General features: G+C 39.9%; 1 protein-coding gene across 3 annotated transcripts; it reads right to left on the bottom strand.

The window, feature by feature from the left end:
• Positions 1–18095: 18095 nt before the first annotated feature.
• RMDN2 (regulator of microtubule dynamics 2) lies at positions 18096–65800 on the bottom strand (the record flags this gene model as incomplete). Of its 3 annotated transcripts, XM_080913902.1 has the most annotated exons (13): positions 18096–18457; positions 21055–21135; positions 21235–21288; positions 22012–22110; positions 24757–24834; positions 25894–25969; positions 31474–31534; positions 36879–36981; positions 38213–38387; positions 53182–54111; positions 59577–60044; positions 64536–64754; positions 64848–65800. In XM_080913902.1, 11 exons carry the CDS (start codon positions 60026–60028, stop codon positions 18404–18406), a joined length of 2163 nt encoding a protein of 720 aa, XP_080770028.1. In that variant the 3' UTR covers positions 18096–18403. The 3 variants fall into 3 exon arrangements, with proteins under 3 accessions (XP_080770028.1, XP_080770030.1, XP_080770029.1); XM_080913904.1 differs by lacking the exon at positions 53182–54111 and having other exon boundaries at positions 64536–65800; XM_080913903.1 differs by lacking the exons at positions 59577–60044; positions 64536–64754; positions 64848–65800 and adding an exon at positions 54705–54721.
• Positions 65801–72089: the final 6289 nt, after the last annotated feature.

The raw sequence follows: 72089 nt of genomic DNA, 5'->3' as shown, positions 1-72089 counted from the left end.
GTTTAGAAAATTTTCTCCTGTGCCTATGTGTTCTAAGGTTTTCCGTACTTTCTCATCTAATAGTTTCAGTGTACCTGGTTTAATGTGGAGATCTTTGATCCACTTGCACTTGAGCTTTATACAAAGAGATAAGAAAGGGTCTATTTTCATTCTTCTGCATGCTGAGTGCCAGTTGGACCAGCACCATTTGTTGAATAAGCTGTCCTTTTTCCATTGAATGTTTACTGCTCCTTTGTCAAAAATCAGGTGACCATATACGTGAGGGCTCATTTCTGGATCTTCTATTCTATTCCATTGATCCACATGCCTATTTCTGTACCAGTACCATGCAGTTTTCAGCAAAATTGCCTTGTAACATAGCTTGAGGTCAGGGATAGTGATTCCTGCAGATGTTTTCTTGTTGTTGAGGATGGATTTCGCTATTTTAGGTCTTTTGTTATTCCAAATTAAATTGCACATTGCTCTTTCCAACTCAGTAAAGAACTGGGTTGGAATTTTGATGGGGATTGCATTGAATCTGTAGATTGCTTTTGGTAAGATGGCCATTTTTTAAATGTTGATCCTTCCAATCCATGAGCAAGGGAGATCTTTCCATTTTCTGAAGTCTTCCTCAATTTCCTTCTTTAGAGTTTTGCAGTTCTTGTCATACAGGTCCTTCACTTGCTTAGTTAGAGTCACACCAAGGTATCTCATAGTTTTTGTGACTATTGTGAAGGGTATCTTTTCCCTAATTTCTTTCTCCACATGTTTGTCCTTTGAGTATAGGAAGGCTACTGATTTGTTTGAGTTAATTTTGTATCCAGCCACTTTGCTGAACTTGTTTATCAGCTGTAGGAGTTCTCCGGTGGAATTTGTGGGGTTGCTTAAGTACACTATCATGTCATCTGCAAATAGTGATGTTTTTACTTCTTCCTTTCCAGTTTGTATCCCTTTGATTTCCTTTTGCTCTCTAATTGCTCCGGCCAGGACTTCCAGTACTATGTTGAATAGGTAGGGGGAGAGTGGGCAGCCTTGTTGAGTCCCTGATTTTAGTGGGATTGCTTCAAGTTTCCCACCATTAAGTTTGATGTTGGCTGTTGGTTTGCTGTATATTGCTTTTATTATGGTTAGGTATGGGCCTTGGATTCCTGTTCTTTCCAAGATTTTTAACATGAAGGGGTGTTGAATTTTGTCAAATGCTTTCTCAGCATCTAGTGAGATGACCATGTGGTTTTTTTTCTTTGAGTTTGTTTATATGGTGGATTTTGTTGATGGATTTCCGTATGTTAAACCATCCCTGCTTGCCAGGGATGAAGCCTACTTCATCATGGTGAATGATTATTTTGATGTGTTCTTGGATTTGGTTTGCAAGGATTTTGTTGAGTATTTTTGCATCAGTGTTCATAAGTGAGATTGGTCTGAGGTTCTCTTTCCTTGTAGGGTCTCTGTGTGGTTTAGGAATAAGGGTTATTGTAGCCTCAAAAATGAGTTAGGTAGTTTTCCATCTGATTCTATTCTGTGCAATAGTTTGGAGAGTATTGGTATTATGTTGTCAATAAATGTCTGATAAAATTCTGCACTAAACCCATCTGGACCTGGGCTTTTTTTGGTTGGGAGGCTTTTGATAACTACCTCTATTTCTTTAGGTGTTATGGGATTATTTAGATGGTTTACCTGGTCCTGGTTTAACTTTAGTATCTTCTATCTTTCTAGAAATTCATCCATTTCTTCCAGATTATCCAGCTTTGTTGAGTATAGGCTTTTGTAGTATGGTCTGATGATTTCTTGAATTTCCTCAGTTTCAGTTGTTATATCTCCACTTTCCTTTCTGATTTTGTTAATTTGGATACTCTCTCTTTGCCCTCTAGTTATCTTGCTAAGGGTTTATCAATCTTTTGATTTTCTCAAAGAACCAGGTCTTGGTTTTGTTGATTCTTTCAATGGTTCTTCTTTGTTTCTATTTGGTCTATTTCTACCCTAATTTTGATTATTTCTTGCCGTCTACTCCTCTTGGGTGTATCTGCTTCCTTTTGTTCTAGAGCTTTCAGCTGTGCTGTCAAGTTGCTGATGTATGCTCTCTCCAGTTTCTTTTTGGAAGCGCTCAGAGCTATGAGCTTTCCTCTCAGTACTGCTTTCATTGCATCCCATAGGTTTGGGTATGTTGTGTTTCCATTTTCATTGAATTCTAGAAAATCCTTAATTTCTTTCTTTATTTCTTCTTTGACCCTGCTATCGTTTATTAGAGTGTTGTTTAGTTTCCATGTGTATGTGGGCTTTTTGTTGTCTTTATTGTTGTTAAAGACCAGCCTTAGACCATGGTGATCTGAGAGGATGCTTGGGAATATTTCAATCTTCTTATATCTATTGAGGCTCGTTTTGTGACCAATTATGTGGTCAGTTTTTGAGAAGGTGCCATGAGGTGCTGAGAAGAAGGTGTATTCTTTTTTTTTTTTTTTTAGGATGATATGTTCTGTAGATATCTATTAATTCCAGTTGGTTTATAATCTCTGCTAGTTTTACAGCATCCTTGTTCAGTTTTTGTTTCCCTAATCTGTCCATTAGTGAGAGTGGGGTATTGAGGTCTCCCACTATTATTGTGTGGGGCTCAATGTATTTTATTGAGGGTTTCTTTTATGAATGTGGGTGCTTTTGTTTTTGGAGCATATATGTTAAGGATTGAGAGTTCCTCCTGACAGATTTTTTCTGTAATGAGTAAAAAGTGTCCTTCCTTATCTTTTTTGATAACTTTTGGTTGAAAATCTACTTTATTCGATATTAGAATGGCCACTCCAGCTTTCTTCTTGGGGCCATTTGCTTGGAAGTTTTTTTCCCACCCTTTTACTCTGAGATAGTGTCTGTCATTGTTTCTGAGATGAGTTTCTTGTATGCAACAAATTTCTGGGTTTTGTTTATGTATCCAGTCTGATAGCCTATGTCTTTTTATTGGGGAATTAAGTCCATTTATGTTAACAGATATCAAGGAATAGTGGTTACTGTTTCCTGCTATTTTTGCTTTTGGAGGTTGAATTGTGCCTATATGTCTTTCTTCTTTTGGTTTTCTTGCTTAGGAGTTTTCTTGTTTTTATTAGGATGTAGTTTCCCTTGTTGTAATTGGTTTTCCACCTATAATTCGTTGTAGTGTTGGGTTCGTTGTCAGATATTGTGTAAATTTAGTTTTGTCTTGGAAGATCTTAATCTTTCAATCTATGGTGATTGAGAGTTTTGCTGGGTATAGCAGCTTTGGCTGGCACCTGTGCTCTCTTGGGGTCTGCATGATGTCTTTCTAGGCTCTTCTAACTTTCATAGTCTTTGTTGAGAAATTGGGTGTGATTCTGATTGGTCTGCCTTTATATGTTACATGGCCTTTTTCCCTTACTGCTTTTAATATTTTTTCCTTACTTTGGGCACTTGGCGTTTTGACTATTATGTGTCGGGGGGAATTTCTTTTCTGATCCAATCTATTTGGAGTTCAGTAGGCTTGTTTTATGGTCATAGTCATCTCATTCTTAAGGGTAGGAATGTTTTTTTTTTATGATTTTGTTGAAGATATTTACTGTGCCTCTTAGTTGATATTCTTCGCCCTCTTCTGTTCCTATTATCCTTAGATTTGGTCTTCTCATTGTGTCCTGGATCTCCTGCACATTTTGGGTTAGGAACTTTTTGGTTTTTGCATCTTCCCTGACTGTTTTGTCTATGTTTTCAATGTTGTCTTCGGCCCCCGAGATTCTCTCTTTCATCTCTTGTAGTCTATTGAAAATGCTTGCATCTGTGACTCCTGATTTTTTTTTTTTAGGTGTTCTACCTCTAGGGTTGTCTCTTTTAGTGTTTTCTTTATTGTATCAATTTCAGTTTTAAATTTCTTCTTCCATTCCTTCATCTCTTTGGTTCTGTTTTCCTCTAGTTCTTTGTGTTCTATGAGTGTTTTTCTTGTTTCCTCTTTAAAAGCTTCTAATTCTTTATGCTTTTCTTCCCATTCTTGTTTAAGGATCTCTATCATCATCTTGAGGTATGATTTTAGGTCTGCGTCTTCTTTTTCTGGTTTGGCATTCTGCTGTTTGCTGTGATGGAAGAGCTGGGTACTGGTGTTGCCAGGTTGTCTTGGTTTCCCTGGGGTACGTTCTTTCCCTTTTCTCTTGCCATCTTGTTGTCAGTCTTGTGTCCCTGGATCACCGCTGGCTCACTGCTGGCTCACTGCTGTTCCTGGTGGTGGATGGTCTGAGTGCGCGTTCCTCACTCCGTGTTGTCCAGCTGGGAATAGCCCGATGCAGGGTTACTGCTTCCCTGGAGCAAGCTTGGGCGGGGGGGGGGGACTGGGGGACCGCACTTTTTTGTGCACTCGGCAGAGATCTCTCTGCACCCCAGCTAGTCGGAATGTCTCCTCGACAGTCCTGTGTCCCTGGCTCACCGCTGGCTCACTGCTCGTGAAAGAACATTTTAAAGGCTGGAGCTCTATGGGTCTATGGAATGGATTCATAGCTGAGATCTATTTTATAGTGTTATATTTGGGTACATGGACATACTGATTCAACAGGGAGAGAAAAAAAGATGCTTGAAATGTTTGTCTGGGAAAATCCCTTAAGGGCTTTCTCCAATTCTAGTTTTCAAATTTAGTCTTTTTCGTGTTATGGAAATGTGTGAATTTGCTGTTAAGTTTAATCTTTTTAAGTGGGCATTTACTCTTGGGAACAATGAACTTTATAAAGCTTCAAGTTTCTAGAGCATTAAGTATTCAAATAAATGACACTTGCTAAAACCTTAGCTGTGGAGAAGGGCAGTTTGTATCTTTGTCTATTTGATGCAATCTTGTTGTGTAGAGGGTTTGTGGATTGAGAGTTGAATATATAAACCTATATGAAAAGCTTTCCAGCTGTAGAGTTGTGTTTGTGGGATTTGGGGTACAGAAACACCCCAGGACAGAGGTGGAGAACAGGCAGTAGTAAACCGCCAAGGGAAGGGAGTTGTGTGAACGGAGTGAGATCCAGGTGGTGGCTTGGACTGGGTGTGCGCGGCTCCGTATCAGGGTCAGGCCTGAGGAGTGAGACCTCAGGGCCAATAAAGAGATAACCTTTTTTTATTTTTTTAATATTTACTACAACACACCAACAAGGATAATAATCAGATAAAGATAGACGTAATTGTGAAAGGGTTAAACATTCAAGAATATGTGTATGAGTCAAACCACAGTCTTAAAACATCAAGGAGAAGACATTTATAGTCCTTTTAAATAGAATTTTAATGCTGGGAAGATGGATTAGTGGGTAAGAGTGCTTTACTATGTAGGTATGAGGACTTTAAATCTCTAGCACCCATGTAAAACCGGACATGGAAGTACTCGTCTATAACCCCAGCATGTCATCACATTGGGTTTTGGCCTTTTTGAGTGCACACCTTTATACACTCTCAGATTACATGCATACACACTTTATACACACACAGATTACATTACACACACACACACACACACAACACACACACACAAACACACACACACGCACAGACACACACACCATACACACCACACACACACACACACCACACATACACACTACACACTCAATAGAAGTATATGCTTAGAAAATAGTGCTCTTTTTAGTGCTTTCTTTAATAGTACATTTTATAAAAGCACTTCAGTAACTGTATTGTTTAACACTCACATTAATAGTGGATAGATAAAGCAATTAGAAACTCAGTATTGATACAGATGATCTCAACTGCTCTAGCAGTGATCTGAATCTGAATGACACTTGTGGGCCACTCTACACAGCACAGCAGAATAAACTTTCTGTGTAAGATCACATGGGACACTCACCAAGAGAGGCCATACTACAGGTTAAAAAATATTTTAAAAATTATAAAAGGAAGCCACATAATATAGGTTCAGCCTACCGATAATCAAGAGAGAGATAGCTAAAACAAAACAAAAACAACAGCAGCAAAACCAAAAAACTTAACTCTAAATGAGAGCCATCAGGTGAAGTTTAAAAATATATTTTGCATGAAATGAAACAAAAATACACCTTAAATAAAGTGTAGGATGTCATAAAAGATGACAGAGAAGGCCTGAAAGATGGCTCAGTTGTCAAGAGCACTTGATGTTCTATTAGAGGACCCGGGTTTCATGTCCATATTTGGGTTGCTAACTGCTGCCCCTAATTCCCATTCTAGTGCAGCCTCTGTGGCCAGGAAAGCATACGGATACGCAAATGTAGCTGGTCTTTTGCCACTTTTGTGTTTTTCTTTCTTCCACATTTCTCTACCCTTTCCACACTCTTTCAACCTCCTAACACTAGATAGGGGAGCAAAAAAGGATAGAAGGGCAAGGAAAGAGTTCTCTGAATAAAGTCAAGGGCCAGAAAGAGGGTGACATTACTGTTAGAGTAGTCCCTGATAATTAGGGCATTAAGTGCCTTTGAGCAAATCTGATCTTCCTAGTCAGGATATCTAACCTTTTCTTCTTGCTGTATTTTCTTTGCTCATGACTACTTAACAAATCACCACTAACACTAGTCAACAACTAACACCCAACAACAACCAACCAACAGTGCACTACCTCCTCTTGGGGTCCGAGCATTTTTATACCCTCTGAAAAGTCCCCAGAATCCCAAACATCACACAGTTGCAGAAATTATCTGCAGCTGGCAAAATCATAGTCAGCTGCTGCAAAGTAGCCCTGTATTCCTATACCTAGGATTAAAATGAAATTATATTATAATATTTTTGTGCTTTTCAAAGAAATCAAAATTCCAGAATTCTCACTACACACAAAGGCAAACATTTAGACCTAAAATATGTAAATCTGAAAAAGAAATAGAAATTTACAAATTTTGATGCATTCATTAGAAAAGAATAAAGATGCCTAAATCAATAATTATTAATTTCTACTAATGCCTTACAGAAAGAAGTGACAATAAACCTAAAGACAAAGGAAACAATGAAAATTACCACAGAAATAAATAAAGTTTCCACCTTGTAAAATAAAGACCATTTCAAATGACTAAAGTCTTACAGGACAATCCTAAAGTGAGGCTTTATCATTCTAGGACAATAGTAAGAATTATAATGACATCTACAAAGTGCTCCATAGATTTGGCTTACAAGTGTTGCTCAGAATTATTGTCACTTGTCAAACTCAAATTTGAGCACAGGTACACTTTGTTGGCTATGGCCCAGTGAGGCATGCTGGGCTGGAACAGCTATAAACTAGTGGAGGAAAACTCAGGGCATCATTGTTCTGGGATGCTAAGAAATGACTGTGATCCCCAGGTATGGTGTGTATGATCAGGTCTGACAAGGCCAAGGGATTTCTGCCACTCCCCATCAGCACTCATCTGCCAATCACAAGCCCATTTGTGATAAGTTCTTTTTATAATTAGCTCGATTTCTACTCTGATTTTTCTGGTGCCTGCTCTACGGCACCAGCCTTTATTCTAGAGGATTTGGATGCAAAAATTGAAGAGCTGTGTGTTCCATTTGGCTATGAACTATCTCAGAAGATGGAAGAACGCAACCTGATCCCAAACGCCAAGGTACTTGCCGAAAGACAGCTGACTCCAGGGGTTAGGATGCAGACAGAGGTAACCAGCCATGAACTATATAGGAGACGTTTCAGAGTTTCCCAGAAAAGAGCTCACTCCACAACGGGTATCAAGTTTCCCCTTGGCTCTTTCCCCTGAGCACAAAGATAACTGACTCAGTAACACTCAGATTATTAGGTTACTGGGAAAACCCAAAAACACCCTAAGGAAAGCAAAGTCAAAGTGTTATGCACGGAAAGAGTCACAGTGAACAGAGTCAGCCCTGCACTGGAGCCCGTGTGTCTCCTAGATCCTGGGTTGGCCTCCACCAAGGGCTTCTCTGTCCAAGGCAGAGGCCAGCCAGTGGAAAGTCCCTGTTCAGACTTCAGATTTCTGTGAGTTAAATGGAGGCTTCCAAAGTCTATATGGGCAAAGAATGGGAGAAAGGGAAGGGAGAAATGAGTTAAGTGTTGCTGAAAATTGGGAAGGTGGATGCTGATGAGGGTCCTGAGGCCAGGCTTGTGAGTGAAGAGAAAGAACACCAGGTTCCAGAGTGTTTGCCAGGCCTACAGACTCTGCACGCTCATCTCACTGTTTTCTCTCACCATCTCATGCCAAACTGTCAGCTCAGCTCACCACTCTTGGCTCTGGTGGTCTCCAGCTCTGGCAGTTCGTGTGACTTATCTAACCTCAATTTGTTTTTAATCATCTAGACAATGGGATCATGGCCCATGGGGATTAAAAGAGCCAGAGTGTACAAAGTACTTTGGGGAGTTCTCCTTCCTTGAGCTTCTTTCTTACTAGTGCCCCATAGCCCATGGGAAGCAGACAGTTCACACGACGAATTCTGAACTGTCCCGTGACTCAGTGATAAAAAAACTGGCATCAACCTACCAGCTAGGGAGAGTGCGGCTCAATCCCTGGGCAGAACCCATTTCCTTAGCCTTGCACAGAACCCTCTGGTGTTTCTAGGCCCTTCTGAGATACAGGGCAGTGAGCCCGTTGCTGAGTGCTGGTGTGTGAGATTGAGGGGAGCTCCTCTCCTGAGACTTGCACGGAGCCCTGTGGTGTTACCAAACCCTTCTGAGACACAGGGTGGTGAGCCCCTTGCTGACTGATTCTGAAGACGTCTATTAAACGAGCAGGATCTAGGGGAACAGTCAGTGTGTTTTTGCTAAGTTCTTATATGTGAGTCACTTTAGAAGGGATTCAGTGGTGTGGACATGGAAAGCAAGTGGCGGCATTTGTGGAGGGTACAGGGAAACAGGAATGTCTGTCCCCCTGAGAGAAAGCTGGGAAGATGTCGCCCATTTCAAGGTGCCAATTATTTTATGTACACTTATTTACCCTTTTAACAAAATCTTTCTTCGTGGTGGAGATTTGGATTCTCAGTTTTCAGAGAGCTTAGGAGTCATGCAGGCATCATGGATTGGAGTCAGGCTCCAGTGTGTGTGACCCTTTCTCCTTCCTACCATGACCTTTCCCTAAAAGCCCACCTTTCTAGATTGATGGGTTCCAGTGATAAAGGAGATGTGTTCTATGTCTATGCTCTTTATCCTACTTATCCCCACCCCCAACACAGAGGAGCAGCATTCCCCAGGCCTTCTTACTCACCCGTGGACCCATCAGCACAGTGACATTCTCACGGGGCTGCTTATCACAGCAGAGAACCCAGTGTTTGATAGCTCAATACTGTGCACACCCCACCCTGGTTTTCTTTTTCCTTAGTAGGAATCTAAGAATGTGTCTCCTGCGGTGTTACTAGACCTGCTAAAGCAGTAGTTCTCAACCTTCCTAACGCTGCAACCCTTACATACAATTACTCGTGTTTGGTGACACCCCCTCCCCCAACCATAAAATTGTTTTTGCTGGTACTTCATAACTGTAATTTTGCTACTGGTATGAATCATAATGTAGATATCTGTGTTTTCTGATGGATTTAGGTGACCCCTGTGGCAAAAACCTTTTGAGCCCCCAAAGGGATTGAGAACTACAGTATTCCACATGTCAGCACAGGAGAACAGGGCTTGAGTGTGAGTTCTATATCCAGGAACTTCCTCACTGCTTCCTGTTCTGGTTTAGCTCAATGCCTGTCATCATTGCCTGCTGATATGAATTCGAGCGGAAGGCTAGTGGGCAAAGCTGCTTCCCCCATCTGTGTGCACATGGCATCATGAAGATGCTGACCAGTCTACGGCTCCCAGTCTTAATTTTTATTGACAAAACCTATGGGGACCACTACTGGATCTGTCTGGTCCAAGTCACTCAGGTCTCCTATGGAAGTAAAAGGTGACAGTGAGGTGAGTGCCCATCACAAACAAGGCTCACAGCTTGGGCACCTTCCGGGCTTGAGAAGTGTGCTTCCATTTGTCACTTAAATGGCACATAAACCCTGTTATCTAGATGTATCAGGCACAAAGCTTGCTTGAGAACATGTAGAACCATGTCTATGGGTCCCTGTTGTGCTACTTCAAGGATGACGTGTTCCTCTCTGATGAGTCATTGAACGTCTCTTGAATGAGCTTGCCAACAACATTCTCTAGTACAGGCATTCCTGTATGTTCACAGTTCAAGCCATACCTAGAAGGTTCCTGTGTGTCAAGCTAGGCTATTCTCTTCACACCTCCCCCCCCCACCTCCATCCTCATTCCTCTTAAGCCTTGGTCTTCTTCATAGCTGGCATTTTTGTGCTACAGTGTTCACATTTACTACAGGGTGCCTGTCTCCTCTGTCGACCAGCTACTGTGTTGCACATGCTCATAACAGGTCATTGTTGCTGTGTCACGAAACAGATGGGAGTGTTTGGAATGTTGCCAGGAAGACTCAACTACTGTCATCAGTAGACTTAGGAGCATCGTGGTGCTAGGGGAAGTGTGAGGTCCTCCTGACTATTCCCAAATAAGCAAGATCTTAGCCAGTTGCTTAAAAATCATATAGCTCGTTCCAGCTCTTGTCTACCCTACCCCAATTCCCTGAGACCTCACTCTTTGAATACTTCTTTTCATGCCACTCTTACCTTGAGAGAAAGGGAGAGAGAGTGGGAGAGGGAGGGAGAGAGGGAGAGGGAAAGAGAGAGAGAGATAGGGAGAGAGATAGGGAGAGGGAGAGAGAGAGATAAAGATAGATAGATAGATGAGAGAGAGAGAGAGGCTTTTTATCCTCTCTTGTCAAATTATGCATCCACCCACTGTTTGTCTTTAGTATTATAGTTTTACACATTTTATTTTTTAGTCTCTGTAGCTCCTCTATTTGACATTTTCAGTGTTTTTAATCATTCTTCTTGCTAGCTTTTCTCCTGGAACACAAAACAAAGACAGTTTTGGTCAGTCCTTGTATAGAAAGTGCAGCCATGAGTAGTCTACACGAAGAGTAGTTGGTGATTTTAGAATGCTGTCTTTCTTATCAAAATATCAAATGTCTCTATGGTTGTTAAAAACTTTTGGGGTTCTTCAGCTTTTGCTGGCTTATTGTTTATTCTGAGGTATTTGATTTTGTTTAGGTTATGGAAAATGAGTCATTTATTCTCTAAGCTATTCTTTAATTGATTGCTGTCTGTTGGTGATTGTTACTATTTTCATACATTATTAATTAATCCTTTTATGGATAAAAATAGTTCTGTAGCTAATCCCCCAGGTTTTCCACATATATAAGCTTACCAGTATAAGAATGGTATTTATTGTATTCTCTAGAATAGTGTCCTCTACTTGATTAATTGTTTTGCTCATTAGGGAAATTTTCTCTAGGATGTTGTTAAATGACAATAGTGGCAGTGCCTTTACGTCAGCCAAAGAGCCATGTGTAGGAATCTACATGAGATTTCATTTTCAGCAACACGCCAAGGGGAAGTGAGTGAAAATAACACGCCAGGGTTGTCTTATCCATCCGGGACAGACACAGCAGGGGCAGTATAGTGAACTGCGCCTGAGTTCTTGGAGGCGGCATGGAGCGCCAAGTTAGAGATCCCATAGTGCCAGATGGCCCCTTGAGAGCAAGCAAAGTATGAGATAAAAGGTTGAGCCACCTTTTAATATTTACCACAACAAAGGTATAACCGAGAAACATCTCACAGAGGAATCTCAGGGACAAGTCAACTCCCTAAAAGTCAGGCACCTTCCCATGAATTTGTCTCAGATGGCTGCCAAGCTCTCTTCAAAATTCCTCCTAAATTACTGTTTTCCTTTCCAGTGAACCACCTCCGCAGATTCTCCCTCTCCCATGGGGGATACTTGTAATATTCTTGGCTAAGCTAACAATTCTAAAAGTTTCAAGAACATTTATTTGTCTTTTATTTTCAAATGATTTAAGTTTTAGGAAGTAGAAACAAAGTCTAGGGAAATGGAGTTAGTCCCAAAGGACATTAATCTTGAGGGATTTGAAGTTGAATATATGGCTCCAATATGGTTTATTTTAGTGCTGTTCAAAACAGTGTTGGAAATCAGACTCCTGGGTCTAGTTTTTGATTTGAATGAACTAGGTATGTTTCATCACCAAATCTAACATTGGTTCTAGCCTGTGCTCTGCCCCATCCCCTGTAACACCGCAGCCAAGGATGGTCATGACTCTCAACTTTCCAATTCAGGATGCTGGCTCTGTTTTATTTGGTTCTCAAACGTTATATGAGCACATATGCACAGGCATTGTGAAGGTATGTGACATACTTTTGTTCCACCTCACTGACATTGTTTGGGCTAAAAGAAGGCACAGAAAAGTGTTCTGGCATTTTGAGGTGAGTGAGATCACATCTGATGATGACACAGGTCCCAAGGTTTTGATGAGGACCTTTCATCGAGAAGCCAGGCTTTGACTTCAATGGGGGCATCTATTCCCAGAGGGAATAAAGCCAAGCAGTTGCCAGAAGAGTACCAGAAAGCTTTTGAGTAATGACCACTCCAGTCTGTCTGGCATGTAGACAGTGTGTGCACAGTGAGACAGTTCTGGAGCTCTATTGGAAGGACACAGCCTCCTCATTATCAGCAATAGTCTATTTCTGAAGGCATACTCGGGGCTTCCAATCCTGATTTTGACTTTTAAAGACAGGATCTTGCTTCCCTGCCGAGGAAGGGAAGCAAGGTTCACTGGGATCCACCGTGGCTGCAGGTGAGATGTATAGGCTCTGGAAGCACAGAAGCCAGGTAGATCTGGTCTCATTGCTGTGTCAGCCTAAGGTACTCAAGAGCTTGGTGATGTCAGAGGGATCAATTTAGAGAGAAGGGATGCTGAGAAGTTTTACCACATGTCATTGTAGACATGAACTGGGGTGGTGAGTAGCCTCTCTACATCATTTTGAGTAAAACACAAATGTTACTTTATTTCCTGTGAGAGGCAAGATCAATGACATTGAACATGTAGCAAGATGACATGAACAAAAATGACATAGCAGAACACTGAAGTATGACAACGCTATGCTGCACAGTTGATAATAATAAAGGGGTTTTCCCACTGGATTTTTATGATAGCTTTTGAAATTTTATAATTTGCTAGAACATCTTCTGCGTTGTAAAGTCATAGTCACATTCAAAGCCAATTTTGTATTTGTGCTTTTTGTATCTTTCTATTAAAATTTTACAAATTATATATACTTTAGGTTCTCATAAAATCTGAACCAGTGTTTGGTCTTTTAATATTAGCTCAATAACTGTTTGGTTAATTGTAATGGAAAGAAATCCCGAGCTCCCAGAACTAAAGGAAATAAGGGGAGAAATAAAATACATTTCAAACAAAGAATGAAAGCAACTAATGACTCGGCTGTAAAATCTCTTTCCGATTGAGACCTTTAAAAAAGTATTGCAAGTCAACCCTGTGAGCCAGATGCATTTTGTATCCAACACTGCAGGCCCAGTCTCCCTGGCAGTAAGGGACTGTCCAATTAGGGCTCTTCTGGAACCACAGCTATGTGACATTCGCAATGGCTAATGCAGTGATTCCCAGCAGATTATTTTCCTAGTATTAAATTACATTTCCCAACTTTAAACTGGTAAGTGAATCAACATGAAAGGCTCAAGAGGGGGGAAAATAAGACTTAACTCATAAGCAATTAATTTTATCACCAAGAGCAAGAATGCTGTTTAAACCAAACAAGTTAGCTCTAACCAAAGTCCAACTTCACAGGTGACTTAGTTGCTTTATTTTCCAGAGTAGACAGATTTGAAACACTATGAATGCTTATGTAACAAAGGCACTTGAAGCTTTTGAGTTAGCCCTGTATATCAAGTAATTGTGGAGAGCAGTTCATTCTTTTTCTGTTTCTGAGCTGTATTTTATCCCAGGACTCAGGCTAAAGCAACAGCAAGTAGGTCGCTCAGTGATTGTGTGTGGCTGCAGCAGGGAACAAGAGGCAGAGGAAGAAGGAAAAAACTCAAGGGCATGGACTAGAGTTTGAGGTATTAGAAATGTTCTTGATTGTGCTGGAGATTTATTTCATGGACATACTTATATGTCATAATTTGTCTAATGATGTGTCAAAATATGTGCAGTTATTTGCAGGTCAATAACATCTCAAAAGATCTATTTAAAAAAATCTCTCATCCTTAGTGACTTGGCTGCAGGAACCTAAATCAAGTTATGTGCTGGGAGAGCCAGGATCAGAGAAACCTCAAGATAATTAACTAAAGTCTACCTCTTCTATGGGAAAGAAGCCATTCTTGTTCATCGCAATTAACAAGCTATAAAGTCTACGAGTCTCTTCCTATATAAAGTAGGTTGCGTTGCTCAAGCTAGGCCTCCCTAACCTCTCCTCCTATCTAGGGGAGAGGACTAAGGTGAACATTCGAGAAAAAGTAACATGAAAAGATTCTGCAATAAGTTGTCAGAAATCTACGATATAACACTAGAAAAAACCCACAGCTCACGTAATAAGTATCTTTCTTTACTCTTCTCGCTCTCCACCCCTTTCCTTCCTGTTTCAGTGCCTTCTCCTTACTTTCTGTCCTTTGTTCATCTACTTCTGCCCATCCCCCTCTCCCCTATTTCCATGACAGAAGGCAGTGGCTCAGACCACAACCTGAATCCTGGAGCATTTCCTGCTACTGGTCTCCTTAGGGGCATCATGGCTTATATCTTGTTCTGGCATCTACGATATAGACAGGACAAAATCAAATGCCTTTTCTGCATAGGTGTGTAAGTAAGTGGTTCTGTAAGTTGGTGTGTAAGTAAGTGGTTCTCAATCTGTGGTTCACGACCTCTTTTGGGGGGGGGGTCACATATCAGATATCCTGTACATCAGATATTTATAATACAATTCATAACAATAGCAAAACTATAGTCATGAAGTAGCAACATAATAATTACATGGTTGGGGGGGTCACCCCAACTTGAGGAGTGGGGTCACAGCATTAGGAAGGTTGTGATCCACTGGTATATAAAATAAGTAGATACAGAAAAAAACAACTTGGGAGTAATTATTAATCACTGTGTAACGTACCATTCTCAGAGCATCCATTCTATGTTAGGGATGCTGGGCTCCAGTAATGACATGAAGACAGCCCTAGGCTCAAAGCAGATTTGAGAATCCTTAAGATTCTAAGGTCAGGATCCCCGTCTTGGCTTGGCCAGTGCAATTCTCTGGCCCTGATTATGTTCCTCTTTTACCAGAGCTTAAGCTACTGATTTAAAATGGAAAGTGTAGAAGATGTATTGATGGTCCTGGTCTAGCTTTGACCAATGCACTTTCTAATCCAAAAGTATAAACACATTACAAAATGAAAACTTGTGCTGTAGGGTTGGGGCACAGCTGACATGACTCCATTTTGATTACAGCAAAGGCCATTTGTCCTGTAGGGGAGCAGCTAACAACACAAAGGAGGGGACGTCAAAGCACTAAGATGTCAGAACAACACCGTGTTTACTTCTCTCATGTGTTATGAGAGACTGGAACATAGTTTTTGACCTGTGCGGAATTCCCTGGAGGGGATGTAATATTTTACATGTAACGCAGTAGGCTGTACCAAAAAAAGCTGTTATAAGGCAAAAAAAAAAAATGTAGACACTTGGGTTGGTCCTGTCACATGTGCCTTCTTGCTCACATGGTTTGGTGTGGACAGCAGCCACACTAGATGTGAGTGTTACAGAGTGTAGGTGGGACACAGATAGTCTCAGTTTACTGCTAATTTTAGGAGGTGCCACTATGGTGGGGTAGGGTGAGAGACTTTTATCCATTAACACTCGTGGGAGAAACTGACATGTGAGTCAGAAATCACCAATAGACTAAAGACTGAAGGAGAAATTTAACATTGCTATTGGACCAAGGACTTATCTTCCACAAACTACCACATGAATTATCTAACCAGTAGCTCCCAACCTGCCCTTTGGAGACATAGTGACGTCAAACTTTGTTGAAATTAGTGAACATTTAGTCTTATGGCTAGAGTCTCAAGTTCCTTCTATCTGTAAGGATACTGTTTCTCTTTTTCATATTCCTTAGAGAAAGTTGCTAAATTTTAGCTTTCTGTTGGAAGGAGCTGTGGAGCTGCTTCCATGAACCTATGATGTGCTAATGCTGTGCCATTTCTTGCTAGCAGGAACTAGCATATCTGCCTCAACCTGCATATCATTATCAGTATCATTTATTATTTCTTAGCTTTTTAGAGATTGCCAGTCACTATCAATAGCACCGCAGACTCTGCAAAGACCAGGAGAAAGGCCTGCTTGCTTTCTCCCTGATCTAGCTGTAGACCAGCTTAGAGAAGAATGAATGACTTGGTACCCCAGCTGGCTTCTAGAAAAGAGAGATGAAACAGTTCCATTTATGTAACTGGCATCTTTAAGTGAGGGCTTAGGAGTTTTGAATGTGTGTGTGGAACTTATTTTTTCAATGCCTGTTTTTCATGATGGTTCTTAAACACTTTAACCTTGCCTGTAGCTCACCATCCAGCAGAGGTAGTAGAAAAGAAAGAATACAGAGGAAGTGGATCTGTTTAGAAAGGTTCTCTGGAGCAAATCCTATCTGTGCTGTCTGGAAACCAGCAGTCCAGTTCACAGGTCAGCAAACGGCAGAGGCTCAATCCGCTTGAAAACACTTCATGGATACATCAGAAGTCCAGTTCTGGAGACACGGGGTAGCAACAACCTAGCAGAGACAGCCAGGCCTCAGCCTAGGCTAGAGTGGGCAGGAGGGAGCACCAGGAACACCAGGAGAAGTTCTCAGCTGTGCCTCTCTCAGGGGAGCAAAGATCAGTGAAGACACGAGACCCACAAGCGTTGGGTAGATAGGTGTATTAGGTAGATAGGTGAATGAGCAAGCCAAGCTTTGTCTCTGTCACTCCATCCAGTCCTTTTTATACCCTCCAAATATCATGTGTCCTCCATGTGCCTTGCCTCAGCGTGTACATCCAATTGGCTGGAGTCCATGGAGTCCCAACAAATGGAGCTCAACTTCGCAGTGTAAGGCGGACCAATACATGTTTGTTGTTAGCAAAGAATTCTTCATCACGCATTCTTTCACATGCTTGCTTTAGCAGAGCATCCTCTCCTGTGTCTGCCTCAGTGAAACGCCCCTTCACGAGCCTGCTTTAGTCTTACACCTGTGTCTACTTTAAGAAAACACTATTTCATGTGTTTGCCCCAGCAAAACACCATCCATCACAACTGGCTCTTCAAGAAGCCCTTAAGTTTCTACCTCATGTGTGTGTGCGCGTGTGCATGTGCGCATGTGTGTGTGTGTGTGTGTTGGAGAGAGCAAACAGAAGATTTAAGTTTTACTTTGATTTCTAGCATGACTAAACTTGATTTTTAAAAACTATGTTAGTTTATTACTAAAAATTGGGAAATACAGCAAATAAAACACAGACTCATAGAAATAAAACTCTTATTATTTTAATTTATTTTCTACTAATGCTTTTCTGGCATATTTTTATACAGTTGACTTTACATCTATATATCATTTTGTCTTGTTCACAAGCATTTCCCTATAACACACACACACACACACACAAGAGGCAGATTCTTGCTTTTTAGTCCCTGTAGAACTCATGATCTTCCTGCTTTTTCCCATGTCATATTGTATCATAGTAGTATATCACACCACAACCACACTATCATACACGTGTGCATGGTTTTTTAAGACAGGCTCTAGCTTTTTAACCCAGGCTGGCTCATATTACCTCCAGTTCTGAAGTGATGCTGTTTATGAATGTGCCCCCATGTTGGGCATATAACCATTTTTAATGTTAAAGTATTTCTACGGCAGTGAAGCTCTAGCATGGTTGACTATTTTCTTGTTAGGCAATAATGTTTGAATTCTCATTAATCACCTGTGCTTTTTCTTTAGGATTATTTCTATGATAAAACATTGCAGGATTAGACTTAATATTTTTTAGGATTTAGATATATTTTAACCAGAGGATTGTAGCAAAAACACCCTTACACTATCAATATATAAACACACTTTATCTTATGGTAATACTGCTGATATTAGCCACTTTCTAAAAGAAGAAGAAAAAAGCTTCCAACTTTGATAGTAGAACAGTATATTTATTGTAATTCTATTTACATTTCTCTGATAATTTGGTGTACCATCTTCTGTTCTTTTCTAGCAACTGTACCCATTGCTTACATTTTCATCATGAATGACTAATTTTATAAAGTCTATTAAAACAATGATAACATTCACTAGGGTGCATTTTATTATATAGATTTAAGTATTGGTTACACATACATTCTAAAGGCTGTAGTTTATTGATATGAATAAAACAAAGTACACATGTCCAGAGATCACTATATGCTAACATTAGAGTAAGGACTTTCTCCAAAGAACACGATTAGTCTTATAGTACACTGGCTGTAGAAGGTAAGATTAGATCCTCACATCAAATGAGAATACATAATCTTTACATTAAGGCAGAAACACATTACAAAGGTATACTGTTAAAGTCTAGAAGACTGTATTGGATTTGCTGAAGAATAAGTTCTTTTATTTACCTCTTCAAAGAACCGATTATTTTCTTCACCTCTTTATGTGCATCCTTGTCCTATGAGGAAAAGCCAAATGTAGAATGAGATGCCACACATTTAGACTGATACTCTATTACAAATAGACTGAATATTTCCCAGGAGCGCATAGGATGCAGATGTGTGAGAATGTAGTTAATGTAAGGCACTGTTTCTCCATGAAATCTAGAGTGGGATTCAGGAGGTGATGGTGTCCCACACAGGCTGATACATTGACTCTACCAGTGTCTTAGCAATGGAGCGGCTTCCCTTTCTAAAAGGTGTGAAGAAGCCGTAGTCCAAGCTGCAGGATCTGAAGTTACCGGAGATTACCCAGGAAGAGCTAAAGATACTTAGTTTATATATAAAATATGTCAAATTATATTTCCTAAATGTTATATAGCTCATTATTTACTTATCAAATAGTTTGTACTGAGATTACTCTCCAATGGGTGATTAATGTCATCTGAAAATATAACAATTTAAAAGAAAGTTTACTGCCTCTTTCACTGCCAACTAAAGTGATTTCTCTCCCACCTGAGCCTCCTCAGGATATGCCAGGATGCTGAACTCAAACACTGCCTTTGGGCAGGCAGCAGTGAGGCTGTTGATGAAGTAATTATTTCATTCAGCAATCATTGCATAATGTCTTAGACATAGAAATTCCTTTTATTTTCTGTTTTAAAGACTGTTTCTTCGGATCTGTCATTAGCTCCTTAAAGTGGAGAGATGGTCACAGAAATAATGGAAATAAAGTAGTTTTTGAATTCTTCGAATCTAAGCATTTGATACACATTCACTTGGGCTTAGCGAGCAAATGGTTGACTCAAAACTGGAGTCTCAGTAGCCACTGGATACTGCTGAGTCGAGAGTGAGAGACAATAGACACAGCTACAAAATGACGGAAATGTGAAGAAGTTACAAGCGCCACAGACAAGATGGCCTCTACGAAGGGAAAGGGAGGGGAGGGGTCTTCACTGGAACTCTTGCTGTTGTTAGTTTAGCAGTGAGTAAACTAGCTACAAAATCACTAAGGATCTATTTCAGACTGAAAAACCTTTAGAGACAGGTGGTTCTAGATATAAATTACTTTATCCTATATTCTTGATAAAGAAACTGAGTTCCTAATCACACACACATTTAGCAAACAACTTCATGATACAAATAAAGACTAGAAAATTAAAAAAAAAAAAAGACATGGTGATTACTTGTTTATGCTTCTCTCTCTCTCTCTATTGATTTTATTGGATATATTTTATTTACATTTAAAATGTTATCCCCTTTCCTGAATTCCCCTCCATATCCCCCCCCCTCCCTCTCCTCCTGCTTCGACGAGGGTGTTCACCCACCCATCCACCCCCTCCAGTCTCCCTGCCCTGACATTCTCCTACACTGGGCATTGATCCTTGGCAGGACCAAGGGCTTCTCCTCCTATTGATGCCCAACAAGGCCATCCTCTGCTTCATGTGCAGCTGGAGCCATGGGTCCATCCATGTGTACTCTTTGGATAGTGATTTAATCCCTGGAAACTCTGGTTGGTTGGTATTATTGTTCTTATGGGGTTGCAAACCCCTTCAGCTCTTTCAATTCTTTCTCTAACTCCTCCATTAAGGACCCTGTTCTCAGTTCTATGGTTGGCTGCATATTTTCATATTTTCCAGATTTTGAAGCTGCATTAACCTCCAGTGCAGCTCACTGTTCCCGCCGACACTGTCCTCTGTGTGAATGAGAGTTCTGGTTCTTTGCACCAATGCTTCCTGGGTGCTAATATGTTTGACAGTGTCCTTGGAACTAGGAAACAGTGGCAAATAAAATAGACATCTGTATGGAAGCATCCCACAAATAACTACACAGTCCCAATTGCCCTGTATGGTCTGGAGGGAAGGTACGAGAAGCTTTCTTGGCAAGGGATACTAGGTGGTCTGTTGGAAGACATGAAATTTGGGGGACCAGATAGAAGGTTCTCATGATCTGTAGTCAAGAAAGAAGCTGCTGGTTCTCCAGTCTGGCGGTGGCAGTGGAGATGGTGCCAGTGAAGTTGCTCTAGACATGTTTAGGAAGAATTCAGAGATTTTAGTCACTAGGTGTGTGGATGTCTAGGTTTTAGGGTACTGAGGGTGAATGAGGCATGAAAGGTAGTTCAATGCACTTCCCAGCTTGGGGTGTGCATTGTTTATAAAGAGGAGGAGCATGAATAGATCCAACGGTCTGATGATTCATTGAATCTGACATGTCTGAGAGACATCTAAGCAGAGATGTCTGTTAAGTAGGAAGTTAGTCTAGAACTCAGGAAAGAGGTCTAGAGGGTCAACTTTGAGAAGCCCTGGTACACAGATAATATTGAAGCCAGAGAGAAGATATAGGACTAGGGGTGGGAAGAAGGTTGGAGAAGAGACAAGAGACCAACAGACTAATGACTAACACTGGGCATCATCAGTGTCCAACCTACCTGTGAAATCTCTGAAGTTCATGCATGAACACTTGCATGTCAAATCTTTAAAAATATATGTATATATCTGTTAAATATGCTCCAATAAAGATTGAATAGTAAAATAAATAAATGTATTCGCTGATAGAGCTCTGGCCGTTCATCTCAGTACTGGTGAGTGCCCCACACTTTTTCATTGCCTAGGCTTACCTCTTTGGTGACTATAGGTAGTAACAATGCCAAGTTACAGAATTTCCAAGCCTCCCGAGATTCCCCAAGATCAACATAACACTAGAAATGAAAAGAAACATTTATATTAAAGGCAACCCATATTTACTGCAATGTGCTCAGAGTGATCTTTAAACACTGTAAGTGGTCTCTCTGCCTTACCTTGGCCACATACATATAGTTGGACATAGAATAACCAGGTTGCAATTCTTCAGTCTGAATTAAGAGAAAGCAGACAAGAGGATAACAGTAATGATACAACAAGAACACCAGTCGTAAAGAAAAGGGACATATTTCAAAAAATCAGACCTAGTAACCAATGGCTGTTTCATGTTTGAATACATGTCTAGGCTTAAGTATGTTTATATGGAAAGAGCCTTTAGAGAAAGCTATTAAAGTAAACTAACATTTCCATTACGGTCACATGTAGTCATTGCCTTTCTTGTTATTGTCCTATCTGACCTTATTTTCTTCTTAGAACAAAAACAACAGGAGACATACTCTCCTGAGACAGGCCCTACACATCCCACAGTCTGTTTAGGAAGATGATGGTAGGCCACGGCTCTCACCCCATGGCAAGCATCTTCTCCTAGATTAAGAATTGGTTAACTTTCAGTGCACCTGGTCTCTGCCCTACTCAGAAACCAGTTAAACAGTGCTTCCTGTCAACTCCCAGACTGGACACAGATGGGATTTCCAGTTCCCAGACTAGAAAGGACCAGCTGCTGAAGTCTATACACATATTCCAGTTATTTTGTTGTCTGAAGTTGGGGAGGAAGGAGAAGAACCCATGTGCGAATGTTATCCAGATGCGATTTTCTCAGAGCCAAGACAAGTACTGAACGGGTAGATAAACTATATGCTTAAATATGTGCAATACTGCATTCAATTGTTCAGAGTTGTATCAGCAAAGCAATTGCACATGACAGACAAACACACCTTAAGGAAGTTATACAAAGCTTCATGAACTGTTGAAGATGGTATTTCCCCAAACAGAGTGGCAGCCATTTTTTTCTCAATCCAGCTGAGTTTTGAGACCTACACACACAAAGGAATATCACTTTTAGAAATGGATGATGCCTCTCCAATTAGTTACATGTGTAAGCATATATGTACCTATGTGAATATACATACAACAGATGTTGATAAACATACTCGTAAGTAATGATGCAGTGTGTAGTGAGCAGCCTGCCTCTGCTACTCCTGTCCAGTTCATGCTAACCTCCTGAGTCAGCACTTTCTTAGAGATGAACACGTTAAGATAATTCCTAGTCTGGAGGGAGTTTGGAAGGCTGAGAAGACGTACTTACTACTCAGGCCCCTGAGAGGCTCTCTGCAGACTGTCCTACACCCATGCACACACAGGCAGCACTAAGGAAAATCAGTGGGTTTAAAGAAAAGGGGCATTTGAAGTTGGGAGGAAGATGGTAGGAAGGCAGAAGAGAAAGTGGAGAGGAAGGGATGGGGTGGATTTGAACACAATAAGCATGTATGAACTGCTCAGATAATAAAAATAGTAATCACATTTAATTTCACATTGCCATTCACTTTACTTTTTATTTCCCACAATTATGAATATTGGGTGTGTATCATGTCTCGGAAATGCTACTTAAAGGCACCGATGAAGGTCATGTCCTCACAGTGAAGTCAAGCATCTTCTCAACCCACTTTTCAATTTTTGGGTAGTCACTTTCTATTAAAAAATAAACACAAACACAAAAACAAAAAACACCCCCCAGCCCTTAAAAGCAAAAGCTGAAAGAAAGCAAACCACTGACACAGAACCTGTGGAGCTCAGGGTGCAGCTCCGCGGTGGAACACTTGAGTGTGCCAAGGCTATGGGCTCAGTCCTTGGTGCTGACAAAACTATGTGCGTTTCTATACAATCTTATTTATTGATTTGCTCAGTTTTGTTTCTTTTAAAGCTTTGTAAAAAGTCTATTTATTTCCTTTTGTGATTTTTTTTTCACCTAGCATTACTTTAATCTGGTTGATGGCATAATTGAAGTTTAGTCATTCAAATACATTACCAAATGTGGAGTTTAATATGCTAATTATGTGCTTTACATATGAATATTTTTTGTATTCTTGATCCTTCAACTATCAAAAAACAAAAAATAAAAAAAGGCAGGTTAGGGCTGGGAAGATGGTCAGGGCAAGCATCAGAATCTGTGCCCAGTGACCCACACTTAAGTAAAAGGTAAGGTGACAGGACCCTTGATTGTGAACTCAGCAATGAGGTAAGGGTTTGGATAGACAACCCATTCCTAAACATTGTTACCCAGCCAGCTTAGTAGAATTGGTGAACTCCAGATTCAGAGAGAGATCCTGTCTCAAAAGACAAGGTGGTGAGTTACTGAGGAAGGCAACTGATGTCAACATCTGGCCCCATAAGCACATGCGCACACACACACACACACACACACACACACACACACACTACTGCCTGCCCCCCACACCCCATCAAGAAGCATGTGAATTCTACCAGGATTTTTTCAATTTGCAAATATGTACATATTTGCATATTTTGGTCAGTTTTTATTTTATAGTTTTGATGCTAGTATTAGGAGCATATTAAGTTACAGATTTTTTCACAGTTAATTAAGCCTTTATTTTTGCATGGCTACACTCTGTAGCTCTACAAATAATTGCACTTTAAAATATATTAAATTCATTTATATTCATATAATTCAAATTAAATTATATTTATGTTTAAGAAATATAACTCATAAAGTGCACACAGGGAATACAGCAGGTCTTCAATAAACAGAGCCTCTTCCTTCTCTCTAGTCCTTTGTCTTTAATAAAAAGGTTCCTATTTTTGCTTACTTTAATTTCTTTACCAATTATAGCTAACAGAACTGCAGCTTTTTCACGCACCTCTTTAGACATTTTTTATTCTGTAACACTTTCTGTAAGCTAATGTACTATTTACAACACTGGGCCTTAGGTTGACCAACTGCCCGTGTTTGAGCTATTTCAATGTCTCCTGTCCCATTAAGTTAGGTTCCTTGAAGGAACCCTACCCTTTATCATCTCTGAAGATATTTCTGGGGACTGCAGATTAGTGGTGAAGCACTTGCCTAGAATATGGAATGCAGTTCTGAGTTTGATCCCTACAAGTACAGACTGAAATTTAAAAGAAAAGAAAAGATAAGGATTGGTTTGGTATTTTATAGCTAAACCAATGTCATTGTCTGGCCAGTAACTTAACACATAATTTATGCTCAATAATGCTGGTTAATACAAATACAAATAGGACTTTCCAAAGAACCATGGTTGGCACACTTGGACACAAAACATGTGTGATAGCTGACCTTAACCTGGGAGAGCCCAAAGTATGACTTCTGCAATTCCATGGAAAGAGAAGAACTGCACATGTGAGCATATACATACACACTACACACACACACACACACACACACACACACACACACACACACACACACACACATCCCTAAATATAATATGCAAATGTAAGCTTATAAACAATGCATATATTATAATTTAAAATTAATATTTAATTTAAAAACACATATCTAAACATATACACTAAAAACTAACTTTAGAATGCTCACTCTAGTGTGCAAAAGGTAAAATCATGAAAGTGGATAGGCTGTTGAAAATGTATCTAGTGTCCACACGGTATCCAAGTAAGTGCTGTAAGCAAAGACAGTAACTTACAGTATAACAATATCTTCCATTGAGGTAATATAAAAGGGGTTCTTCAGGCAAAAGCTGGATGGCTATATCTAGATGCTTCTGAAAAGAAAATTCACAAAAAAAAGTCATCTAGTTTCAGCAATGGCTGAGCTGAGCCTTAACAAAGCCCAGGGACCTCAGCTGTCTGACTGTCTCAGCCACTTCCCCATTCCTTCCCATGAACACAATTAAATCTCAGCAATAATCCATCAAATCTCCTGCACGTGTATCTGAAGCTGCGAATGGGCCTTGAGGAGGCCATGCTTCAGTGTGCTCAGTACCTCAGTGAAATGTCTCTCGGACCAAGACTTGCCCAGTGAAGACGTGGTGACCCAGAAGCAAGGTTCTATACTAGATGGCACGAAGCACGATTTAATGTAAGGGAAATGGCAGCTCTGGAGAGGACAGGGATCCACACCCACCTCAACCCCCCTCCAACACTGACATTCAAGGAAGAGCTGTTTTCTTCCACTACAGTTACTGAGTCAGACAGATTAGTTAGTGGGTTACAAAAATTAAAAGCAATAGTACATTGTTATTCAGGCAAGTTGCTTATTTTGTTCATTCAGCATGGTAATTTTAAGCTTTAGGTTAGACACTTTGCTTTTCATTTCCTGCACCAAAGGCAGGTAGTGGTTCTCAATCTGTGGGTCACGACCCCAGTATGGGTTGCATAGTCAATATCCAGCATCTCAGATATTACATCACACTATGGTTAATAACACTATCAAAATGACAGTTATGAAATGGTGATGGGAGGATTTTATGGCTGGGGTCAGCACTATGTGAGAAATGGCTGAATTAAAGGGTTGTAGCACTTGGAAGGTTGGGAAGCACTGTAAGTAAAGGCTGCTGATTACTCCTCTCAGTCATATTTTATGTGTCAGTGAGCTCATGACCAAAGGGCTAATCTTCCATCTTTGGAGGAATAAAAGGCCAACAATCATTTATGTGGGAACAATCTTGTGCCATCTTGAATAATCATTACCCACCCAAATGGTTTGATTGTTTTTGTTACAGTATTGCCTATTTCATTTTCTGCTGTTCAACCATCAAAATAACCCCCTAGTGCTCCACATGCCGACTAATCTCATAGCAGTGAGTTGAATGAATCTATACCTTGAAGAGATGTCCACAGTTAATTTTGTTTTGCAAGCCCTCAAATTCAGATACATAACCACACAAAACCGCATACCTGGAAAGGAGAAAAAAAAAGTGGCTGTCATATCAATTTTCATCCAACACCACTGTCACCTAACACTTAAATATCTTTAAAGCATTTAATCTCTTACAGAAGCATTACTAGAAATGCAAGGGCCCTACAAGTAGATATCTGACATTAATGTGAACCCGGCTTCTTCAGTTAACTGGGATTGGAACATTGTCTATGCCTTACACATGGTGAGAGGAAACAAGCCACAGGATGTGATGTGATTTGAGCAATGCCTGGCAGGCAGGTCTTAGCCAATGCCAGATGTCATTATCAGGTGCTGGGCTCTCAGAAAAAGTTGAATCATGTACCAAATTAGATAACAAAGTATTAACAGATTTATAAAATTTAAAGCATATTAAAACCAGTAGTTAAAGAGCATTGCCACTTAAAAAACTTCCTGACATCCTTAAATACATTGAAAAAAAACTATCATGATTAAAATCAAATCAAACTGGGGCTAATCTTACAACATACTTGGGGAAAAATTCTCCATTTCTCTCAATTCCTCCTGGAATCAATGCATCAGTACAAGAGTACATTAGTCCTATGGATAAAATCTTCCCACCCCCACTGGGAATACAGCATTTACAAAAATGGTTATTTGACTATAGATTAGACACAATGTTTTAACAGCAACTGAGTTATTTACAAGTTAAGGATACACTTTTCCACACCCGTTTCTGTCTGTGCAACAGAAGACCAGCAACAGAAGTCAATCACTCAAGTGCAATCAGTGAAACTCCCCTTTCAGCTGTGACTGTTCTCTTTACAGCCAATGGAACCCACCACAGTAGAGGCGGGAAGATCAAGTCAGCCTATTGGAAATGACCTCAGGACCTAGAGCAAGGCAGATCACTACTCAAATGCTTGTTGCCTGAAGGTCCTGGGTTACTTCCCCACCTGGGTTAGTGCACAGACCCTTTTAAGTCACTAAGTGTTGCTCCTCAGTTTTGCCCTTTCCTCCAATTCTTGGGGTTTTTTGTTTCTCCATATTAAATGTGTCAATGATATCACAGAATAAGCTGACGGGATTTTGGCTGCTGGTGTACTGAATCTCTGAGCCATCCTGGGAGAACTGACATCTTGACAGTTCTGGGCTATGCACCTAGAGCAAGAACGAGCTCTCCATTTAGGTCGTTCTCCATATCACTATCAGAGCTTTGCAGTTTGTCTCATAGGGATCTTGTACATATTTTGTAGGTATTTTAAATGTTTGTGTTGGGAGGCATGTTAATGCTAATGGCAATGCATTTTAATTTTAAATTTCAATTGCATATTTCTAGTATATGTAAAAGTGCCTGGGTTTTGAACACTAATTTGGTATCCTGCAACCTTTTGTTGATGACTAAATTCTAGGGGTGTAAAGGCTGTCACATCTTCAGGAAAGAGTCAAGCTTTTTCTTCTTGGCCTGTCTCTCTCACATCCTTCCGTGTGTTCTCCAGAACTCTCAGAAGAACCAGAAGGACACTGGTGTGAAGGACACCCCTACTCTGCCTCACCTCCCACGCTTATAAGGTGGGAAAGCAACTCTCCTCACACCAGGATGTTCCCACTCCGCTGGGTTTTGAGAGGTTTGTTTTGTTTTACTTTCCATGAGTAATAGAAGAGTTGTTTGCCCACAGTGCTTTTCTGCAGCTATTGGTGGCAGCAGATGATCTTTCTCCCTCTTCAGTTTGTTAATATACTAACTGATTTTTACCTGTCAAACCAGCCTCTCAAAAGCCCAGGAGAGAATCTCCATGGTTACGGTGTGCGCTTTTCCTACACTGTTGAAATTCAGTTTGCTATTACCCCTTAAAAAGAGTTTTATACCTATAGTCATGAGAGATGCTGGCTGGAAGTCTTCTTGTAACATGTTCATCTTGGTTTGAACACACTCTAGTGCTGAGGTCATAAAGGAGTACTGGGAGAGCTCGCAGGAATGTGGGGTGCTTTTCTATTAAATATGTGATAGAATTTACCTGTGGGTCCTTGTATTTCCTATTACTATTTATCCCATGTCTTTAACAAACAAAGGCCTACATTGACTGTTTATTCAACAATTCAAGATTTTTGAAGTCTAAGACTGCTGCATCATTCCCCCCAGAGACTTCTAGACTATGGAATATTTCAGTCCTTCTAAGTTACTGTGAGTGAAAAGACAAATTCCACGAATTATAAACATTATAGGAAGCACTTTTTTCTTTTCAAATAATATATCCCTAGAGATGTGGGATGTGTATAATCTGTTCTGAAATCTGTCTCGAGTCTAAAACATTTGCTTTTTCTCTGTGTCATAAACTCTAAGGTCACTGGTTCACTTTCTCCCAATGGTTCACTCATCACTTCCTGTCTTCTAATCAACTCTAGTTATTTGTATGTTATTTTTATAGTGTTCGTTTAAAAATGTAATTTAATATTTTATTTTCTTAATATTTAATTTCTCAAACTCAAGTCTGAGAGGAATCCTGAAGAAGTTAATTTACGATATGGTGAATTACCTCCATCTAGAGGTTAATGGAAGTAGTGTTTTCACAAGGCTTGATTATCTATAATGTGTGCGCACATAGGTATATATTCATTTGTATTGATACTGAATATATTCTTAATAAGGGACAGTCATTTAGTTTCAATGACTCCTAACACAATCCCATTCATCTCTTGCCTACTTGTGATTCAGCAATGACACTGCACTGCAGAGATCAGAGGCAGACTCCTGGAATAGAAGCATGCTGAAAACATTAGAATACAACATCTAAGTTCTAGTTTCTGCTTTTCGACTCATTGTGTGTCTCTGCACACACACACACACACACACACACACACACACACACACACACACACGGCAGTGCTTCTGTATGTAGGCAACAGAAACAGACTGTTGTGTGACTCACATGCTGTAAGGTGTGTAGTTATAACTCAGAAACAGTAGAGCACAATAGAGTGTGACTCATATGGAAGATATTTTTATACCTACAGCCAAACCTATTTGGCCAACATATTATAAATTTCTTTTATTATCATGAGCCCAGAGAATTTTAGGTTGGTATGGTAAAGGCAATAGAATCTTATAGAATGCCTCAAAGTTACAGTAGAGAAGTTCTTTCCAAGCTGACCTACAACCCCAGCTATCCAATGAATAGTTATTTTGCAAAACAGATGGGTGGATTTAGCCTTCATACCACAGTCCAGCATTCTTGTTGACAGATGAGAAAAGCTTTATTAATGTCTTAATTTACCCCGAAAGACTCCAGAAGAGTAAGATTTTCCCTCAGCATTGTGAGGGCTAGCTATGAGATCAGCTTATTTAAATTCCACGTGTCACTTCACTAGTCAAAGCTTAAGATTCTCTTTCATTGTCACTGCAGGTTTTAATATTTGATTGAATGAAGGCCTTTCTAATAAGCAGAGTAAATATTAAACTGACATTAAAATTTATTAAATTTCCACTTTTGAAGTTAAAAATTGATACTGAATTTTAAAAAAAATCACGCAAAACAATCGGATCATTACTTTGTGATGAGAAAGCTTAACCTGGGAATTGAGTCCTGTTGTCATAACCAAAGTATTAATTTTACAACAAAAGCAGAGAGGGTGGAGGAGGTGAAGGGAAGGCAAAGTGGGCAACATACTGAGCGAGATTTCAGTCCCGGCTTCCTTAGAAAGCCAGGGCTCAGGCACTTACAAAGCCCTCAGAGAAGATTCGGTGTTGTTTCTCTATGAAAACCAAGAACTCACATGGATAAAGGTCCTCACTGAAGACAGTGTATACCTACTTCTAATGTGATTCCTCATGGGTCCAGAGAAGCAGAGAAAGGCGAAGAGGAGGAGGAAGGGGAGAGGAAGTGAAAGAAAGGCCACGGAGTTAGGGGAAACACAAGTGATTTTTTTTTTTGTTTTTTTTTTTTTTTGTTTTTGTTTTGCACCCTGATCTGGGTAACTAGGTCCCAGGCACCCAGTTTCAGAGGAGATGAAGAGAGGACAGCTTTTTCAGTACAAACTCATTTCAAGTATTCCTCAAAGTGAAGGGACAGAACACACAAGATGTAGGCAAACTAAGTAGAGATATAAAATCCAAGACTCCTATATACTACAGTGGTCTTCTAAGTCTGTACCAGCTGGTTCACTTCTAGTTCCCCCTCTCCTCGGGGCGAACTGAAGCACCAATGTGAGAGCTGCCTTACACTCTGAACGTGCCGCTTCAAGGGGCTACCACCAATGTACGCTGTGCTGAGGAGCGAGTCACATGTTCTAGCTCCCAAGGTTCATTCCACATTTTGACATGTGTTTCCTAGAAAACGGAGTACACAAAAAAACGACTGGATTTTTGTTTAGGAAGTTAAACCATGTCCTCGTGGATGGAGCGCCCCCTGCTGACAGAATAAGTAGACAGCTCTGCTGTTCGTGATCAGCGATAAGATGTTTTAGACAGATTTTGCCTAGGAATGTCCCTAAAGAAACAAAATAACCCCAGAGAGGGTAAATTTATGGAAAGCTACTTGGGCCAGGGAGTGGCACTATTTGGACTGTGGTCTTGTTGGACTAGGTGTGGTCTTGGAGGAAGTGGGCAGGGGCTGTAAGACCCCCATCCTAGCTGCCTGGAAGCCAGTATTCTGCTGGCAGCGTTCAGATGAAGACATAGAACTCTCAGCTCCTCCTGCACCAGGCCTGCCTTGATGATACTGAATTGAACCTCTGAACCTGTAAGTCAGCTCCAAATAAATGTGTCCTCGTAAGAATTGCCTCGGTCATGGTGTCTGTTCACAGCAGTAAGACCTTAAGACAGCCTACATTCAAGAAATGACCATAAGCTAATTTTCCTCTGTACCTAGGGTGACTGTATATTCATACAGCTCATAATGGATATAAAACCATCGGTGGCAGCAACAACTAAGGATATAAAAATGTAAAACTGAACAACAAATCAAAAGAAAGATAATTTAAAACAATATGCTTCTTTTCTTTTTCTTTTCTTTTCAGTGTAGAAGGGGGACACCTCCCTAAAACAAACAAACAAACAAGCAAACAGAAGACAGGGCCCTGAAGTGGTTTTCCTCTTTTGCTCCAAAGTTCGCCATCCTATGCCCACCCAAGTCTACGCGGCTTTGTGCTTCCTTATTTGCAGACTGGATTTCCCTTGACCTATGGAATTTGCTTTCCGTGACTCAGGTTTTCTGTGACTCATCAGGTTAAACTCAGTGACCTCCATGCTTCCAGTCTTTGGAGCATTCATTCCACATTTTGCTCAGAAACATGCCATAAGTTTAGTTTAAGAAAAAACTGGTATATTTAATTAAATGTAATTATAGTTTAACCTCAAAGGCACGAGACTTGTTAGATTCTCAGGAACTACTCATGTAGAAATATGTGAAAACATTCATAACCATAACAGAGCATGGCTGGCCAGTTCAGTGCAGCAACTGGGTTCTTTAAAACTCCCTGCGGTATGGAGAGAGGCACGCAATGCATACTGGGAAATTGGGGCCCCGGGAGCCCGTGTGCTTACCACAGATGGCAGTGTCCATTCATGGGTGCTCTGGTAATAGCTCTCTCTCCTAAAGTTTTTCCTGAAAGACAAAGAGGCAGAAGTTTAGTGTCATTAAACAGTGGGTAGGGAGGGAGTGAAGTCTCCAACCAAGTCAGTGGCTCCTAAATAGGGTCCCGAGGTGGAAAGTGTCTGTCCCCGGGGTCAGTTGCTTACTCTGGACGTGGGTCCTGATGATCTGTGTTTTAACAGCTTCCAAGGACTGTGACATGTTCAAATTTGAGACCCACTGGATTAACTGACTTAAGCAAGGACTAAGAAAGTTTTTTACTGTCACTTAAAAGTAAACACAGTATTTACTTGTAATCAGTTCAAACATCATTTGGTGTAAAAGACAAGGGATTAATGCCAACTAAGGTCTAAACGTGCTATTGTATCATTTTATCCATCTGGACACACTGATAGACAATGGTCTGGTTTAGAAGTGCGTGAACTGGGGACTTGCTACCCATTGCTAAGTAGGGTGTCAATGCTGCTCTGAACAGCCAGCCTTGGAAAGTGGGGTTCCCAGGGGAGAACAGATAGCAACTCAGCCTAGCGTGAAATATATAACCCAGGCCGAGACCTCTGAGCAAGCACACTCTGCTTAAGGGTATGTTTGGGCATGGAGATGGAAAGGAGTTTAAATAGTTGAACACAGGAAGAAGGTTAAATTAAAAGAGGAAAATGGAAGGATAGATATATCCAAATAAAAAGATTGCTTCGATGCCATTCCTCAAGAGACTTGCTTTCAAAATAGCTTCAGGAAGGGCTGCTGGCCCTGGATGTCCTTGGTTTGTCCAGCCTTACAGACTGATCCAGCCAGGACACAGAAGCCTGAACTTTCTCAGCACAGAGACTGGACACCAAATGATGCTCAGCTGCTTTCTCTTGACTTTACCTTTTTTTCTGGATTTCTTTGCCCCAAATAAGCAGGAAGCAATTTCAGGAGACTGTGATCCCGTTCTCTTAAGATGGGGTGGATAGTTTTGGTCACTTTATAAGTTTTTAGATACATTATCATTTAAGGGGATGATTACAAATAGTTATGGCCTTGGACAGGGAAGAAACAAAATAGGAAGCTTAGAGTCAGGAATTTCTAGCCTTTCTTTCCTTTTCTCTCCTCTTCTTTCTTTCTAAGGTGAAGGGAACAGGATTGAGAAGAAAAAGGGGAAACAAAATTATCACATAGAAATAATAGAACAAAAGGATAGATTATTAAATCTATTCTTCAACTTAGAGCTATTGCTATTCTCAAATAAGGTTATTTTTGTTTACATGGATATGTATATTTATACAGATTTAAAGTTTCTATTGTTATAAGTCTTTGCATATTGAAACAAAATTTAAGGTTAATTTTGTTATAACACAAGGTGTGCATACTTCGACTCTTTTTTGTATATGTATTATACCTATGCAATTCATTTAAAAATACAAGGTTTAGTCCTAGTCCTTCTAATAGCTGCTATTGCAAACTGTTAGGGATGGTTGAAGAATGCAAATTACTGGTCATGTCAGATTCTAGTCTAGGTTACCACAGAGATATGCATCCTGGGTTGAACAGATAATGGGTAAGTAGAGGCAGGTGTTGTTTACTTGCCTCTAGTAAGTTGTCATGGCCATGTTGTTTAGATATAGACAGTCATCAAAAATCTCAGAGACTTGTAAAATATGGCATTTAAAGGTTTTTTAAAAATTAATTTAAAGCCCTTTTGACATTTAGACATATCTTACAGCACCTCATTTTCAAAGATGACAAGCACTGAAGAACTCCCATGTGGAGCTGCTTCAATTTATGCAAGCTAGCTGGGCAAAGAAAACGGCCTGAGTTCATCTGCAGACAGAATGCTGTTCAGAAAGGACAAACACAGGGAACTCAACTACCAACTCTTCCAAGACAGGGTAAGTAAGTCCTTCATAATTTCTGCATCACAAAAGGTCTGTCAGATTTTCTGGGCCAGAGGGCTGAAGATGATGCTCCAGTGTTTTAGAGAATATAGGGACTGTCCAGGTGACATTTCTGTAATTTTTGGAAGCTGCGTCCCTGTACTTCCTGCACACTCAGGTAATGCATGTTCCTCCTCAGGTCTCTGATGGGGTTGGGCACTGGATAGTTAAAGTCTAATATAAGCTTAAGATGTTCAGGATTTAAGATGTTCTATGTCTAAGAAGATGATTTTAAGATGGCATTACAAATCAGGATAGAAACTGATTTACATGCAAAACTCTGAACTCACCAAGATAGGATAGATGATAGAATGCTTTATTTAAATTACCAAATATAAACAGACTTGCTTTTAAATTTAACTCTTACCTAATAATTTTCATTATTGTTTTATAATTGTTCCACTATATGCTGTTTATTATTATAAGAGAAAGAGCCCTTTTACTTCATCATAAAAGGGTAATTGTTGAGGCTTGGTGTGTTGTTATTTATTGTAATGCTAAATTTTTTATTCCAAGGTCTAGTTGCCTCAAGATGATGTATGCTATCTTTTGTTGTGCAAATCCTGCTTATTACCTTAAAACTATTGGTTAATAAAGATGCCTACAGCCTGTAGCTGGGCAAAAGTAGTAGGCGGGGCTTTAGTTCCTGGGCTTGGGGTCTGAGGAGAGACCAGAGGAGAGGGAGAAGAGGAGGGGAAAGGAAGCACCATGGGGCAGGTGGGTCGTGGGCACATGGCCATGAGGGCTGGCCTGTTGGAGTAGGAATGGCTGAGGCTGAACATGTCAAGTGATATCTCAAGGCTACTGACAGGGAAGTAAACATAGAGGGTTGATGTCTGCCCAGCTCTAATGCTTTAAGGCTTATTATAAATATAAAGGTTTTTTTTTTTTTTTGAATTTGGGAACTAAATGATCTAAGGTAGGGTAGAAGCTCCCAAATACTATTTACTGGAGAACTGAATTGTGATGGCCAGTCACTAGTCCTTTCTGTACTGTTACCTCTGTAGTGTGACACTCTGATGCTCACGTGTCACTTTTTACATCTCTCTACACCCCTTCTTGCTACACTTTATTTTAACACTGCTCCAGACACTAACATGTTGAGTTAATCTCTTAAATGTACAGATAAAAGTGATTTGTTTGTCTTACTTCAGTATGTGAATAAATTCCTTCTGTGTGAATGAAAATGGTGCCTTCTTCTTGTTGTGACATGGTAAATTTTCTTCTTAAGGATAAATCTCATTTTGACCCCATGCACCACTCTGGCCACTAGATCTCCTCTTATGTCCCTATTTTCCTATTTCATCATCTCATGTATTAACACCTGTTCTGGCTTCATTCTGCTACTGTGACAAACACCATGACCGAAAGGGACTTAGAGGAGAAAACGATCATAGACCGTCATTGAGGAAAGTCATGGTATGAATTCAAGCAGGAACTCAGGTGCAGGTCTGTTTGCCATCCCACACATGACTTCCAACCAACAAACTTACCCACAACCAAGGAAGAGCAGAAGAAAGCAAACCAAGGAGGATGGTTTGCTTGCAGGTGCATGCTTATCGGGCTTTATTGTTCAGTTCCAAACTATCTGCCAAGGTATTGGCACCACCCACAGTGGGGATGGGCCCTCCTACATCAGTTATCAACCAGGGCAATCCCCACAGACATGCTCACAAACCAATCTGATCTAGTAAATCTCTCAGCTGAGATTTCTTCTCTGACAACTCTAAGTTTGCCAAGTTAACAGTTGTCTTAGTTAGGGTTTTATCACTGTGAACAGACACCATGACCAAGGCAAGTCTTATAAGGACAACATTTAATTGGGACTGGCTTAGAGGTTCAGAGGTTCAGACCAGTGTCATCAAGGTGAGAGCATGGCAGCATCCAGGCAGGCATCGCACAGGAGGAGCTGAGAGTTCTACATCTTCATCAGAAGGAAGCCAGGAACAGACCTCAGAAGCAACCTCAGGCAGCTAGGAGGAGTGTCTCCAAGCCCACCCCCAGAGTAACACACTTACTCCAACAAGGCCACACCTTCTAATAGTGCCACTCCCTGGGCTAAGCATTTGCAAACCATCACAACAGTTAACACTAAGAAGGACAACTCACTTGCGCTCTTGTTCAATTTAAAATCAGAGTTTAGAGAATTTTACCTGTGGGAACTGGTTATCTCCATAAGAAAATTTCCTTTTGTGAACTTCTAGCTCCTGTTATCGACTCCTCTGTTTCTTTATACAAACATAACACTCTGTAGTCTTAAAAGAACATCCCATTTCTACTTGTCTTTTCATATATTATTATGGGAACAGCATCACCTTCGCAACGAAGTCAGAGGCTACCCTCCTGTATTTTGTGCTCTTAGTCCCATCTGCTAACAGAACACCCAAGAGAAGTGCTAGAGAGACATGTTACTGCAGGTGAGTGTCAAACAGTTTTCACATCAATATGCTTTTTTCCTCCCAACAGATATGAGTATAAATCCTTTCAGGATCTGGCTGAAAATTTCTTTTCTTTGAAATTAGTCTCTTCTCTAGAACTCCACTGTGAATAGCGTCTGATAAATTGATTGCTATGGAAAACTGCTTTCCAGAAGACGCTGGAAGGTGGTGGGTAAATAGCCCAGAACAAGAGGGGAAGTCTCCATCGTCCCCAGTGAGGAACAGCTGAAGCACTGGGGACACTGAGCAAGGAAATCCGGTGGCAGAAGGACTACCACAGATTCTGGTCATAAGTCCTTCCTGGAAATAGAAATGCCAGAACTAGAGTGGGAGGGGTTCTCCTTTGCTATTTCTTTCTCATACTACCATAGAAAATCCAGGCAAAGAGAACGCTTGAAGAAAAATAAACAAAACTGGAGGCTCAGAGAGATGGGTGCACAGGGGCTTTGACAAGAAAGCATTCTGGCATCCAATGGAACATGAATACAACAACCAACAACAATAATTTGATAGTCTCCTTGGTTTTTATTGTGACTATTGTTATTGTGGAAAATTTCAAATGTATGCAAAATGTACACATGGAACAACCGAGACGTTATTTCTGTGTGTTCCTGGCCTACCATGCCGTAGGAAGTGAGTTGTGAGTTTAACTGATGGTACACCTGGAGTCCACAATCCTCCTTGGATTTTTATTGCACTTCACATGCTAGCACAGGTGTTTTAGTTTCCTGTGATACCATAAACTCAAAGAGTAAAGTCAGGGTATTTCTTTTCCTCCAGTTCCCTGCTTTACTATTATTAGCTCAATTGCTTTAAAGGAACATACACTTTAGTCCCAGAAGACCATTTTGTTCTGTGTTTATTTACAGTGTTTTGTTATCAGAATATATGGAAATGGATTGAATCTTTAACTTAGATGATTTTGCTTGTTTTAAGCCCACTGATGGCTTATTGTGAAAAATAATGCCACCTGAGAACACCCAGTCCTGACAAATTACTTACCAACATTAGCATAATGTTTCTTTTCTTGTGTATTTGTAGATAGGTCATACATGTCTCCATAGGCACGGGCAAGCCGCCACAGAAACTCTATTTCTTCATTAAACTGGGAAGATAAGATTGCACATTAGACTAATACATTACTTTGCCCACACTGCCATAATTGCTTTCATTGTTCCTTAAAAAATTTCAGCAGGTACAATGGTATTTATAGATGACTGAATTTATACTACAGATATTTAACATTTTAAATCCAAATATTTATGGCTAAGAAATATGAACAAATATAGTGTTACATTTGGATCTTAAATCCTTTATGTTATACAGATGTAACTGCACATTCCCCTGGACCAGGCATCCTCTCTCTGATTACCCTTTGTAACTATCTTCTAGCAGCACAATGAATAGCTTACTGAGCATTTTAAGTAGTATCTGTAAGTTAACGTGCATATACTCAAAAAAATATTACAATGTTTACCTAAATAATGCAATTATAAGTGTAAAATTTTTTTAAGTTTTAAAAACTTTTACTGACCGATAATCCTTGCACATCTTCATAACTAGAATCTGATCCTTAGTATGTTTGTATACTATGTGTTGATCAGTCTGGGCTCACATTTTTACAGTGTACTAAAGTTTCTAAACCTTCTAGCAAAGGTTAGGCTTATATTGTTCCTGGGCAAAAATAGAGATTTTATTTCTGCACGAGTTATCATGAGCCCTTATAGCCTTTCTTTCAGTGGTGATTGTGAGACTGATTAACACTTCAAGTCCAAAATTAAACTCTGTATAAGAACTAATTGACATAAATAGCACTAAACACTGACAGATACTACACTGAAAGCAATATAGAAAATTAGCCAGGTGTGGTGGCACACGCCTTTATTCCCAGCACTTGGGATACAGAGGCAGGCAAATCTCTGTGAGCTCAAGGCCAGCCTGGTCCACAGATTAGGTTCCAGGACAGCCAGGTACATACAAGAGAAACCCTGTCTTGAAAAACAAAAACAAAAGAAAAATTAAAAAACATTTTTATTCTCTCCAGAGAAGACATTATGCCTAGGTATAATGTCTTATTCTTCATGTTACAAAACACGCATTAAATATCCAAGTTAACAAAATCAAAGTAAATCTATATAATGCTGGCACCTATTTTTGTGATCTTAGACGAACCCAATTAACTCAAATTTAATTTTAAACAAATACTCGTCTCATAAAAGTACATCCTTATTCTTTCCTTATGGATTGTGACACAGTACTGTAGTTTCAGTCTGAGCTGGGTGACATTTTTATAAAGATTGAAAACTGTCGACAAGACACTGTCGCACAGCTCTTACCTTTTCTTTGTGGTCACAAAGTATTTCAAAGCTCTCCATTTTGTGAGACTCATGTATCCGTAAATGGTCTACCTTCTGAAGAAGAACATCCAACTTCAGTTCCTCTATGTGTGTGTTAAGAGCCTTAGGGACCGGGAAACTTTGTTCTTCTGTGTCGGTGTTAGCTGTAATATACCTAAGGTGACAGAAGCAACCACCAACTCCCTTTAGACTTACACAAATCAACAAAAGCAATGTTCTGAAGTTATTGCACGATGTACTAGAGAATGTCACAGCACCCACTGTCACACAGAGAAAGGCCCAAGAGCTGACTACTAACAAAGACTTGGGCAATTACAAGGGCATGCCAAATATTTCTGTGACTTAATTTCTGACCCATCTTCTCAGTCACTGGCCCCTTCAGCCTCAAGGCATTAACTTGCTGTTTTCTCTGAAGGAATGTTCTTTTCCCTAGACAGCAACATGACCTCTACTTTTGACTAATGTCTGCAGCAATGCGCCTGTCTCAGCGTGGTCCACCCAGATCCTTCTACCCATTCTACAACCCTGAATCTTTCTTTCTCTTCTCCATGTGTTCACATTTTTTCCTCTGTGACACATACTCTCTTTAATGTGCTATTAATAATAACCCCACCGCATGTGTTTATATTCTACTTTTCCAGAATCAGCTCCACCAGAATGCATGCTTCTTTGGTTCACTAACGAAAGGACTAAGTATCCAAAGTACATTCGCTAGATGCTGTTATCGATCATGCCAAGCTGGAGGGACTCAGCAGGCACACAAAATGTGTGCGTGCATATTTGCACATGTTCGGGTATTCTTCTATAGTTGAACATGATGCTCTAACTTTGCGTGGGCACGTGTACAATGGGGGTGCACTTGAATGGTATGTGGAGGCCAGATGTTGACACCAAGATTCTTCAAGAGTCACTCTCCACCTTGTTTTTTTGAGACAGTGTTGAATATTTCCCTGAGGCTCACCTAGTAGCTACACTTGCTGTACAGAAGTGCCTGAGACCTACCTGTCTCCATCCCCTCAGTGCTTGGATTACACGTGGCTGTGCCAGCATTTACACTGCATGCAGGGATCTGAACTCAGGTCCTCATGTTTGTATGGCAAGCGCTTTTCTGACTGAGTCATTTCTGTAGCTCTCACTGTTTTAATTCTCAAAAATAATTACCACCTGTTTACGATGGCTAGTTTTATGTTAATGTGATAAGCCAGAGTCATTTGAGGGAACATCAATTGAGAAATTTCCCCACCAGAATGGCCTGGGAGATATCTTCTTGATTGATAATTAACATGGGAAGGCCAAGCTCACTGTGGGTGGCAGTGCCATCTTAGGCTGGTGTTCCTGGATGGTATTAGAAAGCAGGTTGAGCAAGCCATGGAATGCCAGCCAATACGCAGCCCTTAACTGGCCTCTGCATTGGCTCTTGCCTCCAGGTTCCTCTCCTCATTTCCTTTGATGATGAACTGTGATATGGAAGTCTAAGACAAACAAACACGTTCCTTCCCAAGTTGTTTATAGATGTGGTGTTTGATCGCAGCAATAAAAACCTTCACAAAGACAGAGATTGGTACCAGAGAGTGGATTATTTCTGTGACTCTCCTGAACATGTGTTTCTGGGGAGACAATGGAAGGACTTTGGAACTTTGGACTGGGAAAGGCTGAAAGATGGTGTGAGCAGTAATGTGGCACAAGGATGTAATGGGACTGTAGACTCATTGGTGCCTAGGAATGAGGGCAGTGGGCAGAGGAATAAAAAGAATGCTTAAGCCTCTAAGAAGACTCTTAGAAAAATGAGGGTTGAGCATATGGTAAGAAGTGGAAAACCTGCAAGTCCATAAACACATAGACCTTTAATAAATGCATGCTCCAAAAGACTCAAACGCCCCTGAGCTTTAGTTGATCACTGAGAGTCTTCTGAAACATGGAGCCAGTCCACAGTCCCCAGTGTTTTTTCAAATTCTCAATTTTCAACAAAACTCGGAACATACAAGGAGATGGTGAAAGGTAGTTAATTCAAAGAAAGAGAACACTTCTCTGGACAAAAAAAAGCTAAAAAGCTTTAGAGTTTCTAGTCAATAGTTTTAAGGCAATAGCCTCAAATTTAATTCAAAAGCCAAGGAAAGAAAGAAGGAATAAAAAGGATAAAAGAAAAAAATCATACATGAAACAGAGTGTCAAGAAAGAAACACATGTTAGGAAACAGAACTAAACATAGGTTATGGGGCTAAGACTGTGATAAAGAAACTGAAGTCTGCTGGAAGCAAGCAACAGGAAAACCTAACATGAAAGCAAACAACAGGCAGACAACCTGAAGATGTTTACTTTGAAAATGTGAGAAATAGAATAAAGAATGAATGAAAATAGACAAAATCTGTAGGGTTTGAGAGACACCATTATGTTGACCAAATTCATATGATGAGGGCTTGGGAGAAGACAAGAGGGGCAGTGGGGTTACTTGAAAAAAAATTGCCAAAATCTTGATCTGAAGGACAAGTACAGAAAAGTTTCAGTTGACTCCAAATAAAGTAATTTAAAGACAGACACCCCAGGCACCTTACACTTAGGCTGCTAAGTGTAGAGTAACTCTCAACTTCATAGGGAAAAAAAACAAAAATAAAAACAGGATAATTAAAACAATCCTGAACAATAAGAGAAGTTCTGGAGGGAATCACCATTCCTGACCTCAAGCTTTACCACACAGCAATAGTGATAAAAACTGCATGGTATTGGCATATGAACACACAAGTTGATAAGTGGAATTGAACTGAGGACCCTAAAATAAACCCACACATCTATGGACAAAGAAGCCAAAATCATACAACAGAAAAGAGAAAGCACCTTCACCAAATGGTGCTGATCTAACTGGATGTCAGCATGGAGAAGAATGCAAACATCCTTACCTCAACACTCGAATCCAAGTGGATCAAAGACTTCAACATAAAATCGCATACACTGAGTCTAATAGAAGAGAAAGTGGAGGGCACCTTGAACTCATTGGTATGGGAGACAACTTCCTGAACACTAATGGCTCAGGCTCTAAGATCAACGATTGCTAAATGGGGCTTTATGATATTGAAAGCTTCTGTAAGGTAAAGGACACTGTCAACAGGGTGAAATGGCAGCCTAAAGATTAGGAAAGGATCTTTACCAGCCCTACATCTGACAGAGGACTAATATCCAAAATTTATAAAGAACTCAAAAAATTAGAAACCAACAATCCAAATAACAATTAAAAAGTGGGGCACAGATCTAAACAGAGAATTCTCAACAGAGGAATCTCAAACGGCCAAGAAACACTTAAAGACATGCTCAAAGTCCTTAGTCATCAGGGAAATGCAAATCAAAACGACCCTGAGAGTCCATCTTATACCCATCAGAATGGCTAAGATCAGGAACTCAAGTGATTGCTGATGAGGATGTGGAGCAAGGGGGACACCTCTCCATTGCTGGTGGGAGTAGAGACTTATACAACCACTTTGGAAATTAATTTTTCTGAGAACACTAGGAATAGCTTTACCTCAAGATCCATCTTTACTCCTGGACATAAATCTAAAAGATGCCCCACTATACTATAGGGATATTTGCTCAACTATATTCGTAGCAGCTTTATCTGTAATAGTCAGAAACTGGAACAATATAGATGCCCCCAACTGAAGAAAGGATAAAGAAAATGTGATACATCTGCACAACAAAATGCTATTTAACTATTAAAAGCAAAGACATCATGAATTTTGCAGGCAAATGGATGGAATTTGAGAATATTGTCCCGAGTGAGGTAACCCAGAGCCAGAACAACACATATGGTATAAACTCACTCACAAGTGGATATTAGCCATAAAGTGCAGGATAGCCATTCTATAATCCACAGAACCAAAGAAACTGGATAATAGGGAGGGTTCAAGGGAGGATGTGTGAACCTCACTCAGAAGAGGAAACTAAATAGTCATTGGGGGTAGATGGAAAGAAGAAACTGAGTAGGAGAGGGGTTGAGGAGAGGAACGGGGATGGTGATCAGGTGTGGCGTTAAGGGCAGTGAGAGAGGCCTGGGAGTGAGGATGGAAATTGGGGAGGGGGTAACTCTGGGGACTAGCTGGAGGCCCAGGAGGGAAGAGGATATGGAGAGTCTATGAGGGTGACTTTAGCTTAGATTCCTACCAGCGGGGGATATAGAGACAGAAACGGCCACCTCATGTAGCCAGGCAGGATTTCCAGAGGGAAGGAGGGGGACATCAATCTACCCACAAAAATCTTCAACCCAAAAGTTGTCTTGCCTTCAAGATGTGCAGGGCTAAACATGGAGCAGAGACTGCGGGAACAACCAACCAATGGCTGGCCCAACTAGAGACCCATTCCATGTGAGAGATCCAATCTCTTACACTACTAATGATACTCTGATATGCTTGCAGACAGAAACCTATTGTAACTGTCTTCTGAGAGGCTTTACTCAGCAGTAGATAGAGGCAGGTCCAGAGAATCACAGTCAAACACAAGGCAGAGAGCAGGGAGTCTTATGGAAGACTAGGGGATAGACATCAGCAAGTCTGGAGCAAGTGAGGGGTCAAGGGCACCACAAGAAGATCCACAATCAACTAACCTGTGACCATGGGTCTCACAAAGCCTAGGCCACCAACCAGAGAGCATGTAGGAGCACCTAGATCCCCTATACATTAGTAGCAAATGCTCACAAAGTGCTCATATGTTTTCCCTAATGAGTGGATCTGAGGCTGTCTAAGTCTCTGTTCTCTACCACTGGATCCTTTACCCTCTTACTTGGAATGCTTTGTTGGGCCTCTGTTGGAGAAGTTGTACCTAACACCTGCTAGAACTAGAAGCTCCAGGGTGGTGTGGTACCCAAGGGGCTCTCCTTTTCTGAAAAGAAAAGGTGAGGGTAATGGGGGAAAGGGATTTGTGAGGATGGGACTGGGAAGAGGGGAGAGGCTGTGATCAGGATGTAAAGTGAATTTTTTATAAAACAGAAAGTGGTAAAGGAAAATCAGCGCATGTCAAGGGCCGTCACCTTTAACAGACTCTGCAGTAGAAGCATTGTTGACCAATTGGCATTTTAATACCATGAGGAAAAATAAAAGAAATAACAAAATAACTCTATAGCTAGCCAGAATGGTTCTTCAAAAATAATGGAGAGATTAAATATTGCATCAAAAGTGAATGGATTGATTTCTCAATAAAACATACATACTGGCAAAATAAATTTATAAATTCAGGATTCAATTATATGATGCTTACAAAACACTGAAGATAAACAGGCTAAAGGTCAAAGGTGGAAAAAGATACCCCATGCAAATGATGACTAAAACGTAGGCTAACAGTAACTATACCAATAGACTTAAAGTGAAAATCTGTGACAGAAACTAATTAACACTGGAACTGGGTAGCTGAACTCTGCATTTTGATTAGTTATGGTTTTCTGTGATGGTCTCTACCTGTATTACAAGATGGCTCCTTGATGAGGAGTGAGGCTTATCCTTATCTGTGGGTGTAAAGATGCATATTTAGAGTGTAGTTAGGGGTTATGCTGGCTTAGTAAAGTGATTGTGGTAGGTTCTTCTCCAAGAGAAGATCCAAGACCTATGACTTCACTAGCTCTGGGTAGTTGGGATAGTTTACAATATTAGGCATGGTTTCCCTTCTGTTGAACAGTACTTAATTCTAATTAGAGAGCTGTTGGTTACCATCAAGGTATGAGTGCCCAATGGATTCTTCTACAAAACATATTCTGTACCTACGGCTCAGAGAATGCTGCAGAAGGATTGAAAAGACTATGAGAGCCAGAGGACTATGGAATTTGCTGCACACATAAAGTCTCACTAACATGACTATCTAAACATGAGCTAAACAAGGACAACAACAACAGACATGCCAAAGTAGTTGGGGAAAGACCAGGAAGCAGACTTCAGTCCTACACAAAGATTATGGACAACTAAGGGATGCTGAGAGTGGGAAGCATAGTCTTGTCTAGGGATAATTTAACAGTAATTAGTCACTCCTGAAACATACATGTTTCTATTCATATATATATATATATATATATATATATATATATATATATATATATGTATATATATATATAAACTTAGCAGGTTATACTTAGGAATAGAGGCATGTATATATATATATAAATATGTACATTCATACATATTTATGAATATCATAACAATGAGAAAAAGAGACTATAAATTTGAAAGAAAGCAAGAAATATACAGAAGGGTGTGGAAGGAGGCATGGGAAGGAGAAATGATGTAATCATATTGTAATCTCAAAAATAAATAATTTAGAAGGATAACAATATATTTAGCAAAATGATGAATTTATTAAGAATAAATAACAATAATAAGTATCTGTGTGCCACACATCAGACTTCTGAATATATAAAGCAAAATCTGACAGAATTGAAGGGAAAAGTAACAGAACAGTAGTAAAAGCAACATCAGTGTCCTACGTCTCTTCTTGCAGCACTAGGGGCTGAACTCAGGTTCCCACACATGTCGTGCAAATGCTCTACCATCAAGCTACATCCCCAACCTTTATGTCCTACATTTAGTAATGAATAAAACTATAGCATATCAGGAAGACAATTGATTGGGAAATGATGTAGATATTACTGTAGACCATGGGCCATATAAGGCCTCTATACAATAACAGACTACACTTGTTTCTCAAGATAAGCATTCTTCAAGACAGATCATATGTTACACCTCAAAATAAGGCTTAATGAATTTAAAAATATTTGCAATGCATAAACTTTTTTTTCTGTCTCTTAGGATTCATACAAGCACACCACCATCATTCCTGAAACAGACTCTCTTTTCTAATCATAACAGAATGAAATTAAAAACCAGCAAAAAGAAGGCTGAAAATCCAAGTATATTTAGAAATTTAACAGTATCTTCTTTGAATATGTATGAATGTATAGGTGGGATGGGGTGTATTCATGGTATTTAGGTACACATGTGTATCTGGGTACATGTGTGTATGTACATATATGTTTATCTAGGTGCATGTGTGTATGTACATTGTAGATTTATGCTAAGGCAATACATGATTAGACAGGGAGAGGAGGTGGAAAAAAGGAGAGGAAACGGAAGAGGAGGAGACAGGGAAGAAAAGGGAAGAGGAGGAGGAGTGAGAGGAGAAGGAGGAGTGAACGGAATGGGAACAAGAGGACTGATTATGGCAAGTGAGAGGGATTTCTTAGGAGGGGAATAGAGAGTATAGTGGTAAATCTGCCCAAAATAGACCGCAGTTTGTTTTCCTAATTACTGAGTCGTGTTTTCATTGAATGGGTTTATTTGGGTTGTAGAGGAAAATGCAACAAATTGGCTATTGGGTTGAAAAGGATATTGCAACATTACATACATGTGCATTCAGATGCAAGTGTGTATGTGCATATATGTGTATCTGGGTGCATGTGTATATGTATGTACATACATACATGTGGGGTCCAAAAGACAGACTTGGGTGTCATTCCTCAGGATGCTCCACTTTGGATTTTTGTTTATTAATTATAGTCATTATGTGTGTGCATATGTAATACCCCTACATAGCATGATGAGAAAGTCAGTGGAAAGCTCTGCGAACCTTGTGCCTTCCTTTCACATTTATGTAGTTTCTGGAGCTCAGACTCAAGGTTGTTAAGATTGGGTGGCATGAGCTTTTACCCACTGAGTCATCTTGCTGGCACACCTTGTTTTGCTGAGACAGGTCTCTCACTGGGACCTAGGGGTCACTGATTAGGCTTGGCTAATGGCTAGATAGCTCCCAGGAACCTACCTGTCTCCATATTCACCAGTGCTGGGATTACAAGTGTGGGCTTACCACAACCAGCTATATTCTCATGTTTGTGTGGTAAACACTTGAGTTACTAAGCTATCTCCTCATTCTTGTTCTTAGTCAACCAGCTGGCCAAATATAAAACCATAAGGACCACTACAAGATGTCCTGTTGAATGTGAATGAAAGCATACAAAATTCCAGGAACGCAGCAGAAATACAAGGAAATTTATAGCTTCAAATTCTTACATTAATAAAGAAAGTACAAAAACAACCTAAATGTACACCATGGGAAATTGGAGAGAACAAACTTAATTCACACACACACAATCAAAACACAAACAAACAAACACCAATAGGGACTAAAATGAAAATAAACAATAAACTAGAAAATGATAGAAGAAAAACATCAACAGAAAAAGTATATGCTCTTTAGAAAGATCAGCAAAATTTGTCTTTGACTGACTGATTAAAAACAAAAGGGAGAGTCAACTAAAATGAAATAGGAGACATAAGTTAATAAGCAGATGTAGACACATTAAATAACTGAGAGGAAGGGGGCACATTTCTCAAAACTCACAAGTACTAGACCGAATCAGGAAGACATAGCAACTCTTAACATTTAAAACAAGCAAGAAGGGGGGGTGTGAATTAGTAATCAGAAGCCCCCAGCAAGTCTAAAGTCCAGGGCCAGATGGCTTCCTTGAATGTTGCCAAATATTTTTTTATTTGAGACAGGGCCTCACTGCTTATCTGCAGTTCATCTGAAACTCCCTACATAGACCAGGCGTAACGAAATCACAGAGGTCCACCTGCCTCTACTTCTTAGGTTATGGGATTAGAAGCATGTGCAACTGGGCCCAGCTCTACCTACATTTAAAGCGGGATGAATAGCAGTGTTAGTGAACCTGTCACTGCTCTGCCAACTGAAGTGAGAAAAATAACTCAGATGTGTGCTATGAGTCAGAATTGTTCTGATAGAAACATCAGACAAAGATACTACCAGAAAAGAAAACTATAGACCAATGTCTCTGATGACTATTAGGCAAACATTCTCAGGTACCAGCAAAGAGGATTTAACTACATATTATAAAAGATTAGAGCCCACAACAGAGTAAAATTTATTATCTTGGATGAAGGAATAACAATACATGAAAATAAACCAGCATAACATACCAATAGCAACAAAATGCAAAGAAAAAACAGTATCATTTCCACCAATGCAAAGAAAAACGTAGTTGGTAAAAGTTAGCATTTTATGATAAAAATGAAAGAAAATTGCTTCAATGGACTAAAGACTCCATATGAGAAGCACAGTGGTATCATGCCCCATGATGAAAGATGGAGAGCTTCCCTTAAGACCAGTTAGTAAGGAGGAAACCGCCTACTTTCACAAGTTCAGTTTAATATTTCACTCAAAGTTCTATCCAGAACAATTAGGCACGACGAAGAAATAAAAGGTATCCAAATGAAAACAAAACCCAATATCACACACACACACACACACACACACACACACACACACACACAAGAACATGTAACACACACATACAGATTCATGTATGCACATACACAAGTACATATGCACATGCACACATATCGTAATATACATATGCACACATGCACATATGCACATATATAGGCATGTATATACAAGGGCACACATACACACAGGCATACAAACACCAGAATCTTATAAACGCATGCAGCAAAGCTGAAAATACAGTAAACAAGATTCAGCTGTCCTATGCATTGGTAATAAGCTATATAAAATGTAAACAGTAAAAACTGGTTTTATTTCTAACAGTATTTCAAAGAATAAAATAAAGACTAATTTAAGCAATTTATTGACTTCTGTTCTAAGAGTTTGGCCTGCTCCATTTCTGACTTAGGTGTGTTCCCTTTTTTTTAGGCAACCTCACTTAAAGGGAGTCATCACATTGATGTTGAACTTAGCATCAACACCTGATTTGCATCATGATCCCAAACTCCTTGACTCAAATAATCCTCCTGCCTCAGCTTCCCAAGTAGCTGAAATTATATGCTTGAACTCCTGTGCCTGGTGATATATATCCTTATACCATATTGTTCAAAGAGTATAAAATAAGATAAAAGGGAAACTCCTCTATTTATAATAGCCAGAAGCTGGAAAGAACCCAGATGTCTTTCAGTAGATGAATGGATACAAAAATTGTGGTACATTTACACAATGGAGTACTACTCAGCTATCAGAAACAATGACTTTATGAAATTCCTAGGAAAATGGGTGCATCTAGAGAATATCATCCTGAGTGAGATAACCCAGTCACAAAAGAACAGACATAATATGAAGTCACTGATAATTGAATACTAGCCCCAGAAAGCTCTGAACACCCCCAAAACAACCCGCAGGGCCATATGAAGCTCAAGAATAACAAAGGCCAAATAGTGAAAGCCTCAGTCCTTCTTAGGAAAAAAAAATAAGTGTATAGCACCCTCTCAGAGTGTGGTACACCTAGACCTTAAATCATTAATAATCCAAGAGCTAGGAATATAGCCTTGTGGCAATTTTTGGTATTCAAAGATCATCATGTTTAATCTATACACACCAAGAAAACGCTGACTGTTTTCATGTTACATTCTGTTCCACATGTACTTTATATTTATGGTAATTAGTGGGATTTCAATGCATACTATCAAACCTCTAAAAGAATTGCCAAAATGCTTTTACAAATCTGCATATGTATCTCTCTTCTTTAAATAAAGTTGTAAGAAAAAAGAAAAAAAAAGGAAATTCCTCATATGTTTATAGGTTTCATATTAAGATACCAATACTACTCTAAAATAGTCTATAGATTCACTGAGATCCTTCTCAAAACATCAGAAATAATCTTGTAGGCTATAGAAATCTATCCCGAAACTCATTTGAAATCTCAAGGAACACCTGGTGGCCAAAACAATGTTGAAAAAACAAATAATACTGGAGCTCTCACATTTGTCAATTCAAATTTACCACAAAACAAAAGAATTAAAGCAGTGTGATATGAGCATTAAAATACACTCATTATACTAACAGAACAGAACACAACCAGCAATAATCACACATTAAGCATATGGTCAAATAACTTTGACAAGGGTCCAAGACTATGTTACTTTTAATCTGTTTAAAAATAAAGCCACTGATTAGAAAGAACTCCAATAAAACCATCAGAGAGCTAGACTGAGACAGCCACTCTAGCACTTGTCTTGGCTCAGCTCTCTGTGCCTCAGTGAACTCAGTGAACTTCAGAACTTCTGTTCTGAAGCCTTAGAGCTTTACATATTGTCTTGCACTTTACTATTAACTATATTTGTATTCAATTATCCAGCACAAAAGAAAGATAATACCATAACACCATGACCTAGCTGAAACAACAAAACATTTTTCTATCCTCTTGAGTGATCATTTGTCTTGCCTTCTTTATCACCTAATTTAAACTATTTTAAAGAGTGCTCAGCATCCCTAGTCATGAAAGAAATGCAAATTAAAGTTGCCTTGAGATACCACCCCACCCCAGTCAAAATGGCTGTCATCAAGAAACCTGACTGAAGTCTGGAGAGGATGTGGTACAGGAGTCTTTATTCACTCCCGGAGAAGCACAAATTCAAACAGACATTACGCAAATAAGTTTGAAGGCTCCTCAAATTAAAGTTAGAACTACTGCCTATCACAGCTGCTCTGCCACTAGGCATACACCAAGGCCTTAATGGTGAAGAAAAAACAGTATCATTAACAAGTAATGTTGGGAAAACTGTATTTCTACATAAAAAAATTGTTTTGACAAAATGTCCTTTGGTGCTAGAGCAATGACCAGCAACCGTTAAGACGATCAGTTTGCTATATAATGAGGTCCGAGTTCTGATGTCAGTACTCACGTAACAAGCTAGATTTCATAACAAAGAAATTGGTAAATATATTTTAAAAACATTGTCTCCAGAGGCACTTAATCAGCATTATAGCCACAAAATAACACCAAAACATATCAAAGACCTAACTGCAAAACTAAACTACATGACCCTTAGAAGGAAACATAAGACAATAGCCTCATGTCAGTGAGTCAATAATTTCTTGGCTACAATACCCAATGTACAGGTAATGAATAAGTATTAAAGCAGTTGGATAGATCAGGATTCTACCAAAATATAAACCTCCTGTGTATAAAGAACATAACCGGGAGAGTCAAAGGTCAACCCAGACACATGGAGGAAATTCCTGCAACTCGCTTTCTGATAAGGGTTAGTGTCCTCAATACACAGGAACTCCTAGAAGAGCAACAACAACAAAATGGATAATAGGATTTGAATAATTTTCTCCAAAGAAAATCACATCAAAAGATGATCAAACTAAATGGAATATCACTTTACACCCAAGCAAAACAAACAGATGTCGACAAATTAAGGAAATGAAGTCATGCCATGCCTTTCTGGTATGAATGCAAAACTAGTGCTGGTATTGCAGAAAACATTAAGAATTTTAAAATTAAAAATCAGATGGTACTAGGATCTAGAAATTTTTATATAGACACAAAAACAATTTAATGTAAGATCTTAAATTGTCACATGCCCTGGTCATATGGTAGAGAAATCATTCTGGAACTGAACTGGAAGCGTCCTCGGGCCTGGCTATCCTTTGAATTGCTGGGAAATGTCTTGCAGATGCTGGGAGACAACTGCCATTCATAATTTTACACCACTGTGAACTCTTCAGTGCAATAGTAACTACTGGCCAGGCAGGATAGACCCACTAGTGCAGTGATGACAGCAAATCTGTTAGGAGAGTAACCAACCTGCTCTCTAACTGGATTTAAAACCTGCTCCACAGGAGGAATTTCACAAAGCCTGTGGTTGGGGAGACCACAGTCCCTAGAGAGGAGGCTACTATTGTCATTTTGCTAACTGGACATGACATAGCTGTCAAACTACCCTCTGAATAATCATGTTTGTGTCAATGGATCAGTGGTACTGTCAGCTTTGATCAGAAAAGCATCTTTTTGCAGAGGGCAGCAGTAACTTCAGAGACCCACGGCCGTTCAAGTGTTGAGAATAAGTGATTGCTGACTGCTCACCAGTAAGTGGGGCGTCTATATTACACCCTGCAATGTTCTGGAAATATCACAGAATGGGTGGGAAGAATGTAAGAGCTGGAAAGCAGGCGGTATGGGGTGCAATGCTTATATCAGGCATGGCATACTATTGTACTTTTGAATTTACAGAAGCTATACACGACCTACACCAGACCTGTGCCTGTACTATAGGCCTGTCTTCTTGTCACAGAGTAGGGGAAGTTCTTGAGGCCCTTTCCCTCTCAGAAAATTCATATATTGTTACTGTTTCCTTCAGTCGGATAGCCACTGGTAATGTGTCCATGCTCCTGGAGAGAGATCTTTCTCATTTTCCTATACTAACCACAAGGAAACTGATTGGATCATTAGCATAAAAGAACATGAACTAGACTTGGGGAGCTAGTTGAGAAAAAGGAATCAGAGAGATGAGCAGGAAATGAGAAGGTAGGGGTATAGGGTTGAAGTGCTTTGTATACATGTATTAAAATGTCTCAATGAAACCAATTAGTATGTATAATTGGTATGTACTAATAAGATGTTAAAAAGCAGCATCTCAAAGAGGCTTTCACACCCTTGTTCACAGTAGAATTCACCAGTTCAAACATGGAAGAAACCAAAGTTATCCACTGATAGATGAATGACTAGGTGAGATGTGACTCACACATAAAATGGGATGTTCTTCTGCCTTACGAAATAAATGTTTTGATATATGCTACACAAACCTTTGGCAACATGATTCTAAGTGAAACGAAACCATTGGAAAAGACAGATACTAACAGTTCTACTTAGAGAGCCAGTCAAAACCCATAGAAGGCAAAAGGCTAGTAGACAGGGAAATAGGGAAGAAAAGATGGAGAGTTATTCGTTATTGGGTACAGAGCTTCAGTTGTCCAATCTGAAGAGAGCTGTGGGAATGACAGTGTGGATACTTAATGTTTCTGAACTGCACACCTCAAAATGCTTACAAGGATGCCCTTCATGTTTTTTTACAAGTAATAAATTTAAAATTAAAAAGAATTTTAATATGTTAAGATGTAAAATATTAAACAGGTAAATTTGCATGTAAAAGTAAGATTACTGCATAATGATGAAGATTAGGTTTCATTTTAATATAAGTAACTGAAAATATCATAAGCATTTTTTATGAACAAAGTCTAATTATATTCAAATAAGTGTTTTTTAGTTGCTTACTTTAGAGTACTTATGTAACTTTTGCCTACCGGAAAAGATTAAGAAAAGTATTTTTTTTTTAAATATAGCTTTGAGAGGCCAATTATATGGATACTTTTTATTTGATTTCATTATTTCTTAACTTTCCAGATTTGTGCATATATAAGTATATAATTAAGTTATTAAGCAAAATTTCTGGGTTATGGGCTATTGAGATGACTCAATAGATAAAAGCTCTGGCCACTGAGCCTGATGACACCAATTTGACACCTGGGACCTACCTTGTAGAGAGAACTATATCCTAGAGGTTGACATCTGGCCTCCCCCCATTCCCCGCCCCCCCCACCATGGCATGCACCGTATATGGATCCCACAAATGAATAAATATTATTTAAAAATCTGGGTTCTAAACAACCTACACTTTCCATTACATCACTGTTTACTTCTTGTGTTAATGAAAACTCTGTCCATGTGTCTGAGTGGGAAATGTGAGGAGTACTCACTGATACAAATAAATATGTATAGATTATATACATTATGCTACCATCTCTAGTGATCAGGATGAAAGGTGGCAATGGACTGTAAGGATGCGTTACATTCAGGTGATTTACACAGAAAAACTTGGTGTCATTTTCAGACCACAATATTCTATGATAATCGTTTAGAAACTCAGGACTAGCCAGTCTTTGAAACAGGAAATCAACTTTGGCATCTACATTCTAATAATGTTTACAAACTTTCAAAACCAAACTATTCCATTTAAACCCCAAATATAGAAATCTCTTTCCTGCCCTGTAGCGGAGCTGTGTAAGAACAGGAGAACTGAATACTAGTTTCTATCATCTTTGGAGAGTGACTGTTGGGGAATTTTCCAATTTGAGGTGCCCTTCTCAGAGAAAGGAAAATCTGAGGTGACCTTATTTCAGCCATTTCAATAGGTGACGGTATATCTTCATCTAGAGGTGGGGTAGCATAGCTTTCTTCTCCGAAGGAGCCTGAGGGAACTTCAACAGTTAAGCTATTGACAGTTTGGTACGGTGAAGAAAGTTCTTCATGGAGGAGGCTGGAGGAAGTTCTATTCTGAGACAGATGCTGTTCAATGTGAGCTGGAGAGTAATTACTACTCTGACTCTGAGGCCTGCAATAAAGGGCATCTTCTGATTCCTTACTTAGTTGGCCATGTTCTTGGCAGTCAGCAACAGATACATTTACTTGACTGGAAGAAGAAATAACAGTTGGAAGAGAAAAGAGAGACGTCACTAAACTTGGTGGGTAAGACGTTCTTTCAAAAGTCCAGTGGCCTGAAGAAACGGCTTTCGTTTCCAGATTTGGAAAGTATCTATTGCCATGTTCGGGATCAGAGAAACTTATACGTTTTTGAGCATCAGTACTAGTTGTCTTTTTAGAAAAGCCTTGAATTTCGTTTGCACGAGACAGGTTCGGACTACCTTGTGGAGTATCATAGCTATTGCTGTTCCTTTGACAGGAAATTATACTCAGTCTGCGGGGTGAAAAACAGTTTCGAGATTTAAGGAGAATAAAGTGATCTGAAGATTTTGTAGCACTGGGTGTTATGTCTTCCTGAGAATCAAAGTTAACTCTACTTTGCTGACTTTTGCTCTTTCGGCATCTCCACAGTAAAGTATGTCTTCCTTTACACAGAAGTAAGGAAGTGACCGTACTTGAGGATAATTTTCTACCTATCTTACATGTTGAAGAAGGACGACATGTAATAAGACCCAGAGCCACATTTGGTTGTAAAGATTGAGAGAATCCACGATCCATGTGTTGTGGAGTAACTTGATCTTCATAATTTGGTTGGAAGCGCCGGTCCTCTTTCCAGCAGCTAGAGTGGAAAGGGGGCCAAATGAAGAAGAAAAATCAAATGGGGAGCTGAATGGAGACTTAGCAAACTTTCCAAAGAATAATATCTACCATACCAATGGGAAACAACTACTAATTAGAAAACGGTGTGGCTAAGTTTAATGGCCACACAGGTGTATCCAAAAGAATGCACAGAAAGGTAGATTATCTCCTTACAAGAGCCTGCCCACTCCATTAAATCTCAGGGATTGGGAGAGTGAAAGAATCAGGAAGTAGGCAGAAAGAAAGAGAGAAACATAAAGTGACATCAGGCACAAAGACAGACATACCACAGTATCTCTCTGAGACTATTAAACTTCCATTTTAAGGGAATTAACTAAAACAAACTTATATTCCATTGACTAATTACATTTTAACATATCTTCCATGGGTGAAGCAAAAAAATCTCTCTGGGATGGGACGATGCTTCAACTAAACACACAGATCTCCAGCTACTGTGGGAAGCTAAAGGCAACACTACCCAGGCTTCTGAATACCTCCAACGCTCTTTGACACACAAAACATGAAACACGTGAAGTGTGTTTTGCTTTATTTTGCTTTGTCTTTAAGGCATACCTTAAGCATTTTCCCATCCTGAATTTAATCCAGAGTAAGTCTTTCCCTTCTAGGCCATCATTCATAAGACGTAAAATGCCCTGTATGGGTGGAACAGGTCAGAAGACTGAATGCTTGAGCTGTGTGTGGAGCTGCCATGGCAACAGCACAGAATGTAAGGACAGAGACTCTAGAACCCGCTGACCCTGCTTTAGAATAAAATCGTTCTGTGGCTCACCTTTCTGAAGAGCTGCAGGGTCTGTGGCTATGGGGTGTGTGTTCTGATTTTCTTACGTTCAGGAAGCCAGATGAAAAATTAAGGGTTAATGATGCAGTTAAGTGAAGGAGAGAAGAGGCTCTCTGCCAGCCTTTCCTTGAGATGGCCAGCAATCTTCTACACCCCTAGTCTCCTAATCCTTCCTTCTTCCTCTCGAAAGCTCTTTTCCCCAATGCCTTTACATTCAGTGGTAAAGAATTTGTACTGAAGATATACAAACTGGAGAGGAAACATTTCAAAACTAGCATCTGTTTCTACAAAACACATTTTTTGAGTCATAGCCACGGACCTACTATCTGTAGCCATTTTCAGACTCCAGTGGTAGAGCTTGGTAGATGAGACAGACTCTGCATCTCTTCATTTCTAAGTCTTTGCAGAAAAGAAATTTGCTGGCCCCTTTTTAGTTCATTTGATAGATTTAATCCTTTTGTTCCTCCCCGCCTTTCCCATCCATGCTGCTGGGGAAGCAATCCACAGGCTTGCAATTGCTAGGTGGGTGCCTTACAAACACTAAGCTGCATCCTCAGACTGGTTCCCTTCTGACTGATAAAACATTGATACTTTATAGAACTCACCACAGACTAGACATGGCACAACACATCATCCTGTATAATCTCAATGAAGACTTAAAACAATACGACATACATTATTAATCACATTTTAATTAAAATAGTTTTATTTATTGCTACTGAACATTTGTCTGGGCATGGGGTGGGCATACTATGACATCACGACATATAGGTGGAGGACACAGGACGACCTTTGGGAGTTGGTCATCTCTTTCCGTAGTTCCAGGGATTGGACACAGGTTGTCAGGCGTGTGTGGCAAAGGCCTTACCCTCTGACCCATCTCACTGGCTTTTCCTACACTTTAAGGAAAGAATCCAGGCTTGGGAAACTGCTGTCATGTATGCAGTTAAAGCTGAGCCAGGATGCATGCTTGTGTCACAGGGCATCACTGCTGCTCTTCCTTGGCCCTGCAGTCCTCTGCTGCTTCGCTCTGGGCTGGGGTTGCTTTGCTTTGTTCTCTCACCGAGACACACTTGTTCCAACAGTTTTCAGTGGCCTTCGCTCACTTGTTTCCACCCACTCCAGTAGCTCCAGTAGGCTACGCATGCCACTCTCCTCTCTGCCACACTACACAGGCACTTCGACAACACCCATTCCTACAGAATCTGGGCTTTGCAAACCTACTACGGGGACGCTCGGGATGCTGGACAAAGGAAGAAGCTCTCCACTCTGCGCAGTCTCCTTCCATTGCTGCAGCCGAGTGAGCGCTCACATGGGCAATGCCTTCTGCCTCTCAGCAAGCCTTTGCCAGGTAGGTCAAGGGGGCACTTGAAATGCTTTGTGTGGTCCTTCACCTGCGGGGGCTCTGGTTAAGTTCCTCTTCAACATCCTGCTTCATGTTTAAGAAAAGTGGTTGAAGTTACAAGACTGTTTTGTTCTCAGCTGTGCCTCCAGAGTTCAAACAGTGCCTGGCATAGAGCAGACACAGTCAGTGAATAATAAGTCAGCTGTGTTCTCAGTTTCTCTCTCCTAGCCCTTCCCCTCTCCTCTTTTTCTCCCCTCCCCCAACATGAAAGAGAAGATCTATTTGCAAACAAAATATGTATGACAATATGCTCAATGTAACTAAGGTTCAGGGGAATACAAATTTGAAAATCATTAGTTAACATTTCATCAACACAAATTTCATTAAAGTTTAAAGTACAACACTGTAAGTATTAATACAGGACAATAGGCATTCTCATAGTCACAGGTTTGTGAATGGGGTGTATCTTAAAGATTTATTAATATACATATGACCAATACATGTAATCTCTAAGTCAGCACTTCAAACACATGCTTTGAAAACCTTCTACAAGTGTGTAAGGAATTATAAGGGTATTCACTGAAACATTACTTATAGGAGCAAACAGATGATGACCTAAATATTCACCACTAAGAGAAACCTTTATCCCACTAATGGGATACAGCTCCACATTTCAAAAGAAACATGTTTACATGCGTCAACATGAAAAAGCCTCAAATAGAAAGAAATTAATGCATAAACCACTGCAAACAAACAAACAAAAAACCCAATACACCATGAAATGTCATTTCTGAAAATTTTAGAAACAAAATTCCAGTTATTCCTTGTGTATGGGAACACAGCACCCAGAGGAGACAGGGAAGCTGCCAGCCAGTGCATGCAGATTAAGATAAGAGGCATCTCCTAAAGAAAAGAACTCAATTACAACATCACATTGTTAATAGATCTGAAAAAAATCATTTTATAACTATACAGCTTTGAGGAATACAAATTACTGTTACAATCAGAGTGTGTTTGCCTGGAAGCCTAGACCTGAATTTCAACACCAAACTGACCTGACAGAAGTCAGTAAAGGTAAGATAGAAATGCCAGAAACAACAATAACAACAAGCACCCCCACCCCCACAAAGGCAAGGTCACAGGTAAAGGGGTCTCCAGCAAACTGGCAAATCTCACACCAGTCAGCAGCAGCCTTCTCTCTCAGCAGAGTTTATTTTGTTGCTCCGGAGTCAGCACAATCTAAAGGTTGGTATATGCCTGTATATACTGGTCTTCTCCTGGGGTCTCTGAAATACTTGTGGTGGCTAAAGAGTCCCTAGTGGGAAGCTGGTTGAAATCAAGCAAGTTGCAAAGGGAGAGAGAAGGCCTTGGGAAGTGACTAACTTACAAATATTTATCTACAGAAACAGGATACATCTGTTTGTATCTCATTAAAAATTAATTAAATTAAAATATGACTTTTTTTTTTTTTTTTGCTTAAAAAACTGTTCTAAAGCAGTGTTTGATAGGAAATGGTTCTTCCCATTTACTTAGTCTAGTCTGTTACTAGGACTGTATTATACATATCCTTGTATGTTACTGCTAACAAAACACCCATGACCAAGCAAGAGGAGGTGCGGTTTCAGTGGCTTAAAGTTTGGATCCATCACAACCAGCTATGTCATTCCTAATCTTCACAAATCTTCCTTGAAACTCATATCCACTGTACACTTACCTCAATATTTAGAGTTTGGTTAAATTTTGTAATTTTCTCCTTTTTATCTGTCCTAAACCAGATTAGGGTTTCTTCTCTTTCTAGAAGGTTAGCATTTCCTGAGTGAGCAGGCTTAAATTCATTGAGACAGGGTTTTAGGAACACAGGCCACTCACCACTTTTACCTGTATGCACACCTACACCAGTGTCCAGGTCCCCTCCCAAAATGTCCTGTCTGTGAGGAGACTGCTCAGACCTCAGGCAGCATTCTGTTTCTCTCAGCAGTGCCCAGTGCTGTAGATTTCTGCTTCCTACCAGAGTACAAAGGGGTTCCTACCAATCCCCATGAAAATCCCCAGGACTCATGAAAATTCCGATTTACGTTTTTCAGTGTATCTTAGATGTTCTCTAAATATCCCTCTTGCCTATTTAAAATCTAGCCTAGGACATTTTTTTCTTTCTGTGCAGGAACACCAAGTTCTTAGACATGACAACTGAATCTATCATCTGTGGATTTTTCCTACCACAAAAGTTCAAGGTCATTCCCCCAGCATAAAAAGGATGTGTAACAATCCTGGACTGAGCCCTGATGTCTGACACTTGACTAGTGAATTACACCATCCCTACTCTTTGTCTTCTCCCTTCAGATGCCATCTCCCACGTCCACAGAAAGTGTGCGGAGTACCTGTCTGGCGAGAAACCCTCATTGGTTGCTACTGTGAGAAGTGTCATGAAGAAAACAAGGTTCCTACCCTCAAGGATACCAGGCCCCATCACATTCAGTACAGAGCCTAAACAAAAAAACAAACAACCCTGGCTATTTTGTTCTTCAAAACCCTACCCAGAGTCAGTGTTGTAAATTCAGAGTATTTGTTTCCAGGCTAAGAGAATATTTGTTCTTAGTGCTAGGATTCAGGATATTAACCCATGTAGAGATGAAACAGAACCTTGTCTATAGCCTCTAATCCCCGTAGACCAGCAATAAAATTCAGTGGCTACTACTTCCAAGTAGTACATTTAACTACATGAACTACAATTTAACTATAATGGGTTAAAGTAAAAATGTCCTTTCCCCAGGTGTACAGTCCACATCTTAAGTGCATAAGAGTTACACACGTCTAGTGGCTACAATGCTGGGCAGCATTGATACAGCCAATATCTAACATCGCAGGAAGAACTAGGGAACAACATTGGTCTAGGGTGTTTGTATCACACAGTACTCACATTATACAATAGGTTACCCATCTAGTCAAATGATGATGTCTTCCCAATTCTTTCATGATGTTACTAGTTATTAATGATCACCAAATTATAAAATAAGTTATCTATTCTGGAAAACAACGACTGTCTTTCCCAACAGATGTCATTCTATACACATATATATGTCTGCGTATGTGTATATATATATATGTAATATATAATTTAATTAATACAATACAATAAAAATAATTATAAATATATAAATATAGTAATGTGTATGGAAAAACGGAACACAAACATTCCTTTCATTTCCTTTTAATAGCAGAGCAGAAACTGAATATATATCTATGTAATGGCAATAGTGTGAGAGATAATCAGTTTGCCATGGAAAACATTGAGACTACTTACCCTCCTTCACTTTCTGCTTCCTCTGAACTATTACTTGTAGCTGAACGTTGAACTGTTGTCACCTTCTTTTTCCTAGCTCTGTGCTGAGGACTGATCTTATGAACTGTTATCTTCCCTCCAAGTTCATCTTGTATACATTCCTCCAGCTTTGGAATCGTCTCTTTAAGGAATTTGATTTCCTCCTTAAGTTCTTCCATGTTGGTCAGTAACTCGTTTAGCTTTTCCAGGATCTGGAGTTGCCTCCTTTGAAAGACCACTGATGCTCCTTGTTCACCGTGGCTTTCATCTTGTAGAGTTAGTGAATCAAATTTCTTACCCAGAGAAAGAAATTTAGGAAAGTTCATTGTTGTCCTTGGCTTCAGGATCTTGTGGTACCATAAGACCAGCAAGCTGATTCCAGCTGTTCCTGCCATGATGCCAAAGATTAGTTCTTTGTTTGCGGAATGGGGCATTTCTTGGCTTTTATTTCTGAAATTAAAGAAGTAAGAATGTAAATGAATTTTGTTCCTCTGCCCAGGAAAAAGAATAAATTCTTTTTCAATCAATAAAAGATAACTCACTCACAGGAGGAAATACAAGGTCAAATAGAGGAGCAGGGATTGAAGAAAAGATCATTCAGAGGCTGCCTCACCTGGGGATCCACCCCATATGCAGCCACTAAACCCAAACACTATTGCTGATGCAAGAAGTGTTTACTGGCAGGAACCAGATATGGATGCCTCCTCAGAGTCATACATCTACAGCCGAGGATGCTTGCAGCTAACCATCGGACTGAACAGGGGGACCACAATGAAGAAGCTAGAGAAAGGATGGAAGGAGCTGAAAGGGTCTGCAACCTCATGGGAAGAACAACATAATAAACCAACCAAACTCCCCACAACTCTCATGGACTAAAACACCAACATTGGGCACACATGGAGAGACCCATGGCTCCAGGTGCATATGCAGCAGAGGATGGCATTGTCTGGCATCAATGGGAGGAGAAGCTTTTGATTCATTGAAGGCTCGTTTTCCCAGTGTAGGGGAATGCCAAGGCACTGAGGTGGAGTGGGGAGGGGAAGGGGGAATGAGAGGGATGTATAACATTTGAAATGTAAATACAGAGAATATCCAATAAAATAATTTTAAAAAGATAACCCTGTGTCATAAAAAAATTGACAGACTGCAAGCCAAATAGCACTATGGACAAGTGCTGCTTTAGCTCACACCTCAAAAAAGTTTTGCTTAGGGCTATCACTGAAATCTACTTTAATACGAACTTTGATTCTGATCTTATTGTTTTTCTACAGTCAATTTGAAGTTTGCTCTATAAAGCAAGCTTTAAAGGGCTTGAGAAATAGAAACAAAAGTATCATCAGCTTGGGAAAATTCATCAAGCATTCAGGATGTCCTTGTTTCCCCGCTATTTTGTGTGCAGCTAACGCGATATTTCTTGGTCTTAGCTTATTAAAGGTAACAGGAGGCTCTGCCTTAGCATATAAGTATACAAACAGACTTACAGCTTCCCAAACTCGGTCTCACTTCACTTCCCTCTATTAGATGTATATATTTGTGTTAAAGTTTGCTAGTAACTTGGTTGAAATAGCTGTAAGCTACCCACCTTAGGAACAGATTATCAAAGCACTGCTATCTAGAACCTTGATCAGACAGAAAGAACTAACTCCTGTAGGGACTCCTGAATGTCAGTTGGAAGTAACTTCTAGACTCTGGAAGAAGAAAAAAGAAGAGAGAACAAACAAACAGATAGGCAGTCTCACTCAACCAAATGGATAACTTTAGGGTCCACAGGAAAGTATAGAAGGTAAGAGAAAGATGTTTGGAAAATACTCAGACTCTATGGGGCTGGTAGAGAATAACTTCACAGGAATAACAACTATTCAAGGTGTCAGTTAAACTGGTCCCAAGGAACTGAGAAGCTTTCAAGATGCCAAGAAGGCTTACAGACTGTGTGAGGCTTTCAGCAGAGAGTTCAAAAGGTAGGGAGGCTAAAGGAACCTCAGACTATTTAGACTCCATCCAAAATAGAGTAAAGATTTACAAATAAGCCTCCAAACTAGTAAATTGATTTATGTGTCGCAGATAAAGTGTCTAATGCTACAAATAAACAGGAAAAAATGCAGAAAGCAACATGCACAACATCCAACCAGAATGTCCCATACCTAGCAAGAATTTATTGGACTTGCACAGAAGCAGGAAATGCCAGAGGTGATCTAATCAGCAAACAAAGGCCTCAAAGCAATTGTTTAAAGCATTTGCCAATTATTATGAATTAATTAAAATGTTGCTATATTATAAATGTACAAATATGTTCATGGTAAAGATGAACATCATGGGGGGGAGGGAGAAAGTTTTAAGCCAGACTGATTGGAATTTCTAGAAATGAAAAATAAGAGACCCGAAAATGGGCTTAATGAAGTGAAATCCACAGCAATGAAAACCCTGTGGAAAGACAAAGAGCAGTGCACAGGAAGACACAGCAGCACAAGTCACCCCAGCGCAGCACACAGCATCGTGAACATCTGAAACGGACAGAAACCAAAGAGAGATGGGGGCAGGGGGAAGAGAGCCAGAAGAAGGGAGGAGTGGGAATAGGGGGAGAAGGAGAAGGCTTATGTCTCAGGAACTATTTAAACAACAAAATGATGAAGTGGCATCTTTAAAATGCTGGAGGGTAGGGGTGGGGATAGGATACCTATCAACTGAAATTTCTGTACCCCATAAATATCTTTCAATATTAAAGGTAAAAAAAAAGTGAGGTTTCTGTTGTTTAGCAAAAGATGCAAGTATTATTACCAAGTGACAAGTGCTAAAAGAAATGCTAAGCAAGTTACTTAAACAGTAGCCATGAACAGACACAGAGGGTACCGCACACCAATGGTGACATACATGGGCAAACATAAAACTGGTTTTCTCATTTTAAAATTTACTGGGAAAATAGTTGCTCCTGAAGCCAACGTGGCAACAACACACCATAGTTGTATAACAGACCTAGAAAGCAAGAGACAAGATAACAGTCTATACTGTTGGAGAGTCCAAAGAAAGTAACAGAACACCATAAAGATGCAGATAAACAAGTGTGTGTGTGTGTGTGTGTGTGTGTGTGTGTGTGTGAGTGTGTGTGTGTGTGTGTGTGTGTGTATGTGTGTGTGTGTGTGAGTGTGTGTGTGTGTGTGAGTGTGTGTGTGTGTGTGTGAGTATGTGTGTGTGTGTGTATGTGTGTGTGTGTGTATGTGTGTGTGTGTGTGTGAGTGTGTGTGTGTGTTGGGGTAGGGTGGGTATAATAATAATAAACATATTCTCTTACCACCTTACCAAAGGGATGGCTAAATATAAAACAAGTAAGAGCAAAGATGCTGATTATATAGAAAAATGGTCCCAAAAGGTCAAGAAAAACATTACTTTTGAATATGAACGTTTAATTAAAAAGCAAAGTTGATAAAGTAGAAGGAACAGTGAGAATCATACAGATCCACATAAGAAGGCAAAGGAGACGGGCTCTGGTGCATGAGCACAGGTTGACCTTTGGCCGGAACACAAACCACTCTTTGACAGTAATGAAAGCAAAGGCAGATTATGTTAGCAGAGATTCAGGTTAAGTGGGGGAACGGAGGAGCTTACGAAGTTCTCTTTGATTGTTTCTTGTACAAACAGTCAGGCATGAAAGCTGGGGCAGAAATACTAGATGGACATAAATCCCGAATTAGGTCGTACCTGAAATCTTGCATCACATGGCTAACACCCTATTATTCTACACATTCTTAGCAAGGCATTGTTTTCTTTATGCTGCATGGCCAACTAAACACAATGATTTAAAGGGCTATGGAAGAGGGTTACAAAAGACCAAGCAGCCAGAATCCACTTCCAAGAGCTGCTTAAGGGAAGGTCTTCACTTCCTATTGTGATTGAAATGGTAAAATCAATCCTGCTATCAAGTTCAGCAACCCCTAGAGTGGAAGGAAAAAGACACACACACACACACACACACACACACACACACACACACACACAGCAAAATAAATAAAAGTAAAAAACAAAATGATTCTTATAATATTAAACTATGTGCTTGGACAATAGTTACTTTCCAATTTGGATGCCCTACCTCATTTAAAAAAAAAAGTCAGAAATTACCTCAGATTTTTTGATGACTAATATCTCTAGGAGACAGATTTAAAATCACTCTCTCAACCCAATTCCAGAGAGGACCCTGGTACTTACTCTGGCCTGTCTGATGGAAGAGTAATTGCCAGTTTTTTCCTTTCTTTTCATTTTCTCTTTTAAACCCAAATATCCTTTGAACCAACTGATGTATCTGAGAACTGTAAATCTAACTCATACAGGAGACACATCAGTAGCAGAATCTAAACCATTTGTAACAGATGAGGTTGTGATTGCTCCATAAACATTATACTATAGCATAAAACTAAATTACCTTGATAGATTACCACAAGAAGCAACAGAAATCACAAAGGCACCACATACTACTACTCACATTTATACTGCAGACCAACCATGCAGCAAACTGGATCATATTGAGGCTTTTTTTTGATTTTGGTTTTTTTTTAATTGATTAATATAAAATACTAGGGCTGGAAACAGTTCAAAAGTACAGTTCTTGTTTAGCACATATCAGACCCAGTATTAGATCCACAACAACATTCATTCTTTATTCCCTTCTTTCTCTATATTCCTGGCCCCATCCCACCCTTAATGAAGAATGCCCACACACCCATCTTGAAGTCTACCATAAGGAATTTTCCTATGCTGATTTAGGTCTTTGGCTCAGTCCTACCAGGCCAGCCTTGAACTTTACATTATGAAACACACACACACACACACACACCTGAAATCGTTTTTTCATTTTACAAGTAAATAAGCAGAAGTGAAAATCTGACCAAGAGAAAGACCTTATCCCCAAGACAGAACCAGGTTTAATCACATGAGAAACAGCCAAACTTTTACCTTTCTTTGGGTCCTACACGGGTTCGAGATGATCTCTTTGAAGTAGTTCAAAACAATAGTGTCATTATTATTTTTCAGACTAACTGCTGTCATCTACCCAGAGGGTTATCAGATTAAAGAAGAAAGGTTACCCCTGGATTCCTGTTTCCTAAATCGTAGAGACATCTAGCCAGCCGCACGCAGAATCAGAAAGCATCAAGCAAGGACACACGGGGAATGCTGACGGAGCAGACGTGGTCAGAGGTGAAATAAGACATCAGAAGTATGAGATTTAACTAGACTCACTAAAAATGGCATTAAAAAAAAACTCACCATTAGAAACACATAGGTTGGAGTGTTTGAAGTTATGCTACAATATCAGTCTATGCCAGTGATTTGAAAAAATAACACTGAATAAAAACAGTAAGGAACAAGCAAGAAGTAAATCAGTATGTGCTTTTGTGCCAATAATCTGAAATATGACACTGGAGAAAAGGAGGACTACACAAGTTGAAAATAAAAATCTGTTTGCCTACAGTGTAATGTAAAAGGTTGTAATAACATTACTTACATTATTTTTAGACTTTTGCTTATAGTAGTATACTCTTGTACTGAATACAGATAAGGCAATTAAAATTTATGAAGCAGACTTTATAGTTGAAAAAGTCTGCATTTCAGATGCAAACCATTATCACTTTACAAGCATCCAGTTGTAAATCACTTATGATGGAAAACGATAGGTATTATGTTTGTGTAAATTACCTAAAATTAATATGGCACACAACCAAAGGTTATTAGCAGAGAGTCACCTAGTAAGACAATAAAATGTTGACTTCCAAGAAAACTAGGACATGAAATGCTTTTAAAATAAAATCTTGTGTTTATGTCTTAGTTTTAAATCTCTGGATGTTAATGTTCTTAAAGTAACTAGGATGTTTAAAATGAGCTCCTAAGAAACATTCATACGTATTCATCAGCTGGTCCTTGGGATAAGGGGAAGGCATAAAGTGATGTAGCCCATAAACCAGATGAAGGAAAACTACCAAGAGAGTTAAGAAACATTGCGTTTCACAATTCAGCTTTAAGTTTCAAGTTTCCAAAGGAAGCGTTCTGAGTTCTTGAGGGAGAGGGGACTATATTGTATACAGCGATGCAGAAAACCCAGTACTTTCTCACTGAATTCTAACACTCATATTTCATCAGATTTTCATGCGTTTCCTCGTCTATAATTTAAATTTGGGACCTCTTAGTATTCAGCTTATTTGCAAATGTTAGTAGTGCAGTTAGTCTAGTTTCCCTGTTTGTATAAAATAGCCAGGACCCCCCCTCCCCGCCCTTCTTTTTAGTTCGGAGAGCGCGCAAAGAGAACAAGGTGGGCGCGAGGCTGAGGCAGGAGCAGAGACGCGGTTGCCCACTCCGGTGGTCGCCTGGCTCAGGGGTCACGAAGCCACCCTCTAGAGCTCAGGCTCCTCCAGGACTGCGCCAGGACAGCCCGCTGCTCCCAGGTCACCGGGCGTCAGGCCGCGACCCGGAAATAAATCAGCAGCCGGAAGTGCCGCCGCCTTCTTCCACATGTTCCCCGCCGTCCGGCCAGCCCGCCCGGGAGCCCCTTCCCCGGCTAGGTACGCACCCGGGGTCCTTGCGCAGGCTTCTCTGTGGCTAGAGCCAGGGAAGCGGACGAGCAGGGAGAGGATGGACGACTGGAACCCTGCAGCCCGCGGGTCCCAAGGTCCGGCCTGGCGGCCTTCGCGTCTGACCCAGATAAGCGGAGGCGCCGGGGGAGGAGCCGCTAGCGGCCTGGGGCTCCCGCCTCCTCCCGCCGGCACTTCTCAGCCCCGGGCTCCGGGCCTGCTTTTCACGGCCCGGAAAGGTGAGCCCCGCAGAGCACCCGCAGGCAGGCTCGGAGTCAGCCTTCCCCGTACACCCGGCGCATCCGCTGGCCCATCACTACCGCCGGTGGCTTCCAAGTCCCCCCCGTTGTCCCATAACTAACCCTAATCTATGGCACAACTTTTAACCTTCCGTCAGTCAAACACAGACGTCTTTCACTATTTTCTGACTTCAACTCACTTTGATTTTCTATCAACAAAATCCCCCGGCCTCTTTGTCCCCCTGCTGTTTTGAGCTGCAAACCAGTCTTCTCTGGTGACTGGCGTTGAAGGTTTGCCCATCTCCAGATTCTGCAGATCATACAGTGATAATTCTGTCAAGCTTTTAAAAACTGCTCACAAGCAAGTCCCTCTGTATAGCTCTCACTTGGGGCATGGTTGGCTTAAACTTTTGACTTGTTGAGAACAGTCTTAATTACTAAAGCCCCCAGCAATGTACTGAATAGAATATAAAAAAAATGGATGTACCCTGTTTATCAAAACAAAAGAACCAAACCGCTGTAAAAAGAATTAGGGTTAATTGATTGTATAATATACTATTATTTACTGAAGGGATTTGGAAAATTTTACAATTGTACATTATAGATTTTTTATTATTTTTTTAAGTGTGAAATCAAGTTTATTAAAACCTAGCTACTGTCATTTTATTAAACCACAGCGTGCTGGAGCTGGAGACATGGCTGTAGTTAAGAGAGAGTACTGCTTTTGCAGATGTCCCAGCACACCCTCACAGGGCAGGTCTTCCCACCCCCCACCCCCCCCATTATGCTCTGTAGACAAACTACCCCATCATCTCTCCATAAGTGGTGTTCTTTTCATACTGGATCACACTATTCTTGGCCACTTGTGTAAGGCAAATTCATGGACTTTGATCTCTTTCCTTGAGAGGCCATTGGACACATTCTCCTTGTCCCTAAGGATTCATTCATGCATTAAAACTTTTATGAAAGAGTTTAAGGGAATATAAAACTCCTGCTGTCTTTCAGCATACTGCTGGAGTCTACTACATATTACTGCTTGCCTGTGCCTGTTGTGTGCCTTGCTGAGTTAGTTCTAATTCCTTAATCACCTGTGGCATCCATTGAGGGAAACAAACTGGTTAGAAGATAATTAAGTGTCCGGTCTGTTCCCTTGGCCTGATACACTTTTCCATTTGTAAAAATTTGGTAGGAATTTTACTGTAAAACTCAAAGCAGTCAACTATTATAACCCACATTCCACGATTTTTCCCATTCACATGTAAAATGTTTTTTAGTCTCAACTTCATTGAAAACATTACTGAATTGTAACTATTTAAGCACAGTTAAGAATTCCCCAGCATCTATTTCAAAACAGCAAACTCACCTTCATTTCTTGGCTTTTCGCAGAAAAATGAAAATAAAATATCTGTTGAGTCTTCTGGCTTCATCCTTGTAAAGATTTATTGATTTTTATTTTATGCTTATAAATGTTTTGCCTGTACGCATATTTGTGTACAGCGTGTGGGTTACCTACACAGGCTAGAAGAGGGGGTTGGGTCACCTGGAGCTGGATTTACAGGTGGTTATGAACTGCCCTGTGGATGCTGGGAATTGGGTCTGGGTCCTGTGGAAGAGTGGCCAGTGCTTAACTGCTGAGCCATCTCTCAAGCCCCCTGGCTTAATTCTTTAGACATACTTTCTTATGTCCTCTTAACAATCTAGAGAGATAAATAACATTACTGGTGTTAAAATTGAAATCTTCAAAGGGGGAAGGGGTGTGGCCAGACCATACCATCAGCTCTAGAGGTAAAATCAAGTCAATCTTTGGAAAGTTTTTCTCTTTGCCCCACGAAAGCCTTGCTGGATCAGCCACCTTTGCTCAAAGACTGCACACATCCTACCTCACCTGTTCGCAGAAGGTCTGTCATGATGTAGTCTGTATTCTTTACCTACTTCAGCGAGTTAGGGTTTAACCCTCACTGCTTTTGTTGGAAGAGGAGCTGAACTCTTAGCCCTGAACGCTTAGCTCATGAGAGGTAATGCTACAGGCTTAGCACTATAAGCCACAGGATGTAAAACTGGTGTGCTCACCATATATAGAGTCAATTAGGAGTCAGGCATGGGGATAAATGTAAAGGAAACATGTAAAGTGCCCAATTAAATAATTGTTTTAAAATGTTTTAAGGATCTCTAAAACAGTAAGAATCTTCAAGAGAGAAATTCCCCCAAACTATAACTAGTTAAATTGGAACTTCAAGATAATAGTTTGTTAAATATGTACAAGGTTACAGTTCTTAAATATTTTCCTAAGGCTAATAGATGAATTTAAGAAATTATTATTTACTTAAATACAGCAACATGGTTGCCAACTATTCCTGTAATGAAAAGAATACAAAATTTTCAATAAAAATGAGTGACGTTTCCAGTGTATTTACACACACACACACACTTTCACACATACATACTTATTTACACACACATAACCTAAGCAATTGAAAACTGAGTCAGTTTGTTGAATACATAACTGCCTTATTAATACATTGAATCCTTATTAGAAATGTTTTATTGTCAGATGGAAAAATGCTTTTGTTCAATGAAAAAAGTTCTTAGAAAGCCCTAAACAGTACCTTGCCTGACTGATACTAACCTTACTTGGTGGTTTTCAGTAGTTTTTTTAGGTTATTCCATGAAGTTTCTTCATAAATTGCAGAAGAGTCTTTTAGTCATATCTTAGCATGGACCCAGAGAACTCTAAAGGGGAATTAATTAACCAGATCTTAAGATGAGTAACTCTGTCAAGAGAGATAATGTCGAAGGGTGACCTTGACAATTGAGGTCAGTTCATCCTGTGGCCAGAATCAAATACAGCTGAAGATTCATCAGACAACGTAGTGTTAGCAGTACATGCGAATGAAAATGTTTACTTGCAGTAAGTAGAACAGTAAGATTTTTTAAATTAAGTCTTGGTTAGTGAAGAGGTTGGTCAACATTCTGCTGTGCAGCAGCTGGGCCTCACACTTTTCATAGCTCCCCTGTCCCCAGTTTATGCAAGGAAATGTGATTTCCCACATAGAAGCAGATTTTCTTCAAGAAATTGTTTAGGAGATAGGGGGAAACTTTGCAATATAAAACAATCGTTAGAACAGATTTACATTAAGGACTCACTAACCAGTGTTAAAGCTCGTACGCTGTAATATGCAGGAAAGAGAACAAGAAAGGTAAATATTAGGGGATGCAGAAGGACTGAATGCAGGTAATAGGCATGAGCTATAAGAAACGATGTAAAGCTAATTGTTTTTCCAGTTCTGACTCTGTCATGAGTTTTTTTGGTTTGGCGATGGGTAAGTACATAAAAATATGTAAGACAGTAAAATCCAAATGTAAAGCTCCACAGAATCAGAATGACTGTTCTAAGTGTATAGAAATTTGTGGAGATGTATAGACTTTGGGTATGGTTAATTCAGTTTTACATAATTTTTTTAACTTGTAAGGCTTTTTAAAAATAGCGAATTTGAAAACATTTTTAACTTATAAAATTTCATTTCTAGCATTATAATTAAAGTGCTTATTTGGACTCTCACCCAGAGATGTGAATCTAGAAAGGGATAAAAACTGGAGCCCTACTAGTGCAACAATTTCAGAAGGAAGTCTGTCCCATAAATCCACAGTCCATGTGTATTCCAACCCAATACAGTTGTAGTTTGTTTAGAATAAGAGATATAAATTATTAAAATTATGCCGCAAGTGATGGCCATTTTCCTAAGTAAGCCCATATAATCCTTTCTAATCTATGTGCTAACATGCAGCATGGTTTGGGGCTGTATTCCAACTGAGTGCTGATGTCAGGGAGTCTCTTATCTGTGTGTGGTGGCCTTGGCAGTCCTTCCCCTGCCAGCTATGATAATGCTGTTAGCTGTCCAGTGACCAAGGTAAAGAGAGATGCACCAGCTAGTGCGGACCTAAGTCTTCCTTGTACCAGCCACAGGCTCTGCCAGGATCCCAGCAAAGAAACTTATTGTACCATACAGTGCTTTGACTTCCTCGAGTGTGACAAAGCAGGCCTCAGTCCTCCTCAGAAATAAAAAGGAAGCCAGTTTGGGTAGAAATGCCTTCATATTTACCCCTTCACTTGCTGCAAGGGTGAACATTCATACGCAGTGGATAGCCAGCCAGTCACTCCGAGAGCAGGAACTATAAGTCCAAGAGCAGGAAGATGATTTGGATACTTACATTTGGAAATACAATGAGTCTTTATGAAGCAAGCATATTTTAGACGTTAAGATACTTTATTATTTTCCTTAGCTAAATGTTTACAACTAAAAAATATAATGATATTTCTTCCCCTTTAAGATGCAGAAATGATCAATGTATACCATGCTACTATGGCTTAGGTTGGCATGTCAAGGACATCATACATCTAAGTAAAAACTGAAAATTTCATTTAATTAAAATACTCTGCTACCAGAAGTTATCAAAAATTTCACTGGCCTTGCCTTATCTCTTGAGCAACGACTGTTTAACATCCTTAACTATTAAAACTTGAAAAGTTTTCTCTCTGTCTTTATTCACTGCCCCCCATCCCCCACACCACCCCCAGAAACCACTAAAGCTGTTCTCAACTATGCAGGGCAAAGGCCTCCTTATTTCCCAAGCAAGTGGCTTTGATCTTTTGGAACAAAGTTTCTCAATATTAGTGCTATTGATTTTTTTCTTTTGCAAGAGCATTACCATAGGAGAATTTTTTGTTTTAGAATGTTTCTCAGCACTCCTGACTTCTATACCCCAATAGCACAAAGATCTCTTGATTAGTGTGTAACATCGTCGAACCAGATTCTTTAATTAACAGCAAAAATGGCACCAACATGGACACAGAATTAAATGATGCTTAGGTGGGTTGTTAAACAATGCCCTAACTTTAAAAAATATGCTAATTTTTAAGTTTTACATAATTTTTCTTGTGAATATGTTGTACCATATATCAAATTCATTTTTCTATCCTAATTTTTAATACTTAGTGATACTACACCTTGAATGAATTTTACCAATAGATGGGTAAAATGACAGCCTTTGGGTGGGGAAAGAATATTCTCCAACCCTACTTATGACACTGGACTTATATAGAAAATATATAAAGAACTCCGGAAATTACACATTATCAATCCAAACAACTCAATTTAAAAAAATGTGTTACAGAACTAAACAGGGAATTCTCAACAGGAATCTCAGATTACTAAGAAGCACTTAAAATAATAGTCCAACATTCTTAGTCATCAGGGAAATGCAAATCAAAATGACCCTGCGATTCCATCTTAGATCTGTCAGAATGACTAAGATCAAAACCTCAAGCGAGATAGCAAGTGCTGACGAGGATGTGGAGCAAAGGGAACACCCCTCCCTTGCTGGTGGGAGTGCAAACTTGTACAACCACTCTGGAAATCAATCAGTCGGTTTCTCAGAAAACTGGGAATAGTTCTACCTCAAGACCCACCTAGTCTAGCATATACCCAAATGATGCTCTAGTATACCACAGGGACACTTGCTCAATTGTGTTCACAGTGGCTTTATTTATAATAGCCAGAAGCTGGAAACAACCTAGATGTTGCTCAGTTGCAAAATGGATAAAGAAATGTGGTACCTCTACACAGAATACTATTTAACTATCATGAAGTTTGTTGGCAAATGAATGAACTTGAGAATATTCCGAGCGAGGCAACCCCATCCCAAAA

The sequence above is a fragment of the Micromys minutus genome (assembly GCF_963924665.1).
Source record: "Micromys minutus genome assembly, chromosome: 3".
NCBI lineage: Eukaryota > Metazoa > Chordata > Mammalia > Rodentia > Muridae > Micromys > Micromys minutus.
Note: the sequence above shows the minus strand (reverse complement) of the source record. Positions and strands in the feature narration are given on the sequence as shown.